General features: G+C 33.7%; 4 protein-coding genes across 4 annotated transcripts; 3 read left to right on the top strand and 1 right to left on the bottom strand.

Moving 5' to 3' along the window:
* The first annotated feature begins 17300 nt into the window (after positions 1-17300).
* Positions 17301-21087, top strand: LOC129881525 (protein NRT1/ PTR FAMILY 8.1-like). The gene is made up of 4 exons (XM_055955711.1): positions 17301-17406; positions 17564-17781; positions 18868-19421; positions 20256-21087. The coding sequence occupies exons 1-4, from the start codon at positions 17301-17303 to the stop codon at positions 21085-21087; spliced, it is 1710 nt and encodes a 569-aa protein (XP_055811686.1).
* A 3807-nt stretch (positions 21088-24894) lies between these two features.
* On the top strand, positions 24895-35013 carry LOC129881524 (protein NRT1/ PTR FAMILY 8.1-like). Its single transcript, XM_055955710.1, has 5 exons — positions 24895-24982; positions 25642-25793; positions 25893-26110; positions 26867-27417; positions 34006-35013. Exons 2-5 carry the CDS (start codon positions 25673-25675, stop codon positions 34832-34834), a joined length of 1719 nt encoding a protein of 572 aa, XP_055811685.1. The 5' UTR covers positions 24895-24982; positions 25642-25672; the 3' UTR covers positions 34835-35013.
* Positions 35014-38044: 3031 nt separating this feature from the next.
* On the top strand, positions 38045-39271 carry LOC129882363 (uncharacterized). Its single transcript, XM_055956622.1, has 2 exons — positions 38045-38501; positions 38601-39271. The coding sequence occupies exons 1-2, from the start codon at positions 38151-38153 to the stop codon at positions 39042-39044; spliced, it is 795 nt and encodes a 264-aa protein (XP_055812597.1). The 5' UTR covers positions 38045-38150; the 3' UTR covers positions 39045-39271.
* Positions 39272-40780: 1509 nt separating this feature from the next.
* LOC129882362 (pentatricopeptide repeat-containing protein At3g09060) lies at positions 40781-43260 on the bottom strand. Its single transcript, XM_055956621.1, has 2 exons — positions 41044-43260; positions 40781-40943 (listed from the first exon to the last, which is right to left on the bottom strand). The coding sequence occupies exon 1, from the start codon at positions 43187-43189 to the stop codon at positions 41126-41128; it is 2064 nt and encodes a 687-aa protein (XP_055812596.1). The 5' UTR covers positions 43190-43260; the 3' UTR covers positions 40781-40943; positions 41044-41125.
* Positions 43261-72089: the final 28829 nt, after the last annotated feature.

Below are 72089 nucleotides of genomic sequence, written 5' to 3'. Positions count from 1 at the left end.
TCACTTTGGGATTATATTATTGTCTTCGTTATTTGTCTTGAAAAAGGGAAGTACTTAGGTATGCATTAAGTATTGTCAAATTAGACTTTGGGCCTAACTTACACCTCAAAAATTAGATCAAAAAAAAGAAGATTATCCAAACAATATAAGGAGTCCAGGGATCTCATCCCGGTCCGATGTGGGATCATTCTCAGCATCACCTTCCTCGCTCTCGTCCACATTCAAATATATCTGGGATTTCATTTTCTAATTTGGTGCGTGCACATTCGTTGACCGGGTATCCCCCCTCCTCCCCTGCCTTAGTGGCGGAGCTAAGAAATATGCAAAGGGCGTGTAAAGTTCTCAGCTATATTAAGGTTCTACAAATTTAAATATACACTCATAATAACTAACATTTAACTTCTGTACACCATATAATTTACCGGACCACCCTTCGCTTAAGGTGGCTCCCCCCTTCCCCCGTGTTGTTTGCAGCCCTAGGGGCTAACATCGGATCGAATCTACCTCTAATATCATATCAAATATTAATTTCGTGATGCAATTAATTGTTAGTTGTCTAATTAATTAAAATTCATAATTATTAATTATTTAAAGGTTGATGTCAACTAATTTAATTAGAATTTAAGGTGTAATGGATTGAATTATCGAAAAAGCAATCTATGATGCTTATTATTGGTGGTATTCATGTCCGCACATGAAACAGAACATTTAGTTCAAGGGTTTGAAAATCTTAAGTAATTTTATTTTATGGCTATTTAATTAAAACCTAAAAAATAATTAAAGATTCAAAACAATTTTCATCCATTTAATTAATTTTATTAGTAATAATCATAAAACTTATAGCTCTATTTAAATGAATACAAGTATTTAAAAACTACGTTTGTAAAAGAAAAAAAGGTTTCGAATATTACTAAGGAATGTAATTGTTATTTCCTGCCTAACGAAAACATTATGCCCCGGTATCTTATATAAGGATAAATTATGCGAATTGACAAGCATTATTAGTATATTATTTAATATAGCTATAGATTTAAAAAATATGTAAATTGGCTATAGTTTAATGAAATTTGTTATTATACAAATCTGGTGGCACATATACAAATCTGAAAGCGAATATACGAATCTCTAAAGAAAATATTTTCTTTGGTATTTATATATTTTTGAGCTCATATACAAATCTGTGGGGGCACATATACTAATCTCTAAAGGTTTCTAGTTGTATACAAAGCGAATTTAGGGGCTCATATACAAATCTCTAAAGCAAATTTGTATTTGTGTATACAATCTCTCTGAAAATTCAATTTGTACAGTACAATGAGATATACAAATGGAAAAACACAATTTGTATGATGCGACGAGATATACAAACGGAAGCTGACATAGCAACTGAAACTATAGCTATGAAATACAATTAGACAAACTATAGCTAAGGAACCTAATTATCTTTTAAATCTTTGCTATTTTTGAAAGTCGCAGAATGCTGCATAAATATTTCTAATATTATGTCCATTTAACAAAAAGAGAAAAAAATAATTAAAAGGGGATATATAATGGACTCTTAGAACTATAAAAAGCAATGAATTGTTTTGGCTAATAAAAGGGAATGAATGATTGCAAAAAGAGTCAATCCAACATTAAAAGCTAAAACAAATTAATCAAATAGCAAGCAAAAAGAATATAAATGTCAATCCCTTCATCACTGTCACAACTAAAAATAATGAAAAAATTGGCGGATAGGATCGATCCAAAAAATTGAGAAAAAATCAACTTTATTCGTCGGTCTATTTTTAAAACAACAACAATAACAATAATAATAATAGAAAACTTGGATGTCTTGATTTTTTTCTAAGTAAAAATTATAATTTTCTAAAATAATTTTTTAAAAAATTTGATGCAATCCCTTAATTTTTATTATTTTGACAAGGTCGTTTGAAGTGCAATATTGCAGTCAAAAAATATAAATAAAAACAATAGGAATATTTCATCTAAAATGCATGTATGATTCAGTGGTAGAACTGTCCAGAGTTGTTGAAAATACATGTGTTTAATTTTTTAATAGTGTATCCACCATTGTTTTTTTTCAAGCATAAAGACCTTAAAAAATAAATCTAGAGAGAATTTATAAATTCTTAACATTTAATTAGCTAAACTGAACGCAATTCAAAATCATTACTAATAGGATGCAACATTAAATGGATTAAAACAATCCATTTTCTTCTCTTTTTTTCTAAATAAAGACGCCTTAATAATAGTAATTTTGATGAAGAACCAGTATATTAATTAGCGATTAAACTAAATATATGCAAAATCTCAAAAAATAAGATTATATAATAAGTACTGCAATAATAGATAATTTAATTTTAGTTTACTAATGATTCAAATAGACGAGATCAGCCTTTACAGATCCATTATGAAGATAACGTCAGTCATTAATCCCTTATCATTAAATGTCATTAATTACTTAATTACATTGGAATCTTAGAGTACTCTTATTTCTTTTATTTAACTTGGTACTTTCCTATATTTTTATGTTTTCCTCAAATTAAACTCTAGTAATTAAATCGTTCTAATCAACCACGGTCCCTTATAGAGAAAAATTATTTATTTATTTAGAAAGATAGGAAATTGATTTAGGAAACTTCTTTTTTTGGTTTGTCAGTGATTGATTAGTCATGAAAAGTAATCATATTATTGTAGAACCTTAGAATCAAAATTAAAAAAGGACAACATATTATGACAAATATGACTCTTACTTGCTAAACCTACACAATTGTGGTTGTTAAATAGTTATCATATGGATTTGCATCATTTTACACTTTGTTATCTGTATAAGACGTCAAACATTGTTTCAAAGCAAAGATTAAGCCAACCAAATAGGTTTTAACAACTTATTAGTTGTCAACAATTCCCCTTTTGTTCCTACTTCTCACCGATAATAACGATGTTAAATCTACTTGTATTTTTTTATATATATTTATTTTTGAGATAAGTGTCAAAAACACACTTAAACTATAATATTTTTTTGAGTTTCATACCTAAACTATCACTGATTAATTTGAAAAAATATTTCAGTGGTGTGTGTAATACACTTTTTTTTTTATTTGAAAAAACCTTGCCACATGGCATCACACATGAATAAAATATTCCACCTTGACAAAATAAAATAAACTTTTAATATTAGTTAAAAGTTAAAAATCAAAGTACTATTATCCAAAAAATAATTATTTTTTAAAAAATAAAATTTAAAATATTTGTCACCCAACTCTACCACCTCCCCACTACCCCATCCACCTGTTCCCCACCCCCACCCCCCGATAATCCCCCGCCCTTATATTTATTTTAATTTCTTTTATAAAATACTTTTGAAAAATTCTGATTTCACCTCCTTCCCCACTCCTTCCAAAAAAAATTGATATTATTTTTATTTTTTTAAAAATAAAATTCTACCCACCTCATTTAATCCTCCGCTACTAATTTATTTATATTTTTCTCATTTTGTGTTTGATATGTACATATATTTTTAGAAAAAATATTTTTTTATATTTGCATACCGAATATAACAAAAAATAAAACTTTATTTTAAAAAAAGCCTTGCGGCAAGTGTGTGTATATATATATATAATATTAGGTGAGTGGATAGAATTATTTCTTTTAAAAAATAAAATCAATATCTAAAATATTATATGAATGGGGGGAGGGGGGAGGGTGGGCAGAGAGATGAAGTAAGAATTTCTTTTAAAAATTTTATAAAAAGATTAAAATATAAACAAAAAAATTAGGGGGGGGGCAGAGGGGGATACGATGAGAGGAAGTGGTGGAGTGTGGTAAGAAAAATATTTTATAATATCTTTTTTGGGATAGTAATACTTTAATATTTACCTTTAATTAATACAAATAATTTATTTAGTTTTTGTCAAAGTGGAATGTTTTGTCAATGTGGAGTGTGATATGATAATTTTTAAAAAAAATAAAAAAAGAGTGTAGAACACATATCATGATGAGAGTGTAATAAAAGAGAGGGGTGTGTTTTTCAAACTAATAAGTAATAGTTTAGGTATGAAACTCACACTCCTAATAATTTAAATATGAAATTCAAAACAACGTGATAATTCAGGTGTGTTTTGACACTTATTATAATTTAAATTTTCTTAGTAAAATTCTGACTCCATCAATGTTGATTGTATTGTAAAAATTATTTTATCATTAATTTATTAATATTAGTTTTCAACTTATCACAACTCTTCTCTTTTATCCTAGTTTGGACCAACAACTTAAGCAAGCTTGGAACTCTCTCACCCTCCCCAACAAGATAATAAAATTAAGAATTTCTTTCACCAAAAATAAAGAATGAAATTTATTAACACTACAACAAATAACAAAGACATTTAGTGGTAATAGATTTTTCTTTTATATTGCAGCAAAAATATTTAGCGGTAATTGAGTTAATGTCATTACATTCAGAGTCGCTAAAGCCTTTATCGACATTTAAATAGAATGTTGATTATAAATATTATATTATATTATTGCCCCTAAATATAATATAGCGGAATTGTCACTAAATAATTGACGCAAAATTATTTATTTATTTATTGTAGGGTAAAGAATCAATCATCAATTTTAGGAGTGTTAGGACGACTTGGTGATCAACTAACTAAACCTCCTTGTTTGGGAAGGGAGTTCATCTACTAACATATGGTAGATTAAATTTCACTTTCATGATATAAAATATTATAATAGTAATATTGTTCATCATGATCATTGAATGTAAATTGTGACCTGAAAAGAAAAATAAAAATAAAAGAAGAACAAATAAGTTATATTATTTATTATTGTCTCTTTATTTCAATTCTTTTTATTTGAATAAAATAAAAAAAATAATGAAATATTTCAAGTACATTGTGGATAATTTAAACTAAATAAGAAGCTGGATCGATGAAACTTTAATTAGAGAAATTTAATCTGAAGTGTCAAATAAAGATGGGATTTATGTATTGTATGACGACATATTTATGATTAATGATAAGCATAATTAGCTCTTAAATAAAAAAACTAAACAAATATAGCTTGTGAGGACTTACCTAACATTGTGATTCATGAGAACACGTGGACAACTAGGGTGTAGGAGTATGCATCGATCGGTTTGATTTATTAATTTTTAATTTTAAAATATGCTAAACTAATAACAAATTAATAAGATTATTTTTATTGGTTTTCGATTTAACTAATATCGAATTAATAATCCGATAATTATTTTTTATAAAACTATTAAAACCCCATTAACCCAGTAACTCAATAGCAATAACCCAATAACATTTCTTTCGGTTTGATTTATTGATCAGTTCGATTTTTGCACACCCCTACTAGGATGTGTGTTCGGTCAAAAATAAAAATGTTTCCCTATGAAAAATATTATTTTTTCGAAAAATATTTTTTTTGGAAAATAAGTAAACTTTTGAACCTTTTTTTTATGTTCATAGGTGAAAACAATATTATTTTTAAAGTATTTATATATAATCTAGGAGTGGGAGTGGGGCTAAGGGGGTGGGGGTGAAGAAGAGGAAGGCAGGGGACACCGTCAATATGAAGTGCCACTCCTGAAATTTGTTTTTTCTAATTATACTCAGAAAATTATTATTTTTATTTTTTAAAGACTTATTTTTCTAAAAAAATATTTGACTTGCCAAACATAAAAAAAATTAAAAAATTCATACCGAAGGCGAACACACACCCTAATCATCGCTTGCGTAAATATAAATACCCCTTTATTCAATTATATGACTAATAAAGTACAATACATTTTCTTCTTTGACTACAAATTTGGAAATATTCTTTAATTATTTTTAGCTCAAAAAATCGTTACCTATAAAATAGTGCTTTAGTGTGATTTTTAAATGTATAATTTGATTTATAAAACATAAAAAAAAAAAATCAATGTAGGTTATATTAGAAATTAAATCTCGTATTTTAAATCTAGCTAGTGAGATTATCTGAGCTTCTTACTGAGCTTCTTCCATCTAAGCTCAGTATGTAGAAGAAGATGAAGATTGAGAGAAGTTAGAGTAGAGAGAGAGGAAGATATTTTTCATATTTGGGCTTCTGTGTAAATGCCCTAATCGTCTCACATTGATTACATATACATGTATATATATACAGTTACTTAGACTAACAAACTAACTAATTGGTAGTTAGTTTATTTAACTAAGAGGGATGGACTTGACCATAATACCCCTACTTCTAACTAATTTCCTAACTAGTCTTTACATCTCAACACTCCCCTTCAAGCTAGGAGGTGCAAAGATGTTCAAAGCTCCTAGCTTAGACAACAGATGCTCATGCTGAACCCTTGACAGCCCTTTAGTTAACAAATCTGCAGGTTGTTCTTGAGTTGGTAAGTAACTTACCTTTATCAGGCCTTGCTGCAGTTTTTCTCTGATAAAATGGCAATCTATCTCTATATGCTTTGTTCTTTCGTGATATACTGGATTTGCTGCAATCTGAATTGCAGCTTTGCTATCACTATACATTTGAACAGGCAGCTCAACATCTGCATCCACTTCTTTCAACATGCCCAGCAGCCATACAAGTTCTGATACAGTCGAGGTCATACTTCTATATTCAGCTTCAGCTGAGCTCCTTGATACTGTGGTTTGTTTCTTTGCCCTCCATGAGACCAGAGACTTTCCCATCTTGATCATGAACCCTGTGACTGACTTCCTGGTTAGTGGGAAGCAGCCCAATCTGCATCACAAAATGCAGTGACCTGCCTATCTGACTGGCTGGACAATAATATACCTTGTCCAGGTTGTTTCTTCAAGTATTTGACAATCCTTAGTGCAGCCTCCATATGGGACTTTTTTGGTTGATTTAGAAACTGACTCAGTGTCTGAGTACTAAAGGAGATGTCTGGCCTTGTCATGTTGAGGTACAGTAGCTTACCTATAAGTTTCTGATATGCAGCTTGATCTACCAAGGGATCTTCTAATTCTTCCAGCCTCTTGTTCACATGATCATCATACTGCCTTGATGTGAGCATGATGTTGGTGTCTATGGGAGTTCCTGCTGGTTTGGCTGCAGATAGTCCTACCTCAGATATAAGTTCAAGAGTATACTTCATTTGATGCATGAGTACACCTTCTGTGGTTCTTGCAAACTCAATTCCTAGGAAGTATTTGAGCTCCCCCAAGTCTTTCATTTTGAAGGCTCTTTGTAGAGCCTGCTTTGTGTCTTCTATCAGTTTAAGGCTGCTACCAGTTATTAACATGTCATCTACATATACAAGGACAATTACAATACCTTCTGCTGACTTGTTAATGAACAAGGAGTAATCATATTGACTTTGTTTGAACTCAAGAGAGGTTAGAGCTTCAGTGAGTTTGTGATTCCACTGCCTTGGAGCCTGCTTGAGCCCATAGAGGGACTTTGTTAGTCTACACACCTTTTCCCCTTGACTGACAAATCCCTGAGAAAGCTGCATATATATTTCATCCTCAAGGTCCCCATGGAGGAAGGCATTGAAGACATCCATTTGATGGATGTGCCAATTCTTAGAGATAGCAATGGAGAGAATGGCTCTGACAGTGACCATTTTCACAACAGGAGAGAAGGTCTCCTTGTAATCAATTCCTTCCTGTTGGCTGTAACCTTTTGCAACTAACCTTGCTTTGAACCTCTCTATTTCTCCTGTGGATTTGTACTTGACCTTGTATATCCATCTACAACCAATAGGTCTTTTTCCTGCAGGTAATGAAGTGATCTCCCAGGTGTTGTTGCTTTCTAAGGCCTGGATCTCAGTCTGCATAGCTTCAACCCATCTTGGATCTTTGATTGCTTCAGCATAGCTTGTGGGTTCTATCACAGATGATGTAGCTGCAATAAAACACTTATGAGATGGTGAAAGATGTGAATAGGCTACATAGTTGGACAGGGGATATTGGACATCCTGTTTGGCAGTCAGAGAAACAAAATCCTTCAGCTAAATAAGAGGCTGTTTGGACCTAACAGATCTTCTAGTGATAGTTGGTCCAGATACCTCAGAGCCACCTGCATCAGTGGGTGGTTGTGTAGGCACCCAGTGTTGCTCATCACCTCTTGGATGCACACATGTATCCTCTGCTGATAGAACAGGTGGAGCAGTACCTGAAACTATGAATGGAGGCATTTGATGGAGCTGTGGAGCTATATTACCTAGGCTTTGTAAGTTGTCTACAAACAACTGCTGAGATGTAGAATTATCATTCTTGGAGAATGGAAATATGTCTTCTCTAAATTGAACATCCCTGCTGACAAAAAATGAGCTATTATGCAAATCAAACAAGATATAGCCTTTTTGTACTGTAGAATATCCCATGTGAACTGCTGATTTTGATCTGGGCATAAGCTTGTCATGTTCAGTGAGGTTCTTGGCTAGAGCTAGACAACCAAGTGTTCTCAAATGATATAAACTTGGTTTTCTGCCATACAACCTTTCATAGGGAGTGTGAAACTCAAGCACAGTACTGGGAGTTCTGTTTATTAGATAAGCAGCAGCTAGCACACAGTGACCCCAAAATTTGATAGGTATTTTAGCTTGAAATCTGAGGGCTCTGGTTACTTCTAGTAGGTGTCTATGTTTCCTCTCAGCCACACCATTTTATTGAGGAGTGTATGGACATGACCTTTGATGTATAATGCCCAGTGATTTAAACATACTATCACATACTGAGTTAACAAACTCAGTACCATTATCAGATCTTAGAACTTTAACCACCTTCCCAAACTGATTCTTAGTATACTTTAGAAAGAGGTTAAGAGACACACACACATCTGACTTGTGCTCAAGTAAGAATAGCCAAGTCATTCTTGAAAAATCATCAACAATTGTAAGGAAATACTTGTTACCATCAAAGGTAGGTGTATTATAAGGACCCCAAAGATCAACATGTATCAAATCAAAACAGCTACTGCTTTTGATGATGCTAGAAGGAAATACAGGTCTAGTTTGCTTGGCAAATGGACACACTAGGCACTCAGACACCTTACACATACTAACTTTATTCATATTGAATATCTTGGCAAGTACAGCTGAAGATACATGTCCTAGCCTTTTATGCCATAGCTCCATATTGGATTCCTTGTTTGTTGACTGACCAGCATCTACAGAGTTGGCAGAAACCTGAGACTTACTTGCAATATCTTGATTTAATTGGCTCCATAGAAGATATAAGGCACCCTCTTCTCTACCAACTTCCTTCATCTTCCCAGTGTAGAGCTCCTGGAAAATACAGAAATCAGGGAAGAAGGAGACTTAACATCCTAACTCCTTGGTTATTTTGCTAACAGACATTAAGTTGTACTTGAATTCCGGAATATGGAACACATTAGTGATCAGACTTCTAGATGGTAGACTACAAGATCCAATATGAGTTACTTGAGTTGTATCACCATTTGGTAAACACACATCCTTCGAAGGGGCAAGTTTAAGTACAGACTCTTTTAGCAGCATCTCCATCTTAGACACCATATGGTTTGTTGCACCTGTATCCACAATCCACACATCACTATTTTCAGTTACAAACAAGGCCTTACCTGCATTGTTTGCCTTATTGCAATCAGGTGCATTGGCTCTTGATCCTGACTGTTGATTCATCATCATAAGAATCTGCTCATACTGATCTTTTGTGAATGTACACCCCTGCAGTAGTTGCTTGACCTCTTTCTCAGCTGTCTTGTTAGAGGTAGATGCTGATAGTTTGTTTTTATTGTGCTGTCCTGTGCTGTTTCTATCCCATATTGCTTCATTATTCAAATTTGTGTTCAAACCATAAGAGAAACTAGCCTAACCTGACTGCTGAAGTTGATTAGTGTCTGCATGAACCATGTTTGCACTCTGAACCTTTCTTTTGGTTTTGAAATCCGGGGGGTATCCCACCACTTTAGCAGGACTCTTTTGTGTGGCCTCTACACTTACAGAACTCACAGATTAAGGATGTATTTTTCTTAAACCTGTTATTAATACCTGAACCATTTCCAACTCTAGAGTACATGGCTATTGAATCAGAATTTGATGAATAAAGCCCCAAATTGTTGATGCCTGTCACCACAGCCTTCTGACTTTCATCTCCTACTATCATAGCATATGCTTGATTGATAGTAGGTAAAGGATCTATCATGAGAATCTGACTCCTGGCTTGATGATATGTGTCGTTCAACCCCATTAGAAATTGATACAGCTTTTGTCTATTCATGTGGACTAGAAATCCTCTGGATTTCTCACAATTACAACATGGTGAAGGCACTAACACTTCAAACTCATCCCACAGTGCCTTCAGCCTCGTATAATATGTTGAAACAGACGTTGTTCCTTGTTGCAAAGTAGTTATTTCTTTGTGTAGGCTGTAGGTTCTAGATCCATCAACCCTGTCAAACCTCTCTTGCAGGTCAGACCACACACTTGAAGTATTTGACGCAAATGCAATTCCACTAAGTAGGCTCTTTGTTACTGAGTTCATAAGCCATGATAACACAATCGCATTTACCCTTTCCCATTGGCCCCATAACTCTTCACTATACATTTCTTTTCTGCATGTACCATCCACAAGACCTAACTTGTTTCTTCCTAGCAAAGCTAGTTTTATTGATCGATTCCACAAGGTATAGTTTTCAATGCCTTGCAACTGGAACGATATGATACTGATACCACTTACATCCGTGGGACTAAGGAATAAAGGATGATTATAGTCAATACTTTGTCCATTATTACCTGCCGAGTTTGATGAACCTGATGCAGCCACTCGTTGAGCTGAATCTGTGGCTTCTCCTGTCATCTCTTTATCCTTTTAGCTCTTTGTTGCGGAAATTTGTTTGAGCTTCGATGAAGCTTCGATGAAGCTCAGATCTGTAAAAACAACTGAGCTAGAACCTTGATTTTTTCGATTAAATCCTTGACTCTGGTTTTTCGAGTCTTTGACTCACCTGTCTGAGCTTCTTACTGCGATCAAGCTCTGATACCATGAGATTATCTGAGCTTCTTCCATCTAAGCTCAGTATGTAGAAGAAGATGAAGATTGAGAGAAGTTAGAGTAGAGAGAGAGGAAGATATTTTTCATATTTGGGCTTCTGTGTAAATGCCCTAATCGTCTCACATTGATTACATATACATGTATATATATACAGTTACTTAGACTAACAAACTAACTAATTGGTAGTTAGTTTGTTTAACTAAGAGGGATGGACTTGACCATAATACCCCTACTTCTAACTAATTTCCTAACTAGTCTTTACATCTCAACAGCTAGTCCTTTTAGATCAGTACTATGTGGAAAATTTATTTCTTTTTTATAGTCAATTCTGAACTTGCTAGGATTTAAAATAATTTGAAAACTTAGTATTGAGTCGACTTGCTACCTTTTAAAAATGTAAAATACAAAAAATATATTGAACATTTTGTGTTTGAGAATGAAACAAATTAATAAATAATCCAATCTTCTAGAATTAGGTATTATTATTTTTCTCTACTTTTTCTGACTAAATTTCACAAGCATCAGAATTAATTAATATATGTTATTTTACCTAATTCTGTTGAATTCATGTAAGCTTGACAAAAATCTGATTTATCACTACTAAATTTATTGTCCGATATATCACTCAATGGCTTATAATCACACTTGAAATTTTGAAAAATAAGAAACTCCTGAATTCACAAATACCGGCTTAATTACCCCCTAAGATAAGAGGAGGATATACAAGCAGATTTAGTTGCAGAGCAAGTCTATTCTGCAAAACGGCTTCTCACTTATCCCCATTTTCAAATAAGGAGATCCGACGTCAAGTGCAGGAATTGTTGTCAAAGGGGCGGGAGATTTCTTACTATGTAGTGTTTTTCTTTTTGTAAACTTGTATATTTTTAAATATCTGAGAAAAATTCAGATATTTATAGCCTATAGGTGTAACACAATAATTCATACATGATATATGAAAAAAGTTGCATGGAAATACGAAAGGTTGCATTCGTATGAAATGAGTATTCATTCATACTTGCAGGACTTTTACATTTTTAATACGCCAATATTTATTCTATGTGATTCATTCACACATTATACAGTGAATCCAACAATTACTGGATACGGGAAAGTGCACAAAATTTTGATGTCACTCCACTGTTTTAAGTTATGTTGTAAGTTTATAAATTTTACACGTCTATCTATTTCGGAATAATTTCAAATATATATATATAGTTTGACAAAGTTTTTAGACAAAATATCTAAAGTTTCATGTTGCTTTCAAATGCACATACAAACGTACACAGTCGTATATATATAGTAATTTCAGAAATTGAATATTGAACCCACAAAGACTTATGCTTAATTATTTAAATTAAATTGGAGCTAAATATTTATTCAAGCGCTGAATCTCAAAGTTATAGTTTTGTTATCAAGGAGATGAATGTTCCACAATCCACATCAGGGGTTGCAGTTGGCTCATCAATCCTATTGAGCTCTCAAACCAATTCCTCTTAATCTAAATTATTATTGATTGCTAATTGGCAGAATTATTAATACTCATAGTATTTGCTTGAACTACTACGTGTTTATTCAAAATAAATCCAAATCTTTGCCCATGCCTTTAGGGAATTAGATCACACTCTCTTGAACCTTCTCTATTTTCCAAGTATGTATATTAGATAGTAGATAGAACTTAATTGTTGTCTTACAATCAAGGTAATTAAATGCAGTATTAAATAAAAATTAACAATTCAAATTAAGATAGAAATATTCTTCAAACGTCAATATTCATGATTATATCAAAACTCTAGAATGTGAATTTTAGCTCCATCCTGAAATTCTTTTCTAGGAGAGACTAATCAAGAAATAAATTATTCTTTTTTTAACGTATCAAAAGAATATTTTTTTTGTTTACTTTCAACATTAATTGTGTATTCCTTAAACTATTTCTCAAGACATAAAATTATATATCAATTAATATTAATATTATGATAAAATATTCATACTAATTTTTTTTAAGAGACATGTAAAGTACAAAATAAACGAATAGAACTCTAATATTTATTGTGATTGTAACCTCTCAAATCCCCACAGGGGAAAGAAGTCTGCCTAAAACAAGGGAAGAATCAATTCAATTCAATTCAATTCAATTCAATTAGAGAGAAAGATAGAAAACCAGAGCAACTAGAGAGAGTGGGATTGATTGATGATCAATAATAAGGCCTCAAAAATGAGAAGACACTGACTTATCTTCAATTACTACTATGGATTGAAGTGTGTGCCAAGGAGAAATATCTTCTACACTAAATTCATGACCAAAAACAAGTACTACCTCCGTTCCATGTTAAATGAACACTTTTAATTTTATATGATGATTAAGAAATTATTAATATATTGGAAAACTTTATCATTTTGTCCTTTGTTTATATAATATAATATACATAGAATATAAAAATAGCTAGTATTGAGAATTGTTTACATTCAAAAGATCATATTAATTGTAGGAATAAAATAGGAAAAAAATTTAATTAATTTTATCTTGATTTAATAAGTGATCAAATAATATGGGACAAATATTTTTAATAAAATTTTCATCTAAAATGGGACGGAGGGAATACCAAAGAAAGAAAAAGGGTTATTGAGAAGTTGAGATTTATATGTCAAACTATTAAAACTCATGTAAACTAAAGTATTATGGACTTCTAACATTTTTTATGGTTGGATAAAAAATAATTAGTCAATCATAACAAAAAAACACAAGTGATAATCGAACATAAATCATGAGAATAGTACTAATATTACTGGTAAGAAAATAGGTATAAATACGACCACTAAATTTATCCCACAGAAAAATCAGAAAACACTTAACTACTAATGAATATATTCTATTTTAATCTGCGACCGCAAGAGTAATATGTACTATATATATATGTATATGTATGTATATGTGGACTTTTAAAATGACTGTTATTTTAACAGGCGATTATTTATATTATTTTTTTATTTTTTTATTTTTTTATTATCTCTTATTATATTAACACACAACTTATCATTAAACATGCATGCGCTTAATTACTTGGTCGATTTATGCAAATATTCTTTTATTTTTGCCGTTCTTATTTTTAAAAATTGTGTAAAAATAATTTTTGTAAAGATATTCCTTTCGGATAACATCTTTTAAATTTGCAGTTTGATCAGTCTTGTCGATAAAATATTAGATTTTGTCTAACATATATATTCATTTATAAAATTTTAAATCGTACTTTAACATTTTTGATTTATTTTAAAAGGATTAGACTTAAATGTAAAAGATTCATATTTTAATTTTAATTTTTTTAAAAAAGACCATTTACTAAATCACTCATACAAAAATGAATAAATGGCGAAAATACTCAATTTTGTCAACGACAATAAACTTTGCGTCTTCCTAATATTACGATCACTTACCAATGTTTGCGGAGATGGAAATAATATAATTAAGGATCATTTTCAAAGCTTGAATTTGAAACCCCTATATAATAGTGGAGGACATCTATCTCATTATATTCTCTTAGAATACTATAGTAGGTATGGTCATGGTTGGGTTGGACATGTTTTCACGATATGTCAAATAATGCATAACCCAAGTAATCACATTTGATTTGGGCTAAATATGTAACAAAATTGACCCGTAAAAAGTATGTTAACATATTTATTAAACTTTTAATATGTTAGTTATGCCATATAATAAAGAAAATGAATTTATTTGATGACTAAATAAATTATAAGAAAATAAAAAAAATTAAGACTCGATTAGACGGATTGAACTATATGACTCATTGTTTACCTTGATTCAGTTCAACTCTCTCTCACGTAGAGCAAGATAATACTTAATATTAATTAGTAAATATGCATACAAAATTTAGACTTGTTTTATTGGTTTAGTTAAGATTTTACTTAAAATACACCCCATTGCAAGACTTGAACTTGCATCCCCATGATGATAAACTTAAGTTTTAACCACTTGCACCACAAGATTCATTATTTCTAAAGGTGTCATGTTTAATATTTATACTTTCCTTATAAATATATATACAAATATATATACATTTATTTTAAAAGGATTAGACTTAAATGTAAAAGATTCATATTTTCATTTTCATTTTTTTTAAAAGACCATTTACTAAGCCGCTTATACAAAAATGAATAAACGGCGATATTACTCTATTTTGTCAAATTAAACCGTAAACATCTTAATATGTGTTTAAATTGTACGGGGTCTATAAGGATTGAGTAGTGATTCTTTTTAGTAATGGTTAATTTGAATATGAATTATTTGTAATATGATTTGTCTAGATAATATTACTTTAGTATGTTTGGAAATATTAATTCTCATGTCTTTATGCTTACTAAGAATTTCCTTGATAATGATTTTATTACTTGCATGAATATTTTATTTGAATGTCCAGTTTTCTAAGAACAAGAAGACGCTTAATTTGTAGGGTCAAAATTGAAAATTTGAAATAATCAATACAATTAATTTGAAATCAATCTTAAAAACTCCAACCCAACGCCAACTTATTTAAATTAAATTGTAATTTCTTAATTTAAAAAATAAAAAATTCAAACCTGAATTTTATATTTAGAAGGAACGATGATTCTCATTAGGATCATTTTCAAAGCTTGAATTTGAAACCACTCTATAATAGTCGAGGACATCTATCTCATTATATATTCTTAGAATACAATAGTAGGCTGGGTTGGACATATTTTCACGACATGTCAATTACATAACCCAAGTAATCACATTTGATTTGGGCTAAATATGTAATAAAATTGACCCGTAAAAAGTATGTTAACATATTTATTAAATTTTTAATATGTTATTTATGCCATATAATAAAGAAAATGAATTTATTTGATGACTAAATAAATTATAAGAAAATAAAAAAATTAAGACCCGATTAGACGGATTGAACTATGACTCATTGTTTACCTTGATTCAGCTCAACTCTCTCTCTCTCTCTCTCATTAATTAACCTTTAGATAGATTAATAACTCGTCCATTTATTGATTGAAAATTGATATAAATAGCCGTCCACCAAAATAATAGTCAGCAAAATAAAATATACATCTTTTTAAATACAAAATAGTAGTATTTTTTTTAATATTTGGCTTGCAAATATAATTATTTTTAATTGACTGAACAAATGTGTAATTTGCCCTATATTTGGACCATTTTAACCTATTTAAATTTTATCCAACGCACTCATCTGATACTCCAAATGAGAATAGTAATTTTTGGAGGGCTTTTTGTAATTTGGTTTAAAGGGGTGTAGAGATGGTGGGAGGCATAGCCACGTTGAGCGAAGGGGTGTCAAGCGATAACACATATACTCATCCTAAATTGTGATTGAGTAGTATTGAACTTAAAGACCTCTTCTAGCTTAAAACTAATCTAAATCAATGAATCAAGGATATGACTTACTTACAAGTACAATAATTAAATTTTTTTTTTCTATAAATATCGATACCACCTTCTAAAATTTTTGCGTATGCCACTAGTAGGAAAGTAGATAACGTAGGTCCAATGAATGTATGCATGGCTGCAAAATGGAAACCAAGCACTCAACCATCCTCTGTAATATATTAATTACACTTCCAACTTCCCCAATTAATTATACTTACTCGATCTTCTTATAAATAAGTTGGTCAGCTTTCTTGTTTTCTTGAATCTTCAACTACCAAGCAATTGGCAAAACATCCCTAGGTACGTATACATTCATTATTTCCTTCGTATCAATTTACGTGAAGGTGTTACTATTTGGAAAGTTAAACAATTTCTCCTTTTAACTATAAGCTTATCACATTTCTAAAATATTTTGAATTAATACTTCCTCCGTTTTATATTAGATGAGGATCTTACTAAAAATGTTTGTCCTATATTACTTGATCACTTACTAAATTACGATAGAATTAATTAATTTTTTTCCATTTTACCGCTACAATTAATATAACATTTTGAATATGAATAATTCTCAATACTAGCTATTTCTATAATCTATGTATATTACATTAATATGAACAAATGACAAAATAGTAAAAGTAATCAATCCATTAATAATTTTTTTACCGTAAAATAGTAAGTGTTCATCTAATATGAGACGGAGGAAGTATTAGCTATGTTGACTTGTAATATATTTTGCGTATTTTTTTAAATCGGTTAAAGATTATTTAAAAATATTTGAATAATTTATACCTGAATTCAAGATCAAAATTAAGTGTTTTGACCCTCGTACTTCGAATATAATTTATTTTGTATAATAGTAGCATATATCAAGTATGGCGGAAGATGATAAGTTTGTGAAAGATGGAACGGTGGATTACAAAAACAATCTAGCAATCAAAAAGCAAACTGGAACTTGGAGAGCTTGCCCCTACATCCTTGGTACACTGTCTTTTCTCTTTTCGAGATTTAAATTACCTAAATTAGAACACTTAGGGGTACGCCTGAACCCCCTTGGCCAAAAATTATATTGTATATATAGAATCGATTTTCTGTGTTTATGTACATAATAAATTTTGAATCTCTTTTAATTTAACAGGAAATGAATGTTGTGAGAGGCTGGCATATTATGGGATTAACACAAATCTAGTGAATTATCTGAAATATCAGATGAATGAGAGTAGTGTTGTGGCAATTAATAATGTGACAAATTGGTCAGGGACATGCTATGTTACACCATTACTAGGTGCATTTCTAGCTGATGCTTATTTGGGAAGATTTTGGACTATTGCTGCCTTCTCAATTATCTATGTCTTTGTAAGTTTGTATGCCTCTTTATAATTACATTTTTCTCTTTTACATGTTTCTAGCATGACAAAGAATATTCCTAGAAAATTTAAAAGTTAAAAGAAAAAAAAGGTGTTGTTTACTTGTCTTGTTTTTAGATGGCTTATTACACCAATTATAAGTAATTTACCTTTTTAAAGGTTACCTAATAATAAAATGGCAAATGGATAATTTAGATTCAAACCACTACTAGAATCATATGTTTTTTCCACAACAAATCAGCGGAAAATTTGTATTATAAAATATGTTTTTTCTATTCATTTTTCATCGAACCAGCTCACTGGAAAAAAAATAGATTCTCACTGAAATAATGAAAAATTTCTCCAAACATTACTATTTTTCCTTTTATCACTGATTCAATCAAAATATTTGTAGGAATAGATATTAAACATCTTCCAACAGGAAAATGGTGATTTTTTAGTAGTGACCCAATCTTCCCTTGTTTATTTTACTTCTTTTTTTTTTTAAAAAAAGGAAAATAGTATATTTGTCTTAAATTAAAAGCTTAATTTCTTCCAAGCCTATAAAAATTGAACTCCAGAGAATTGATTTTGTATTTGTGAATTTGAGTTTGCAGACCTGTTAGGTTATATAATTTGACCTATTTTTTATTGATGAGTCATATTGGATTCAACTTGTTAGGTCAAAGTCAACAAATGAGTCATAATCCAACCTTTTTAAACCTGGTGGATTACTAAAGATTATTTGATGTTGTTACTCTTTTCATTTAATTTTTTTCATTACACAGCTAACACATTGTGTCTATTTGGCTTAGATTATCATTTTTTTAAGCAGCTTATAAGCTGTTTTAGATAAGTAAAGCTAAATAAGTCTAATTATTTTTTGGGCTTATTTTAAGCACTAAATGATTTTTGAGGTATCCAGTCAAACATTCAAAAAAGCTGAAAACAACTTATTTTATGCAACTTATAAGCCAATCTAAATGGGCTCTAAGTATCATGTCTGGGAGTATGTTCGCAAGAATGAAAAACATTAACATGATAAAAATATTATCGGTGCATATAACTTAAACATTTGTACTTCAAATTTATGCAGGGGATGACAGTACTAACATTATCATCATCAGTACATGGACTAAAACCACCTTGTGATGACAACAATTCTTGTCACCCTAAAGGGATACAAATTGGAATTTTCTACTTAGGTCTTTACCTAATAGCACTTGGTACTGGTGGAATAAAACCTTGTGTTTCATCATTTGGAGCAGATCAATTTGATGATTCTGATGAAACGGAGAAGAAAAAAAAGAGTTCATTTTTCAATTGGTTCTATTTTTCTATCAACATTGGTGCACTTGTTGCTTCAACTATTCTTGTTTGGATACAAACAAATGTTGGATGGGGTTGGGGATTTGGTATCCCTGCTGTTGCTATGGCTATTGCTGTTGTGAGTTTTTTTTCAGGAACAAAACTTTATAGGAATCAAAAACCTGGTGGAAGTCCACTTACAAGGATTTTTCAAGTTATTGTTGCATCATTTAGGAAAATTAAAGTGAAGATTCCTAGAGATAGTTCTGTTTTGTTTGAAACTAATGATGAAGAATCTGTTGTACAAGGTAGCAGGAAACTTGATCATACTGAACAATTGAGGTATGTCTAGTTACTTTTTTTCGGTGCGTTTTCTGTTTGAATTGTATGATCATCTCATTTTTTAGTCAAGCAGTTACATAGTACTTCGTTTAATTAATTTGGGTTGTTAACACGCCTTTTAACGTGTCTGACTCGTTTTCTTGGACTTATTTTTAACCCATTAAGTAACAATAAGGACATTTTTTTGTAATAAGTTATTGACGACAATGACATTTTTAGACCAAATTATTAACTGAAAGCATTTTTGTTCCATTTCGCATAGTTCAAGGACATTATTGACCTTTTTCAGCTTAATTAATTATGTCGTGAACATGCCCCTTGACGTGTCTCTCTCTTGAAGCAATCATGTGAAAACTATTTTTGATAATAAATAACGATGGACTCGAACTCAGAGTTGTTGCTTGTTCTGAAATTATGTTTTATTGTGTGACCATCTCCGATATCTGAAAGCTTAAGTTGTTAGAAAAAAAATTACACTTTTTTGATTAATTAATGTCTTCATTGTGCTCCTATGGAGTCTCTAGTGTTGTGAAAAGTGAAGTCTTTTGTTGATTAAATGAATTTGTCTTTAATTAAGATACGCCAAAAGTCAAAACAAGCCCAACTATTTTCTTGTGTCTCTAACTTTATACAACATTTTGAAAATGGATTTCAACTATTACACACCGTACGTCGATAGTGTAAAGAACTTTTATACTATCAGTGTAGTTTAACCTGTTGTAACTGATAGACTTTTCAGGTTGCTAATTTTACTTGTTATGACAGTTACTTGTAGTTATCTTTTAGCGACCTAATAATGTTTGTTTAATGTTTATGTCTTCATATTTTATCCAGTTTCTTTGATAAGGCAGCAGTGGAGACACAATCAGATAGAATCAAAGGGTTAATCAATCCATGGAGCCTTTGCACTGTGACACAAGTTGAAGAATTGAAATCAATCGTAAGGTTGTTGCCTATATGGGCAACTGGTATAATCTTTAGCAGTGTTTATAGTCAAATGGGAACCTTATTTGTTCTCCAGGGAAACACAATGGATCTTCATATGACCAAATCCTTTGAAATCCCTTCAGCCTCCTTATCCCTTTTCGACACGGTAAGTGTCATTTTTTGGGTACCTGTCTATGACCGTGTGATTGTTCCGTTGGCTAGAAGAATCACCGGTCATAGGAATGGTTTCACTCAGCTACAAAGGATAGCAATTGGACTCGTAATCTCAATTTTCGCAATGTTGATTGCTGGAACATTGGAATTGGTAAGATTGAGCAGTGTAAGACAACATAATTACTATGAAATGAAACATATCCCTATGTCAATTTTTTGGCAAGTTCCTCAATATTTTGTCATAGGTTGTGCTGAGGTTTTTACATTCATTGGACAATTGGAATTCTTCTATGAACAAGCTCCTGATGCCATGAGAAGTTTATGTTCTGCTCTTTCACTTATAACGACCGCGCTCGGAAACTATCTGAGTACATTTTTGGTCAATATTGTTACAGACATGAGTACTAGGCATGGTGGTCCTGGTTGGATTCCTGATAACTTGAACTATGGTCATCTACATTATTTCTTCTGGCTTTTGGCTGTCTTAAGTGTGATCAATTTTGGATTTTTTCTCTTTGTTGCAAAATTTTATACTTATAAGAAGGCAATTGGTCCATCCTCATAATTAATTAAGTTACAATTTGTAACAATATTATTAGGATGTTCTCCTATAACATCCTCATAATTAGTGTTTTCCTCTGTTTCTCCAAGATTATAACAACACTGTTGTTCAAGATTCTTGATTTTCTTGAAATGAGCATTAAGGTTTTGTTTTTTGTTCTAAATTTTCAGTATTGCATTGCAACATACTCACTCCGTTCCATTTTAACTGTCATTTTAGCTCTTTAAATATTCGTATAAATACAAGGTATAGTTTATTAAGTTATCCTAGTAGATGTTTCTTGAGAATTGAACATTATTAATAAGTAGTTCTTTAATATAAGAATATAATTGAAAACAATTACTATTTTTTGGCATGAATTCTTAAAAAGATGATTATTTTTTTTTATTATTGCTAAAATGACAGTTAAAATGAGATGGAGAGAGTATTAGGTAGAAAAAGTAGGTTGAGAAAATCATAGGCTAATGGAGCCTGGATATAATTTGTTATTTAAAATGCATAAGTATTTTTCAAGTTGATTAGCCATACAAACTTATACAAAAGTACGGTTTTTGAAAAACACTTCAAAATAAACGGATTTTAAAAGTTTGACCAAACATACAAATTTTAAATCTGACTTTGCACTGGTTACTGTCTTTGTCAGCTAAAGAAGTAGTCAAGAAATGGATACTTTTGTTGATAAGAACTGCAATGATCCTTATTTAGTTGTTCAGATGGTGATTGATTTATTCTTTTGATCTGCCCACACAACTGTATTTTGTTAGTGTTGATTCTGATGAAAATATGAAGCATTATTTCCCAATAAACTAGTACCCATTGTTGTATAGGAATATTAATAATTAAATGAGAGTCTTGGCGTAATTGATAAAATTGTTGTTATATGATTATGAAGTTACGTGTTCAAGCTATGAAATCAGTCTCTTGTAGAAATGCAGGGTGAGGTGAAACTAAGATTTCAACTTTCTAAGTTGTGAATTTTAAAACGATGATTTTAAGTGATAATAGCTGGGTTCTATATTTAATATTTGTACATATATATTTTGATGAATTTATTAATACAAATACATTGTTTGAGTAAAATCTATTGGATTTTTGGCCCAACCAGTGTGTGGGCTACTAGCTTCGCCCCTGCAATGGCGGAGCCACATATATTTAAGGGGTGTCGATCGACACCCCTTCATCGAAAAATTACATTGTTTAACTAGGTAAAAATATTTTTTTATTATGATATATATATTACATATTGACACTTCATGACTTTTATGTGATTTTACTTCTTCATATTTTGACACTGCTTAATCGAAATTCTGATTCCGCTCCTATGCCCTTATGCATACAATTAACTCCCTGTAGTCTAATCTTTCTCTAAAATCCGCATATAGCGAAAACTTAATGCACCGACAACTTTTTTGTCTGGTTTCCACTTACTTAAAATCCGCATATAGCGAAAACTTAATGCACCGACAACTTTTTTATCTAGTTTCCACTTACTTAAAATCTGCATTTGGATAGATATATATTTGTTTCTGCCAGTTGTATTTTAGTTGAGTAGAATAAAAGATCAATGTTCACACACTACTTTTGCCAATTATAGTTTAAGTACAATAAATAAAACAGATTATATAAATGTTCATACTTTCTATTTCTGCCAATTATAGTTTTAAGTACAATAAATGAAATAGAGTACTTGATTGGGTGGACAGTTCATAGGAAAACTTCGATTTTGTATACATATAAATGTTCACATTATAATTAAGGTACACCTTCCAACTCAAAATCAACGCTTTGTTTTATGTAATAATTGCCATAATAGTCAAAGCTTGAAAGAGGGTTGAAGTTATTTCTTGCAATTTAAGAGCCACGATTTGAATAATAACATTGGTATATATATCATAAATTATAATTAAAACAAAATAAATAAATATATATTTAGATTGAGGTATGAATAACTTGCTCTTTTTAAGAAGATTTAAGTTTAATAATCTATATCAATTTAGCTGTATAATTTTTAATTTGTCCCTTTGAAAATACAACAATCCAACAACAACATTGGATAACGTAAATAATTTTGGAATAGTTGAAAAGCAAAGCTCCACCAATAAAATACAGTTCTTCAACATAAAATTATACTCTATTTTGTATAGTGAATAAGTCGGGTATAGTGGAAAAATTGAAGACTCATCACTTATTTATAGTTGGAATTTAGTGGGTAATGTTTTTATTTTTATATTCTCTATCCTTACTAATTTTGATTGAAGAAAATTAAGGAATATCATTATTAAATTTTGTTAAGTTGAAAAATCTTGTTGAAGAAGGAAAAAATAGAAATATAGATTTAAGAAGATTTACATAAATACATTGAACCAAACCATTGAAAATAATAGAGTTGGTATTAAAAGGTTGTACATTAAATTTAGAGTCATTTAGAGTTGATTTGGACGAATTTTGATGCAAGATGCGTTGATGAATATTTTACACAATAAGTTATGACGATTCGTAAGAATTTTGTAGTCAATTCGGGCGAGTTATAAGGATCTATGGTCATAAATTCTTATAATCCATCAGGATTATGATAAGATAAATTTTACCATTAATTTTGAAATTTGTCAAGATTTGATCATAAATTATAGTAATTACTAGGGCTGTACAGGGTAAACCGCATTAAACCGACAAATCGAATCAAATCGAAAAAAAAACCGACTAGTGGTTTGGTTTGACTTGGGTTGGTGTTTGGAAAAAAAACCCTACCATTATAGGGTTGATTTGGTTTTAACTAAAAAAAGTCAAACCGAACCCAAATCGACCCGATTATAGATATACTACTTTTAAATTATGTTATACATAAAAATATTTATTAAAATGTAATTTATAAATATTTTTTAAAATTTTTTCATAATTTTTGTTTTCTTTCTTACATTTAGATTTAGACTTGAGAAACTCATCTAAATAATATACAAAAAAAGCTCATCTTATAAAGTTATATTATAAAGTTAAAACTTCAAACAGTGTTCTGTCTCCATCTTATATGTTGATATTTTGTACTAGAACTTTTTTTAAGAAGCACTGCTCTGTGTTTTTTATTAAATACTATGAAAAATCCGAGAAACTCGAAAAACTCGAAAAAAATCAAAAAATCCGAGAAAAATTGATATCGAAAAATTCGACTTTTATTGATTTGATTTGATTTATAGATTTAATAACCCGACACAAATAATTTAATTTGATTTATAAATAATCCGAACCAACCCAGTTCCACCCCTAGTAATTACTATGACAAGACAAGTTTTATCGTCAATTTCTAAATCCTAGTGATTTGTCAGAATTTTGCTATATATGAGAAGTTATTCCAGTAAATCTTTCCTTAACGGAATTATTAAGCGTTTCGCCATGTTTCATTGTGAAATTAAAAAAAATAGTCTTTGTTGTCAAAGTAAAAAGAATACCTGAAAATTGACGACTTGTTTGAGTACTAATACAAAGTTGAGTTGTTTTTGACTTTTTGTGACTAATTTGAAGTAAAAATATTTTTTTATTGTTTTTAAAATTTTTGAAAATTTCATCGCCAAATTTAGAAAAAAGTGAAAAAATTTCATAGTCAAACGTTGACATTGAAAAAACTTCTATTTTTGGCATATCTCCCCATAGTTGTTAAGAGAATAGTAAGAATTTATTTTTGCACTATAGACTATAGTTAAGTACTCCAATTGTTGATAATAAATATTTTTATTTTATTTTATTGTATTTTTCTCCAACAAAATTTCCGAAACATATACAAAGTTACCAACTAGACAATCTGAGCTTTATCAGTATCACCCCTTTATATTCTCACATTCCTCAATTCCAACATTTTCCTCTGCCGCCTCCTTTCCTCAAATCCCACAACCAAAAAGCTTTCGAGGTACTTTTCATGATAATTGTACTACTTTTTTTATCTGTTTTTTCTATTGAAAACAGTCTCTCTGTCTCATTCTATTGGAAATAGTCTCTCTATCTCATTCTATTGGAAACAGTCTCTCTATCTCTCTATTTCACTGAGTATATTGTTGTTGTTGATATATATGTCATGTGTGCAATGATTTAAATATAACCATGATAATATTATATATGTGTGTGTATGTTTTTTCATGTTCTGATGATCTCAATTTTGTCAATAAAACCTGATTTACTTATAGATAATCTAATGAAACTTCGAATCAACCACTAATACTTGCGTCGATGTGACCCTTTCATATACTATGAGTGTGTTGTTTTCTCAAGGAATTTTTCCTACTGGTGTTGTGGGGTCCACTTTGGCCAATCGGTACCCTTTTGTTTATTTATTTCATCTCATATGTGGTGAACTTGGAATAATTTTGTGGAAAAATTACATTATATGTACAAGTAGGGGTAGGGGTGGAGCTAGGTAGGGTTCCCTTCGACAGAAATTATATTATTTATTTATGGATATAGTAGTTGTTGAATCTCGTATAACTTGTTTATGTTTTTACTTCTTCGTATTTTGAACCTCCATTGTGTACAAGAGGTATCTTATGTGTTCGTATGATTGTTTGCCGTTAGGCTGTTACATTGATTTGGTGTGGTAGACATTATGAGAGAAGCTAGAATGGATAGTGATGATGACTACACGAAGGATGGGACCGTGGACATCTATAAAAAACCTGCTAACAAGAAGAAAACCGGAACCTGGAAGGCTTGCCCCTTCATCCTTGGTATGATTTTTTACTTAATCCATAGAAGTAGTTGTGCATAATTCAGTTAAAAGTTATATCAGAATGATGTCGTTGACATGTCAAGGTTTGAATTTACAGGGGATGAAGCATGTGAGCGATTGGCGTACTATGGTATGGCTACAAATTTGGTGAACTATGTTCATGAACAGCTCAATCTAGGTGTTGCTGCTTCTTCAAAAGCTGTAAACAATTGGACAGGAACCTGCTACATCACACCATTGATTGGAGCATTCTTGGCTGATGCCTATCTCGGGCGATACTGGACAATTGCTGGTTTCTCATTCCTTTATATCATTGTAAGTACTAAATGGCTCTTCTTCATTTTTATCTTTTCATGTTCTTTGATAGGAGGGTATGGAGGTCGCAGATAAGTTTAGAAGGTTAGAAGGTAGTAGAGAGTTGTTGTATTTCTAGCCTTATTCACGTAATTGGCTTGGTGGTAGTAAAGAGCGTCATGTCAGTCATAGTATTAGCCTTTTCATGTAGTCTGGTGTATTTTCGTATTTGATATCATCTGTGGTTTATTGTGGTTAGGTGATTGCACCTTGTTGTTGTTGTTACGGTTCCTTGCATATATGCTCCGCACTGTTTTGCTATTAGTTGTCATGTTTCTCTCCACTACCTTTTTTCTTTTAATTACCGCTTTGATTTGCTTGAGCCAAGGGTTTTTTGGAAATAGCCTCGCTACCTCTCCCAGGTAGTGATACAGCCTGCTTACACTCTGGCCTCTCCAGACCCCACTTGGTGGTATTTACCTGGGTATATTGTTGTTGATGTTCTTTGACTTAAGCAAGTACACATCAGTAACTTAGAATGTAGTGGTTTTCAGTGTAGCTTCAGATTGTATTTTCTATGTTGCTGAGAGTTCTTGTTGTTCAGATTTTGAAAGTCCTATCAGCTTTGGCTTCTTGAATACACATTGTGCTAAAGTTGTGAAGAATTAGTGATTCAATTAACTTATTCGAAACTTAACATGTCCCAATGGTGTTTTTTTTTTACTCGAGCACACTGACTTTGGCGGAGGAATTGATGAACTTATCTTGTTTATGTAGGGAATGACACTCTTGACGTTATCTGCTTCTGTAAGTGGACTAAAGCCAACCTGTAATAAAGATTCTTGCTACCCAACATCATCACAGAAAACAGCATTCTATGTTTCGATCTACTTGATTGCCTTAGGAACTGGTGGCATCAAACCTTGTGTCTCTTCCTTTGGGGCAGATCAATTTGATGACAATGATGAAAACGAAAAGAAAAAGAAGAGCTCTTTCTTTAACTGGTTTTATGTCTCAATCAATGTCGGTGCTCTTATCGCTTCATCAGCTCTAGTGTATATACAAAGCCGTGTGGGCTGGGACTGGGGTTTAGGTGTTCCAGCTGTGGCTATGGCCATTGCACTAGTGTTCTTCTTTTCAGGTACCCGTCTATATAGGCTCCAACCACCAGCAGGGAGTCCCCTGACTCGCATATTTCAGGTGTTTGTTGCGTCCATCAGAAAATCCCATGTCAAAACTCCTCATGACGAGACTCTTCTTTATGAGACTGCTGATACGGAATCCATCATCGTAGCAAGCCGCAAGCTTGAGCACTCGGAAGAGTTCAGGTAACTCTCCAATCCCATTGTAACCTTTCTCAAGTAAACTAGCTAGCAAAATATAGTTTATGAGCTATTAACATCATAATTGGGAAGGCTGCAAAACTTCATTCTAAAAGAGTATCATGGAAAGAGAAGTAAAGGACTTTATACAATCTTCTCTATTGCATCACTATTCTTCCTTTGCATTTTTTGAAGACATAATATATAGATATACATCTTAACCTTACGTCAACCGACAACTAAACACACTTAACTTTGAGGATGCACATCTAGACACCTCAATTCATCTCCACTATGTATGTTGAACAACAAACTTACAAAATGATCATTTAGGCACCTTCAAAATTTATGTGTCACATGAGCATTAAGTGTCCACGAGATACAGTGAGACATGCTGAGGTATCTAGATGTGCATTCTCAAAGTTGGACTATTTAGTTGTCGGTTGAGGCAAAGTTAAGGTGTCTCTCTTAAATATGTCTTTTAAATGTTAATTTATACTATATTAAAAGCACGAAGATCCTTAAAATATTGATTGAACTTTTTGTCCTTCATTAAAGGGCTTCACTTTAGACAAAATCGTCTTTTCACCATTTTTCTTCAATTATTTTACCATTATTTTAATAATATTAAATATTCACTATTATACAAATCCTAAAATAATTGGCCTATACAAATCCTAAAATAATTGACCAACTCCTAAATATTTAATAAATTCGTAAGGTAAAAGTTTTTTTTTATTAAGGTATCTAGCTATTATATCTTTATTTATTAGTAATAGGTAACAACTTATATTTAGTACTTAAAAGTGACTAAAATTTTGCTTATTAAATCTTCTTTTATTTAAACTATATTAAAAGTTCAAATTAAGTACACGAAATATTGGCATAAAAAGTAGGAAATTTTATTTGTTGTTAGGATTCTTTTAAAACTTATAAGTTCTATTAGTATTAGTATTCTTGATGTAAAATTTCGTACTTTTATGCCAATATTTTGTTTACTATTTTTTCCTTTCTTTGAATTCTTATGAGCAATATAATTTATTGCAGAAGTTCATAGTTTAGCAAATGAAAAACCTCACTATTCTTTGATACATTAACTTGTATATTTCATAGCTAAAGAAATATGAATTACCGACGACAAGTTAACAAAAAAATAAAATTTATCGCTTATTCTATTTAGTAATGAATTAGTATCGAATTATTAGGAAAAATATTAAGTACGAGTAATTTGGCAATTGATTAATGAGGAGGTTTTTATCTAAGTCTATTTTTTTCCTATAATATTTATTGCCAGATAAGGTACACACACTTTGATCACGCGCAAAGCACGTACACTAAACTAGTATGGTACAATGGTAGTCGATTCTCTGGAAGTTAAATATTACTAAGTTGTAGGTGATTAGTGGTGGAGGAGGAAGCACCACAATTAAAGTTTGATATGATAATAAATAATAAATATAAATTGGACACAAATTTTACGTGGAAACCCCTCAAACAGATAGAGGGGAAAAACTACGAGGTAGAAGAATTTTACTATGATAATATGAGAGTACACTGCTCTGAAAAATAAGGAGAAAACAACAATTAACACTTTTCTCTTGTAAAAAGAACAACTCACTAAAGAGGACACTCAAGACTACAATATTTATGTTGATGTATAACTTTCTTTGTGTTCTTACTCTTTTGGATTGTATTTTTTTTGTGGGATGATCTAAATGAGGGCAAGAGGCCCTCTATTTATAGGAAACTAGAAACACATAAAATCCGCGTATTGTACCTCCCTTTTTGACTACGCGTTTTGTTCTCTTTTTGACTATGCGTTCAAAATGCATTTTGTTCCCTTTTTTACTATCTTGCATTCTCCCACTTGAAGATTTAATTGAGAATCAATTAAGTCTTCACACCTTCCTTTCTACCCAATTACTGCAATGTTACATTTCTGCTAGGCTAACAGAAGACCGACACCATATAAACTTGTTACTGTTGATCGGCTTCGTAAACATATCTACTAGGTTGTCATTAGTGTGAATTTTCTGAATATTCACATTGCCTTCTTCCACCTTCTCACAAATAAAGTGATACTGAACTCGTATGTGGTTTGTCCTTGAATGAAATGCCGGATTCTTTGCAAGATGCAAAGCGTTCTGACTGTCACAAAACAAAGCAACCTTCTCTTGTTTGTGCTCGAGCTCCTCCAGTAACATCTGCATCCATATTGCCTCTTTGCTAGCTTGTGTAGCTGCTACATATTTTGCTTCCGTCGTAGATATAGCCACGATAGATTGCAGTTTTGAAACCCAGCTTACAACTCCTGCAGCAAGAGTAAACACATAACTTGTGGTGGACTTGCTTTTATCAAGATCACAGTCTTGCATCTTGAAGCGTCGCAAGATTTTCTTCAAGTAGTTCTTTTGAGAAAGCCAAATCTTCCTATTATTTCTGTCTCGGTGAATTTGCATCCCTAGAATCTTATTTGCTGGTCCCAAGTCCTTCATTTCAAATTCCCTAGCCAACTATGCCTTTAAATTTGTGAGACGATCTTTGTTGGGGCCTGCTACCAACATGTCATCAACATACAACAGCAAAATAATAAAATCGTCATCACCAAATCTCTTGTAATAAATACAAGGATCTGAACTATGTCTGTTATATCCAAGGCTTATAATGAAGGAATCAAATCTCTTATACCAACATCTCGGCGCCTGTTTGAGACCGTATAAAGATTTGTTCAACCTGCAAACCAAGTTTTCTTTTTCCTGTTCTTCAAAACCTTCTAGTTGGAGCATGTAAATTTCTTCTTAAAGCTCTCCATGAAGAAATGCAGTTTTGACATCTAACTGTTCCAAGTAAACTCAAATGTAGCACACATTGCTAGGACCACTTGAATTGTTGTGAGTTGAACCACCAAAGAAAATATCTCATTGAAGTCTATACCTTCTTTCTGAGCGAATCCTTTCACCACCAATTTTGCACGATACTTCTCCACTTGATCATTACCATTGCGTTTGATCTTGTAGACCCATTTGTTTCCAATGGCCTTTCTTCCTTGTGGTAATTGAAAAATATCCCATGTTTTATTTTTATGAAGAGCTTCAATTTCTTATTGCATTGCTGCCATCCACAAAGATGATTCTTGGTCTTTCATAGCCTCGTGAAAGGTTGAAGAGTCTCCATCCTCTATTAATAGACAATATGCAACATTGCCCTCCATAGAATAATCTGAGTGCCAAGCTAGTTCTCTTCTCTCCCTAGTTGACCATCGAATTTGTGGAGTTTCGATCTTAGCTTGCTCTTGTTCTTCGTGCTCTGGTGCTGCTTCAGAAGAAACTGGAACTTCTTCTATTTCTTTAGCTTCAATTGTAGTAGTCTCTGATTTTTCTTTCGAAGTTCTACCTTCTTTTGCTTGTATCTTATTTTCAACAAACACAACATCCGTGTTGATTACCACCTTGCGGGCAGTGGGATCCCACAAGTGATACCCCTTGACTCCATCAACATCCCCTAAGAAAATGCACTCCCTGGATTTCGGATCCAACTTTGATTTTTTTTAGGTGTTGTACATAACATAAGTATGACTTATGAATATTTTGTAAGCGAGAATAATCAGTTGGTTTTCCTGTCCACAACTCTATTGGCGTTTTTAGATCAATTGCAGTTGATGGTGACCGATTGATCACATAACAGGCGGTTTTGACTGCTTCTGCCTAGAATGGTTTTTTTGATCCTATAGTTGCCAACATAACTCTTGTCCGTTCCAACAAGGTTCTGTTCATCCTCTCTGCTACTCCATTTTGTTGTGGAGTATATGCCACAGTGAACTGCCTTTTAATACCTTCTTGTTTACAGAAGTTATCAAATTTATCACCAGTGTATTCTCCTCCATTATCGATCCTCAAACACTTGATCTTTTTCTTAGATTTAAGTTTCACCCGCGCTTTGAACTCTTTGAAAACTGGAAAAACATGTATCTTTCTCTTAATTGGATACACCCAACTTCTCCTGGAGTAATTATCGATAAATGACGCAAAATATTTCGCTCCTCCTAGGGACTCCACTGGTGCTTGCCAGATATCAGAGTGGACCAGATCTAATATTTCCTTTCTTTTAATAGAGGAACTGCTAAACTTCAGTCTATGTTGCTTACTGGTAACACAATGCTCACAAAAGGATAGTGAAACCTTTTTGAGCCCTACAAGAAGCTTTTTCTTAGCAAGAATCTTCAAACCTCGTTCCTATATATGACCAAGTTTGCGATGCCACATCATCATTAATTCTTCAAATGAACTTGCTGGCGCGGTTGATGTTTTTCCTTCTTGGTGTGTTTCACCTTTAAGCATATATAGATTTGCAGCAAGTTTTTCCATTTTCATCACTACACGCGCTTCTTTTGATATTTTCATGATTCCACCATGAGTCTTATATGAATATCCATTATCATCTAATTATCCCAAAGACAATAAATTCTTACTCAAGTCTTTTACATGTCGTACCTCCTAGATGGTGCGTACCGTGCCATTATACATCTTTATTTTGATGGACCTAATACCAATAACATCTAAAGCATGATCATCTCCCATGAACACAGACCCTCTTGAGATAGGATTATATTGATGGAACCATTCTCTCCGGGAAGTCATGTGCCATGTTGCTCATGTGTCCATGATCTAAATATCAGTGAAACGTTTTCTGCCTTTATTATTTGATATTTCTTCACTACATAAAAAATATTGCCATCATCCGAGGTACTTGGCACATTTCCTTGATCATTTGATGACTTAAGGTGTTCACTCTTCTTCTTGAACCGACAATCTTTCTTGAAGCGCCCTTTCTTGCCACAGTTGTAACACTTGATATTCTTCTTACTTGTTGATTGAGATCTACCATGATTGTGACTCTCACTGGGGCCACATTTCGTTGATCTTCCTCTCACCATCATCAAAGCTTCAGCTTGATGCGAACTTGCTTGTCTGTCTTCCTTATTTTTGCGCCGATTTTCTTCTTCTAAGACAACGGCTGCAATTTCATCGAAAACTAGACTATCCGTATTATTTTTCAGGTTGATGATGAGTTGATCATACGAGTCAGACAGACTTTAAAGTAGAAGCTCCACACGTTCATTCTCCTCTATTTTGCAACTCATTGTTGTAAGTTGCGAAAACAAAGTATTCAAAGTATTGATGTATTCAGTAACCGACATGGATTTTGCCATTCGAAGAGTATACAATCTTCTTTTTAAGAAGATTTTATTATGCAAAGACTTGGCCTCGTACAATCCCGTAAGAGTATCTCATATTTCCTTCGCCGTTCTTTTTTTAGCCACACTAGACAATACTTGATTAGCTAGTGTCAAGTGTAGATCAGCAACTGCGTTGCTTTCTATGTCGTTCCACTTGCTGTCATTAGTAAAGTCTGTGGGTCTGCCTTCAATTGCAGCTAAGCAATTGTCTTTTCTCAATATCGCTCTTATTTTCATTTTTCACAATGAGAAATTAGTCCCATTGAATTTTTTAACATCAAACTTTGTTGTACTCAACATTGTTATTTGCTTCACGCCCTTCTAGATTATTTCTGAATATTTTTGCAAACAATCGTGACAAACTGTACCGTCACCGAAATTTACTATTCTCATGAATAGTACTTTTCACCGAATTTTACTATTCACGAAAATTTACTATTCACGGATAGTACATTCGCATAAAACAGACAGAATAACCGAGGGCTCTGATACCACTGTTGGGGGAAGAAGCACCACAACTAAAGTTTGATATGATAATAAATAATGAAAATAAATTGGACACGAGAATTTTACATAGAAACCCCTCAAACAGATAGAGGGGAAAAACCACGAGGTAGAAGAATTTTACTATGATAATATGAGAGTACATTGCTATCAAACACAAGAAAAAAAATAATTAACACTTCTCTCTTGTAAAAGGAACGACTCACTAAAGAGTACACTCAAGACTACAATATTTATCTTGGTGTATAACTATTTTTGTGTTCTTACTCTTTTGGATTGTATTTTTTTTTGTGGGATGATCTAAATGAGGGCAAGAGGCCCTCTATTTATAGGAAACTAGAAACACGTAAAATCCGCATATTGCACCTCCCTTTTTGACTACTCGTTCAAAACGCGTTTTGTTCCCTTTTTGACTATCTTGCAATTAGAACTTCTTTGATAAAAACTACAATTTATGTTGTCTGGGGATCTTTGTAAAACTTCACTTTGATTATAGATTGCTACACTGTTATATTCATTGTTGGTCTGTATGTACTTAGATAGAGTGACATACATCTTTTCGGTCCTTGTAAGTTTCAAAATATGCTTATTGTGCCATTATTTGCGTTTGTAAGAGACAACCCGCAGAGTGATCTGTAGTTTTTCTCCGAGCTGCTGTCTGTGTCTAGAAGACTCATTTCTTGACCTCGGCTTAATGCTTTAGCAATTCTAGCCATAGGACATGATATTCATATATCCTTGTGTATATATCTCGAACATTTGAACGTGACCTTAAAATTCAATTCTCCAAAGTTGCCATTCTATTTGCTTACTAATTTACAGTATGTAATGGCCACTTGAATAATGAAACTCAGGTTCTTTGACAAGGCTGCTGTGGAAACTGAATCTGATAAAGTCAATGGATTGGTGAATCCGTGGAGGCTCTGCACAGTGACTCAAGTTGAGGAGGTCAAGTCGATCATCCGTCTACTCCCCATATGGGCTACTGGTATTGTATTTTCCTGTGTCTATGGTCAGATGAGCACCATGTTTGTTAACCAAGGCAACATAATGGACAATCGCATGGGACCCCACTTTGAGATTCCATCAGCATGTCTATCCCTATTTGACACGCTCAGCGTTATTTTCTGGGCACCTATATATGACCTTGTCATCGTTCCCTTGGCACGAAAGTATACAGGCAATGAACGAGGATTCACTCAGCTGCAGAGAATGGGCATCGGTCTTGTTATTTCAGTATTCGCCATGGCTTCTGCTGCAGTTCTGGAGACCATTCGGCTTGACATGGTAAGGAAGAACAACTACTATCACCTCAAGCACGTTCCTATGAGCATCTTCTGGCAAATTCCTCAATACTTCTTGATTGGATGCGCGGAGGTGTTCACATTCATAGGTCAGCTGGAGTTCTTCTATGACCAGGCTCCTGATGCCATGAGAAGTTTGTGTTCAGCCCTCTGTCTTACGACTACTGCATTAGGTAACTACCTAAGTTCTCTCCTTGTTACAATCGTGATGAACGTGACCACAAGGCACGGGAAGTTTGGATGGATTCCAGATGACTTGAACAGAGGCCACCTTGACTACTTTTACTGGCTATTGGCATTCCTTAGCATCATCAACTTTTTCGTGTATCTCTGGATCTCGAAATGGTACACTTACAAGAAGGTTACTGGGAAATCCTAAACATGATGTTCATCGTGTTTATTCTTCTGAAGACGCAAACTTTCTGTAGATATGGATTACAACTGCTGCTAGTTCCGACGAGAATGGTTCTATCCATAAATTTTATTTTATAAACATCATTTTAAGTTCCTAGGTGAACTCTTTCTTGACTTGTTCATTAATCTTAGTCTTCTTTGAGACTTGTCCTTTCCCCTTCTTTTATGGCCTTTTCCCCGGTGTGGATCAGTGCACTTGTAGTAGCTTTGGTCATCTCGAGGCTTTCTTCCTCAAGTTCCAAATGCCGCGTATCTTTCATATTCTTAATGCTAATATTACAGGTCAAATGCATCTCCATATGATCCCAATTTGGGGTTACAAGCTTGGACTTGTTGCTCATATGATCAACATCTTTTAGTTCATTTACTTTATTCAACATGTGATGAAGATGCTTATGTATGGCGTTTATTTTAACTGACAAACATAAAAGAAAACGCCCTTAATTTAGCAATAGAATATGGCCACAATATCTTCACCTAGAATTATACTAAAAAAAAGGATGTTTTTAATTTCATAGAATATGTTCTTTTTTGTTATCGATAAGGTGCCCTACCCTTCATAAGACATAGTAGAGGTTTAAGAAAGATTGATTTATGTTAGAAACTAGTGTAATTGACACCCGAAACCCTTTTGTTATAGCTATATATACCACTTTTTGTTCTGCGTATATCTATTTTTATATTTTGAAATATTATACGTCCAAATTTGAGGATTTGGCATATACATAGATTTATCAGAAAATGTAGGTTTATGAAATAGATGATTTCAACGTAGGCGAGTTCATAGTATATGTATGGATTTGATTAGTTTTAAATAGAGCTGTTAAATGGGAAATTTACATAAATGTACTATATTAAGAAAATATTTATCATTTATAGAAATAATATTTTTTTTCACTGAACATTTATAATACATATTAACGAGAATAATTTATAAAACCCATATAATACAAGTTTTATTCATGGATAATATATTTATCACATACTTTAATACACTTATAATACATTGTGTCAATTTCTTACCAAACAAGTATAATATATTTTAAAACACCTATAATACATTTATATTGCATGCATAATTCACTTTTAATACATGACAGATATATCATAATATTGCTATATAATGCTATAAATGGTAATAAATAAAAAATATCGCTAAAACCAATAATTATTTATTAAAAAATATTTTTCCTAGTAATTTTTCCCTGTTAAAATGGGCTGACTCAACCCAAACCCTGAAGGGCTAGCGAGTTAAATGGGTTAAGACGGGCTGACTCTTTTAACTAAAGGGCCAATAAAATAACAATCTAACCCAGCCTTAAGCGGGCTACGAGTTGGGACGAGTTGACTCTTCGATCAAAAGATGGACAACATTGGCCCCTTAGAAATACTATAGAACATTGATGAACACAACACAAATACGAAAAAAATTCACATGTCCATAAGTTGTATACACTTTAGTGGAATACTTACAAAATAATAAAAAAAGGCAAGATACAACAGTCAACATTCATAAGATTCATCAAAACAACATACATTATATGATCATTGTTTTCATAAGCTAGACAAGAAAGGAGAAATGAAAAATTAGGCATAACACAAAAGTAAAAGAGATCAAAGATTCATAGTTATAATAACTTCAATTGTCTAATTCCTGAAGATTTAGCAAAATAAAATACTACGTAAAATATATATATATATATATATATATTAAAATTCACGACTCATGGACTGACCTCTGAGGCTCGCGGGTTGAGCCTATGAGGCTGATGGGCCAGATGAGATTGGGCTAAAAAGTCTCTTTCCTGAATGGGCTAAAAAACTTAGCCCAACCCTACTTAATACAAGGGTTGGGTTGGGCCGGCCTCATGGGCCAAGTCTATTTTGACACCTCTAGTTTTAAAGTATAATTAAACTTGCATTTATTGCTTTTTTCGTGTTTCATACTTGATAGGTCAAAATATTTTTGAAAAACAAATTCCTCAAAAATGAAGAAAATACTCCTTCTCACCAACCCAACATCTCCAAGCGCCACCCCTTGACCATCTCACCCACCCACCACTTGACCACCATCACCATCCCTAAACCCTCACTCCCCACCCCATCTCGCCCACATAATAGTTTGCCAGATTATATATAAATACTTTTGAAATAATATTTTTTTTGCTTACTAACCAAAAACTTTATTTTCCAATAAAACACGTTCCTTCATACCCAACACAAATTATATACTAGTTATACACATGGTATACATGGATAATATATACATTATACATCTCCCAATTATCTTTAGTTTAAGTGCTTGAATGAACTACTATTTGAGTTAATTTTTCGTAAATTAAATAAATAATTGAAGTTTCTTTCGAGAAGAGGAAAGAGATAATTATGTAGAATGTCAGCTCATAAATTTTACTGTAATTTACATAAATTTTATAATGTTAAGAGTTAATTACATTATTTCTTACTTTTTTTCAAATTACAAAAATTCCTTAAAATTTATGGATTTCAAATGTATCACTGGACTTCTGGATACATAAGGGAGGGATGCATCCGAGAGAGGAGGGGTATATCAGAAAGAGGGAAAATATATTCGAGAGGGTGATTGAGATGTATCAACGAGAGGGAATTTTTTTTAAAATGAAATGATAGAATTTTAGAAATTATGGTAAAATAACATGTGTATTTAGGTAATTTTTCCTAAATTTTATTTACCATCTATTTAGCTCAACTTATACAAATTAGGAAAAATGATCGTTTGACCATATTATTTACCAAAAAAAGGGCTAGACGGAGCCTTTCTTCTTCTTCTTCTTCTTTGTTCCTTTCCCTTTTATTTTAAGATTTGATGTACTGCAAATGTGAATCGTTTCAAACAAATTATATATTAAAAAGACTCGAAATATTAAAATAATTTTATATTTATAATTTATTTTGAGTTGGTCGAAATTGAATTGTCAATGTATACTTCATATATAGTTAAACTATATTCAACTTTTTGAGTATATCATAATATATACGGTATAGTCAATATATGGTTCATACGTAGGTAAGTTATATTCAATTTCTGATTATATCCTAATGTATAAGTGTAAACTCTCCTTCACGACCCCACAACGACTTAATACTGACACATACCCTTTTTTGTTACTCTTTCTAAATTATCTGTGCAAATAAAATGGATAAGGTGCATTCAATCAGAGGTTCACAAAACACTTACCTTTTCATAGCTAACACTCACTACATAGCTATTATTCCAACAAACTGGAACACAGCTTCAAACGATGATTCATCTAAAACTAATTCACTACTCTATGACACCAAATCATCAACATGATTTTTTAAACAGAACAGGCCATTACCAAAGGAAAGACCTCGTTCGATGTCTCTGCAAACCGAATGATTCAAATTCAGACTCAGATGCCCCTCAACCTCCACCTACACCACCTCAAGGAGACACCCGTCAGCAGGAACTGCTAGCAAGGATTGCCCAGCTTCAAACACAGAAAGTTCGTCTTACTGATTATTTAGACGAAAGATCCGCTTATCTATCCCAGTTTGCTGAAGATGCCAATACTGAGATTGAACAAATTGGTGAAAATGCACTCAAAGAGCTTGATGAAGCCGGTGAAAGAGTCTGTCAACTCAACTGTATATTCATACAGAAAAAGGAATTTAAATTCATTCAAATACACAGCTTTTGATTGTTGTTGTTTCTTTTCTTTTTGGAGCAGATAATGGGAAATATAGAGAGCCGGATGCAAGCTTTTGAAGAATCAGTAGAGTTAAACAAACAGGAGATTGAAGAGAATGAGAAGAAGTTGTCGGACTTCGTAGACCAAATGGAGGAAGAGAGAAATGAAGGTCTTTTCTTTAAGAACTTAGGGCAAAAACAACCAGTGGATAAAGCAAAAGCTATGAAGGAAACAGAGAAGATGATGCAACTCACTAAGGAAATTGCCGAGTCAAATACTAGAAAGAATATCTACCTTGCACTTATGGGCTTCGTGGTAGCTGGGATTACGAATGCCTTGATCTCTTCACCATCTGACTGGGGAAAGAGTGCAGTTCTTGGAGTGATCTTGGTGGGTTTGCTTTCTCAAGTCATCTACGAGCAGAAAGTGTTGTCAGAGACAGAAACAAAGCAAAAGCAGACATCTGAAGACGAGAAAAAGTGAATCCTCTCGTCCATCGATTGTACAAAAACAGCAAAATGTTAGATATTAATGTAGCATGAGTTATAACCTCAAATAAAACGTTATTATTCGAGGCTGATATATCATGCCAACTTTTCTCTTGCATCAGTGTATCCAAGTCTCATGGCAACTGCAGCCACCAAAATTGGATAAATGTAAGATGCTTTATATTGATCAACAAAATAGGACATGTCAACTTTTACTTTCTAGAGATAGGGGTGGCATCCATCAGTTCGATTTTTTCGGTTTTCAATTTATGAATTAGAAAACCAAAACCCAACCAAACATAATTCGTTCAGTTGAGTCTTTTATTTTGAAAAACGTTCAGCCAATACATTTTGTTCCAAAAATGAGTTGGGTCAAACGGCAAAAAATTGGGCAAAATCAAAAGATAATTTGTACACTAAAAGAGTAGCCTGGTCGGAGCATTTTTTGCTCATTTCCAGTAAGATGTAATTCATTGATTAATCACTAATACACATTTTAGTTGACCTCTGATTTTGATAATTTATAAAGAGGCAACGAAATATTCGGAGGCCTTCGATTCAATTGTAATGTAACATTGTTATTTGAAAAAAAATGTTTAATCATCAATGGGTTGTGTTTTTGATAACCGAAACATAGTCAGTTTTTGGCACTGGGGGATAGAAGTCTGAAATCTAAATATGAATATTGAATATCGACAGCATATCTCCAGCACAAAGTAAGAAGGTATGATCAAAGGATCCCTGATTCACTAATCCCTATTGTGAATTCTTTTCCCTAAACAATAATATAGCTATTTCGAATGGTGAATCTAGTGATCCCAAGTACTTTTTTTTTAATAAACTAGTGATCCCAAGTACTATCCTTTTGTTTTACAATCTGATAGCATTCTGTCTTTAAAAATGTCAGTGAAGTAAAATGTGAGACAAATAATCTCTTCTTCCTAACTTATCATTTAAGCCTTTCACATTTTCTCTAATTTGAAAAGTTTTAGCATCTTTACAGAGATACAAACACGTGGCAACTTGCGTTTTATGTTAGGAAGCAAACTGCTACTGATCCTCGTTTTACAATCAGGCAATTCATATTGGGTGTGATGGAAGTGCAAGCACAATTTACCTCGTGAATTCCAAGGTCTAAAAGAAACACTGCAAAGTACAATTGATAAAAAATTCCTACTCGCACGGAAAACCCATGATGGCACAATAAAGGGAAACATCTTCAAAATGGAGATCATGCCTGTTTTTTATCAATGACAATCATAAATAACCCCCACATCCCCCTCCCCAATAACGGCATGCAATGGGCTTGATTCTGCCGCACCCATAATCAATCTTTTGATGATATTTTTTCGTTTACCTACATGTGTAGATAGCAAAAGAAATCCAAGGACAATAGCAATACCTTAACATTAAGAATATCTCAACCCAATAAACAGCCCAATTGTGTTGCACGAACATCTCTATTTCCTCTACTGTCCCCTCATTTTTCTGCACCAGAAATGCAAATGGACTAAAGTTTAGTACTTTACTAAACAAAAGCAAATCGTGCTTATCAGAAGATAGGAGATGCAGGGAAGATTTCACTGCCACTCAGCTAGAATTGAGTTGGCAGCATATTTCTTTCAAAATCCAGTATTTTAGAGTCTCAATCATAAAGAATACCATTCAACCTGTATCAACCACAGAATCTTAAATTGCTTCTATAAAAGAAGCACATAACAAAAACCACACCTGATTAGCAGAGCATTAAGCTTCTGGTTGGATATCCCATTTTGCAAAAAATGCATCAGTACTCACCTGAAGTGAGTAGAGGGCTTACTTACAACTTAAAAGAAGAACTATCATATACAGGTCCGACAAACTTGGTTTGATAGTGAGAATAATAATGGCAGCCCTGCAACCATGAAGATATGCTTCTCTTAGTACATTGTGAGATTACATATGCGGGAAAGTGAATCTAGGTTACTGAAGAGCTACAGAAAGGAGATTTGGACCTGCAGTTGAACTTCCTGCTCGGGGTAGAAATTGGTATCTGAAACCCACCGGGTGTGTGCTTCATAAAAATCATGTTAGAGTTCAGCCATAAATAACTGCTCTGACAAGTATATTCCATGTAATTGCAGTTGGACAGATTTTCCTATTAAGGGCATCATTAAAGAATAATATAGCATCTGACATTCTATGGCAAGAACAAAACCCCTTCAGAGTAATATTATAAGAAATAATATCGGGCTGAAACCCGCCTCTTAATATGAGAGCCCAAACTGCTGAAGCATTTTTGCAGTCTCTAGCCTTATAAAATCCCTCCATAAGGGTGTTATATGTGACGAGATTTGGGAAACATTCCCATTGGCTCATGCTCAAAAAGAGCTGCAAAGCATTCTCAAGGTTTCCAGCAGAGCAAAGGCCGTGAATTATAATGTTAACCATGGTCACATCAGGCTTGAATCCCTTGCTAACAATTTGACTCAATAACTTCAGGGCCAGGTCTACCTTTTTGCTTTGGCAAAGGCCATCCATTAACAAGCTATATGTTATCATGTCCGCCGTCCACCCTTTCTGCAGCATGTCCTCCACAAGCTTATAGGCGTCACCAAATCTTTCAGCTTTGAATAATCCATCTATCAACACATTATAGGTTACTACTGTTGGCGAACAATTCCGACTGCTCATTTCACCCAAAAATCTGAGTGCGTCCTCTGTTTTAGATGCTTTGATGAAGCCATTGATTAGTGCATTGCAAACATGAGAACTTAGTGTACGTCCCTGTTTAGCCATCAAATCAAGCATAGCAGTTGCTTCATCCAATCTTCCTTCTCTGCACAACCCCTTAACAATAGACGAGTACGCATATGAATCCATGCATCTTTCTCCTTCATTTTCAGCTTGCAAGACTTTCAAAGCCTTGTTCACATACCCATTCTTACACAACCCTTGAACTAGAATTCCATAAGATGTTGAATCAGCAACAACACCATTCTCATTCATAAGCTTCCAAATAGAAACTCCTTCATCCACCATTCGATTCTCAAACAAACCTCTCATCAATATATTATAACTAGTAACGTTGCGACAATCTTCCTTCCCCATCAGCTCCCACAACTCAAAACACTTTTTAATCTCCCCAACTTTACAATAACCATTAAGTAAAGCACCATATACCACAACGTCAGGTGATAGTCCAGTCTCAATCATTTCCTTAAAAATCCTCTCAGCCTCATTGACATTGCCCAATTCACACAAACCATGAATCAACGTACTACACGTGAACAAGTCCATTTTTTGTGCATTTTTCTTCATCCTATCCCAGAGTTCCAATCCCTCATTAAACTTACCAAATCTACATAAACCATTAATCATCACATTATAGCTAACCACATTAGGGTAAACATTTGACCCACTTATCAACCGTTCCCAAATCTTCTTACCACTGTCATAATCACCATTTTTCAGAAACCCATCAATTAAAATATTATAACAGGTCACATCTGGATACAACCCTCTTTCAAACATTTCATCAAACACCTCTAAGGCCTTACCCAAATGTCCATTCTTCGCAAGTCCGTTGATCAAAGTTCCATAACTATACACATCTGGCCTCAAGTTACTCTGCCACATCCAATCCAACAACTCTTCCGCCTTATCAAATTGTCTCTTTTTACAAGCAAGTTTAATCAAAACATTGTAAGTTTCCAAATTTGGAGAGACACCCATTGTCCCAAAATACTTGAAAAACAACTCAGCTCTACTCAACTGATTCGAAACGACAAAAGCATTAAGCAATGTATTAAAAGACCTAACCCCAGGTACACAACCAAAAATGTTCTTCATATTCTGAAAAACTTCCATGGCTTTATCAACCATGGAATTCTTCGCATACCCTTTGATAACAGTCAATGCAATATCCTCAGAGCATAAGCATTTCTGGGTTTGAATCATATCAACGATTCGGGTCATGTGAGGAAGGAATCTTGGGTCGGAGAGTTTCCTGAGAATATGATGGAAGATAATGGCGTCGTGAGTGTAATTTGGGTGTTGAGAAGCTATGTCGAATAAGGAGAGTGCTGCGTTGGGATTCTTCTCGGATTTGAGAAGCTTTAAGAGGGATTTTGGGGAAAGCTTCTTGGGTAACATCGCCATGAACTGAAGGAGTTTTCTTGGTTGGATTTTTGGGTCTCATTGTTGCATTCTTAGTGTTGGGGTAAGGCCGAATTTAGTCGAATAATATTATAATAACAAAAGGAAAAATAACAATAAGTTGATAATAATGAACGTAAAAAGAAAATAAACAAGACACAAATTTTACGTAGTTCGTGTGACCTAATCCACATATGGAGAAATGGATTTTATTGTATCAATAAAACTATAAAATTAGAGTAAGCACTCTAATTAATTCCAAATAACAAAAGAATAACCTCACAAAATCACTTCAAAAAAAGGGTTCACACATGTTTTCTAACACTAACTCTCTTACAAAATAACTCTCAATGAAAATACAAAGAAAGAAAACAATAAAATATTTTCGTATGCTTGAAATGTGTTTCAAGTAATGGTCAATTTTTTTATTTATGGGGAAAATAGTTGTCAAATGTGAACCTTATCAAGTATATCAAATTTTTGACAAATATGATTGCCAAAGTTTAACATTTATAGCTTTCAAATCTTTGACAAACAAAGGCCATATTACACTTAGAATTGAAATCTTACGACCAGTGTAGATTTCTTGTTTTCATAACTTCCATTTTGCTCTTTTCAGCTGCTGCCTGAGAGGGTGAATTTTACTTTGCCGAAAGAGTAGCGGCGGCAACCTATAATGCCCAATGTCGGATTTAATAGAAATTTGAATTTAATTGGGAGGACGTAAGTATGTTCTACAATTTTCAAAGGCTTTAAGAATTGAATGTAATTATAAGGTTATTTTTAAATTTTAAATTTTATTTTTGTTTTGTTTTTGTTTTTGTTTGACCTTGACAAGATATTATTTGTGTGAAGTCTTGTCAATAAGATAAAAGTTAAGCAATTTTTGTACCGAGAAAATAGCTAATACTTTATGGGGGTCCTATTACGCCCCTAAGCTATTTAAAAATAGAATTAATTCAACCTTAACTGCTGATATGACATAGAGACTGTGTTTCACTCTTTTCAGGAGAGTGAGAATCAATAATAACACTAAATGTTATTTTATAATATTTTTATAAAATATATATTTTCTTTTCTTTTTTCCCCTTAATTATCTCTCTTTCTAATTTCTCTACCTGTACTTCCTCCACCATTACCATGCCGAGCCATCATCCTCTTCAACCACAATCCTCCACGCGCAAACTCCATTGGAGATGCCCACTTCACGGTGCCATACGAAATCTAGTCATTACTATCGAAAACCTTTCTACAACTCAACCCCTCCCCCCAACAAAACTCACCAAATTAATCCTCCCATCTTTACAACACTCAAAAAATTTGACCTATTTTCGCTCACATTAATTCGATCCAAATGTATTGAATCGACAAAATTCAACAATCAATTAACCTAATCAGTTGCATAAAACAATAAAAAATCTGAAAAAGTGAACAACAATAAGGGGTTTATTGGGGGTTTCGGGAAGGATAAGATTGTGAGTAAAAATTGATGTATGATTTTTGGTGGATTTGAGCTTGAACTGTCACGATCCAACTCCGTAGGCCACGACGGGTATCCGAACAAGACACTCGCGTATACCCTTGCTAACTATAGTAAACTTGTCTCCTATTTGAGGCATAGTGTGCCAACATGCAAGATAATATATAAGCCGATGAGGTTATCGTAGCATATAGGCACAACTGTACATACATACATATACACAACCCACATACGTGTCCACAGACCTCTAAGAGTAAGCCCCTAAACACATAATTATATACATCGAGGGTTAGTACCCAAAATCTAGGCTCCAGCACAATGGAGCGCTTCTGAACTGCTGAACGGGACTCCTATGCTGGTGGATCCCCAAAGCGTGTATCTGAACCTGCGGGCATGAAATGCAGCCCTCCCGAAGAGAGGGGGGTCAGTACGACATATGTACTGAGTATGTAAAGCATAACTGGAAGCATATCTAAAATAAAGAGAGCCAGGGGAATAAATACATTACTTAAGAAAACACTGTACTTGTACCTTGTGAATCATAAAAACATGCATGCTCATATTATACAATATAGCCGGCCCTTTCAGGGGCTCGGTGAATCATATAACTGTAAGACCATCATAGGGTCCGGCGCCAACATCCTCTTATCGCTTCACATCATCATATATACACATACGTACTCGGCTCTCTAGTGAGGGACTCGGTGAGTTATTCATGTCATTGTATTACCATGTTCTTATATAGCGTACTCGGCCCTTTAGTGAGGGACTCGGTGGATAATGCAGTGAACTGCGCACGATAACGTACCCGGCCCTCTATGGAACTCGGTCATACCCGGCTCTTTATGGGATTCGGTCATACCCGACCCTTTATGGGACTCGGTCATATCCGGCTCTTTATGGGACTCGGTCATACCCGACCCTCTATGGGACTCGGTCATACCCGTCATCATATAGTCCTTAGGACTAGGAGCTTATGCATCAAGTACTTCTCAGCATATAGAGTTCAAGGAAAGTAGTTCAATTTACTACAAGAGTTTGACATTCAGAAGTGAATAAGAGATACGAATTACATTTAGGACTTAAGAGTGGAGTTACCCCAGAGCTCGTATCACCTTTTACTTACGTCTAGGACATGACAAAGGAAGAGAAAGAATAAGCTTTACATACTCTCTACTTTCCCTCATGGAATCATCATATGCATATATCGTACCCGGCCCGTCATGAGCTCGGTATCATAATTTTCTTATGCATTACCATATCACCATATAACGTACCCAACCCATAATGGGGCTCGATGAATAATTATAGTATAATAGCATCATACTTATGTCAACAACATACCAAGAGGAAAGAAGGATAGCTCTATTTACTCATGCCAAAGACATGCCAAGAGAAAGGAGATGCCAAAAATATGCCAAGAGAAGAAAGGGCTTCACATACCTCTTTAGGGATTAATCGTAACCCAGCTTGCCTCGATATCTCCTTAACCTATTTAACATGAAAGTAATACTAAGGTTAATAACCTTTCACTTTCCAATTTCCAACTCTACACCCAAGTAATCATAGGAGTTATTTCCTTATCTATTACCCTCGACTAGTTTGTTATTAGTTCCAAATCTACCGAAAATCGGGCAGCATCTCTCCTATAACTTCAACATTCCCGAGATTTCAAATCGGACACAATATCAAAAACCATACCACCAACAACAATCAGAAGCATATTTACAAGTAAATCACTTCAACCTTACACAATACAAGCTCCAAACAACTAGCTCCAAACTACGATACGAAAATAGAGTTTTTAATCTTTATTTCGCAAAATCTTTAACCATACCAAACGGAGGGTCATGTGGCTGTAACCAGCAGCACCCACACCCTTTTTAAAAAACTTTAAAGCCTGAAACACGCAACCCAACCAGCTGCACCCGCAGCACCACATCGACAACCCACTACTCGACTTCGATTTAACTACTACGATTTCAATTTAGTTTGTTTCCAATGTCAAGCATCCTTATACACTTTTTCCACTTCCAACATTATTTAAGACATTTAATATACTTCATAACAACATTATAAACTTTGATTTGAAAGGGAAAATCTTACCTTGTCCGAAACTTGCCAAAACTTGCCTCGAAAGTTGTTCTAGCGCGGCTGAAACTTCGTGGCTGTTTGCTAACGTTTTGGTGCTACTCCAAACCATAAATTTACATTACTAACACCATCATACCATTGTGGTATATCCTAGATAATTAATTCATGGAATGGAATCAGAGAACTTACCTTTTTCTCCCTAAAACCGTAGCTCTCTCTCTAGCTCAAGATTTCTTTTTCTTCTTCTCTTTTCTAAAACTCTCTTGAAGAAGATGACTTATGGGATAAGGATGAGGGAAATAAGTCATAAAAAATATATATATAGGCCACCTTAGGGGTGACATATGTCAAACCCTAAGTGGTGACACGTGTCAAGCCCTCATTGGGCCAAGACAACCCTTCCTCCAATCATGGGCTGCCATGTGGCATGTGGGTACCACCCCCATTCCAGCGACTTTCACATGGCACTCTCTCATGCTGCCATGTGTCACTCTTTCATGCTGCCATGTGGCACCTTCTTTTCCCCCTCGTGGGTCAGTAATCTCGTCTTCTTTTACAAATTTATGTAATCCTTGCTACGTAAGCTTGGTACGTACTTAAGTAGCTTAAGTATGTAAAATTTCCAAGTTGGTAGCTTACGTATATAACACATCTAAGGTAATAGCTTACACAAGTAAGTCGGGTCCTACGACTCATACTTGGCCTCCAATTCCTTCAGGATTCCTATAACTTTATTTCCAATCTTCCCTGCCATGTGGTGTCACATTCTCCTTTCCTTAGAGTTGTTTGATAGCGTTATAGCCTATCCGGCTCACATGGTATCTTCTAAAAATCTTTCAAGAACTTAGGAATCTTTCAAGACTTAAGAAGCTTTTAGAAGCTTTAAAGAAACTTAAGAGGCTTACGATCCTTCCATGAAACTTAAGAGCCTTTCAAGAGACTTAAGAACGCGTTCCAAGGCACAAAAGTACGGAGTGTAACATGAACCTTCATTGAATAAATTTATAATTCGGGGGGAAGAAGTGGAGGATTTGGAATTCCAACATGCGAGAATGATGCAATGGTGGAAATCGGAAAATTGAGAGAGTCAATGTAGTGATTTTAAGGGATGGACTTGTAGAATTTGAGAAGAAAAAATGAGTTTTGCCATTGTTGTAAGAGGTTTTGCTTTGAGGGAGTGTTGCCTTGGTTAATGAGGAAGAAAGAGAATAAAATAAGTCAAAAAATAATTAATTTAAAAAAGATTAAATGATAAATATACTTGTTGAGCGCGTGTAAATCACCACCAGACACATAACTGGTTATGACTTTTTAGGGTGGAATTAATTCCATTTTCAAATAGCTCAGGGGGGTAATAGGACCCCCGTAAAGTATTAGTGTGTAGTTGGGAATTGACGAATAGGTTAGGGGGCATTTGGCTATTTTCTCGAGTTAACACTCATTTGGTTGGGAACAAGTTATCCAGGACTAATTATTTTGGAATAAGTTATTCCATCATGTATATGAAATAACTTATGACATCACTAAGGTATAAATGGTGGGATAAATAATCTCAAGACTACCTAATACCTCCAACCAAACACAGAATAAAATAATCCTACATTTTATCCCATAGATTATTATACCTTATTCCTCACACCAAATGACTCCTAACAACATTATTTTGAGCCACGAGCTAATGAAGGAATAGGGAAGGAAAGGTATATCTCCAAGGTGCATGCTGAAGGTAGATATGAAGAAAGCATATGACTCCACTGAATGGACATACTTAGAGCAAATTCTTGAAAGTTTGAAGTTTTTTGCATTATTCATTAACTGGATTATGACCTGTATTAAATCTGTCTCCTACTCCACAATTATTAATGGCCAAACAGCTGAAATATGCCAAGCAAAGAAAGGTTTGAGACAAGGTGATCCACTCTCACACTTTCTCTTTGTCTTGACAATGAAGTACCTGAGTAGGCTACTTGAGACACTAAGAGAATTCCCAAACTTCAATTTCCATCCAAAAAGCAACAAACAGAATATTGTTCGAATTGATTTCGCAGATGATCTACTACTCCTATGTAGAGGAGATCCTATATCTGTCCAAATGTTATATGAATACTTCCTATAGTTCTCAAAGGCCTCTGAACTAGTATCCAATCAAGAGAAGAGCTCCATTTATTTTGGAGGAGTATGTATAGAGGATAAGACAAAGATTTTGGAAAAACTTGCTTTCACACATAGTGAATTACCTTCAAGTATGTTGACATTCTCTTAAACACTAAGAGAACTACATTATCACTGTTCAAACCTTTGATTGACAAGATAATGGAAATTATATCTTGGACAACAAAGTTCTTTTCTTATGATGAGAGGTTTCAATTGATTAAATCTATCCTACTATCGGTCCAAGTCTATTGGTCTCAAATCTTAGTTTTACCTAAGAAAGTGGTCCAACAGATTCTCTTAACCTCCTCCTGCCTCTATAATCACATTTTTATAACGTGTACTTTTATTGATGTATATAATCACTTATTCTAGCACTTAAAAGTCTGACATCTTCTTCTTACCCCACTAACAAACTTTTCTTAGTCAGTTCTACCTAATTGAAGGAAACTCAAACTATACTGAGAGGCTCATCATCGTCTATATATAAACCCTTCAACCTAACATTTAAGGAAACCATATAATGCTTACATATGCCTACTCCATATAAGCAGCTCAAGAATATTAGTTAAGCACACAGAGAAAATCATGAAAGCCTAATAGGACTAAATATTACCTTGGGTTCATATCTTAAGTCTCTTCTAACGTAATGACTTAGCCACAATTCCCCGTTTTCATCTAAGGGTCACATACACCACGCTTGTAACATCACACCTCTTGCAAGTTAACATATTAATTTTTCTTATACGCTATGTCAAACCTACTAGATCACATCAATAAACAAACCTTATCACCCTCATAATGCCATCTTTTTTTATCACGATTCTCATCTAAAGTTTAAGCTTAGTGTCTAGTACTAAACATAGATAGCAACAAATTCTCTCACATACTACACTAACTTACAACTACTAGATAAAATTGAGAAACACTAGCCCATAAAAATTTCATGACAAAGTAATCGATCTTATCTCATCATCTATCTAATTACGGTCTATCAACACATTTACTTTCTCAAACTCAGTACTATTTATCCATTCATTACCCGATGAATATCATAGGCCTCCTCCTTAAAAATCACAAGGTATAGTGTAACTCTGTCAAATCGTAACAACTTTATCCTTCTGTTAAGAACATATACTTGGTATTTACTACCACAATGACACATCATCATAAACTCCATACTCTGACTCATACTAACCAACAACTCTTTCTCTACATTTTATCTTGAAAACCACATGATACTTACTACTCTTTAGTCAAAACAAAGGTAATGGTCAACCCACAACACACCCTACATATCCATGACTCTAGAAACATACCTTAATCAACCACCGTTCTCACTTTTGATAACTACACTTCTAACTTCATTTTATAGATCTAGAACCATTTTACTACTTATGGCTTAAAATGCACCAAATCACTGTCTTTCGAGTGACAACACTACCTAAGTATTTAGAGACATAACTTCCCCCTTGAGGGTATCATCTGAAATAAGTTTTAGAGAAGATAGTGTAAGAGCACATCTTACTTTGGCTCAACCACACGATTCATATGAATAAGGGTGCATTCTTTCAAATCCAAAAACTTAAGCACACTAATGGGCTCCTCTCAAGCCCTTGTGTAGTCTGTTAACTTTGTAAATACTTTATCTAAGAGTAACTCATTAATAAAGATCTGAGCTTTACTATTTCTATCACTCAAGTATGAGGGGTAGTCAAGGAGGATTTAAGCAACACGCGCGAATTTGAATAAGTTTATTATGGAATAACTCTATTGCACGATCTAGAGTATGAAAAAATAGAAAACATCTCTTAAATGCCATGTAGCCTCTTGATTATAAGTGAGATGCAAAAAACACTCATAAGTAAGACTCTACTAGACACGGCTTCATAGACACCCTAGGAAACTTGAACTATGTATTTTGATACTAAGTTTGTCACGCCTCGTGCCTACACCTGAACGTGGTCGGCACACTCAAAAATCATTATTGGTCCCAAGCAAACTCTTAGCCTAGATGACTACTAAGCGAAAGACTAAACATACATGTGAAAGCTTTAAAAAGATACACATTTAAAATCATTTAAATAAACTTAAAATATCTCAATCTTTCGTTATTCATAAGTCTAAAGATAGTTCTTAATATAAGTAGTAAAAATATTTACAATGTCAGAAAAAATAAATTGAACTAACTCTCTCTAACTTTGTCCATAAAGCCTCTACTAAACTGATATAGGTGTCAAGACAAGATCCACGACTACCTGACTACTCCAGTAAAAATGACTACTGAAAAAATATACTTAACAAACTAAACTAGATCCCTCCAAAAGCAAGGAGGTCTCACTAATTGCTGATGAAAAGAGATCTTATGAACATCTGCTATCGTGAGTACCTGCATCTACATCTAAAATGATGTAGCACTAAATGACGTCAGTACATGGAATGTCCGTATGTAATAGAGCTAAATGAAACAATAACTAAATTGAATACTCATGCTGAAAATAACTTGACTAAAAGTAAAACATGGATGTAATGAAAACATGTAAAACTTCACAACTGAGATATGCAATGATATCGAATACTAAAATAATATACTTTTTGGAGAGTTTCTCTAACTGATAACCATTACTATGAGCCTCGTGATGATATAATGTACTGCTGACAGAGCCGTCCAATACCTTGCCAGGATAAGGAGTGCAAACTCAGCTCATGGATCCATCTAAAAATTCCTTATTAGGAACTGAAGTGAGGAGTCGCCCAAATCAACAGCACGATCCTATCATACGCTGGCTATGTAGTTTATGGTGTTTAAGTCATCTGAACTCTTACCCAAATCGATGTTCAATACTAATCCCAAAACATGCAAAAATTTTATATAATAAAATCTCTGTGAGTAAATACTCAAAATACTCCTCTGAAGTCACAATAGATTTTACTTTAACTGATTAGAACCTCTTTCTTAAACTCTTTATGTTTTGTTTAAAATAGACATGATTTTATCAATACAAGTAATGCATTTGGAATCACTCAAGTTCCCTTAAAATTAATTCTCAATAATAATGCATTATACTTTAACTTAAACTCTAAAAATCATGCATAATGAATAATAATGCAAATAGCCTAAAAATCGAGTAATGCACTTGGGACACTTATGTTCCCTTAAAACTCTTCTTTTACTCATAGCTTTGAAATATTTTTACTTTAACTGAAAAAACAATGCATAATATATGTAGCAATGTAAAACCTTCAAGAACTCAAATAGGGTTTATGTGAAAATAAGCATGAACAACAATCAAGAACTAAAATAACATAAGAAATCATAATTTCAATGATAGAGATTCAAATTTGATAATGAAGAATAATAGAAACTCAAAATTCAAGAAAAGGATTGGGTTAAAATCTTAGGTTAAACTCTTACTTACTGAATTTAGATGTAGGGCGTATGGCGACAAACTCAGTCCAACACTATGAATAGCCTTGCATACCTTAATCGCTCCCCAAATCTTGATGAAGAACCCTAACTTGAAGAAGAACAATCAAAAAATCCTTTCTTGAAATTCTTTGATTTGTTTTATGAAACCTGTGGTCAAGGGTTAAGATTTCAATCAATAATTTATGAATAGATGAAGTAATTTGAATTAGAAATCTTGAAACTTATAAAGATATATTTATCTTGATGGAGTAGGATGAGAGGAGAGAAAACCACTTCTAGGACTTGAAAAAATGGTCAAAAGTGAGAAAAGTTAGACTAAAACCAACTTAAATAATTTTTCGTCGCCCAACCAGTGTTTAACAGGTGAAACGCCTATCCAACATTGTTCAACACCAATGAAATGCATGTTCATAACATAAAACCACTTAATATTTCCTCAATTGGCGCTAGACCGGCGTTTCGTCGATTCAAAATTGTTCAACGCTGACGAAACACATGTCCAAGATAGAATATCAAACAAAACTAAAATGATTATAAATTTTGAATTAAACTTCAGTTTGATGCAATCTTGGTGGCATTGAAAAGAAAACTTATAGACCTTCAATTTGATAGGTTATGGGCTACCTAATCAAAGATATGCTAATAGATATGATTGTTTGAAGTTGACCCATGTAATATCTTGCACCGAAACTCAATTAGTAAGAAAGCTTTCAACTCAATATTGTAATAGAGGATGCTTATGACCTTAATTCATCTCCAAAACACTTTCCATATTTAGATATTGATCTTAACACCTATGCATAATAAGAATAACCCAGTATGATCCTATAAGTATACACAAAAAGGTTCGGATCATAGCTTAGAAATTTTTTGGGTGTTATAATTTTGTTTGATATCCATCCTCATTTATCACTATTTTCAATAATCTATCCTAGTATGTTGTTTATTGTTAGTAGGTATGTTGTCTATTGTCACTGGGTATGTTGTTGTTATGTTGTCTATTGTGTTTCGATCATTACATTATTATTTTGTTGTTGTTGCTCCCTTCTGGTAGACTTTACAATATTTTCTTATGACATGCTACAGTTTCTTTTTTGTATCTAAAATTATTGTATTTGAGCCGAGGGTATTTTGAAAATAGTCTTTCTACCTCCACGAGGTAGTGGTAAATTTGCATATATTTTACTCTCCTTAGACCTTACGTGTGAAATTTCACTGGGTATGTTGTTGTTGTTTATCGAGATAAGTGTGTATAGTTTCTTGTCTTTTTTATTAGTAGTAATTGGTCATGAATTATCAGATTTTTTATGAACAATTTGGTTGAATAGAAAGTTATGTTTACCAAAAAATAGATATTCAAATTAAATAGGGACGACCAAATAGAATGTCTCGTAAAATTTTTATGTCAGATTATGTAAGAGAAAATTTTAAAAATATCCAAGATTAGAAACATAATCACGCAAAATAGTTATAATTTGCTTAATTATGATTTCTACCTATATGTTATAAGGGGAGAAAGGCGAGCGAGATTGGGAGAGGGAAAACAGAGGTGAGCGAGAGAGAGGGCAAAGAGAGGAGAGAGACAAATTTTATTTGTATATCTACTGGATAATTATATATATGTAACTAGTATGTATATGTATCAATTATTGTATTTTTATATTTGTTGGATAATTGTATATATGTAATTAGCGTGTATATGTATCAATGAATACAATTGTATTAATGAATATAAATTATATCTGAATATAATTAGTTTCAATGAATAAATTGTATCAGCGAATACAACTATATCAATGTTGTCTCAAGTTCAACATTTGTATTTGTATGATTGATTGTTATTAGTTGTATCAATTGTATTAACGAATACAATTTGTATCTGAATACACTTGTATCAAGTTCAATATTTGTATTTGTGTAATTGAATATTATCATTTGTATCAATGTTGTATCAATTGTATTAAAAAATATAATTTGTATTCGAATATAATTGTATCAATAATGTATCAAGTTCAACATTTATATTTGTATAATTAATTACTATCATTTGCATCAATGGTGTATTAGCAAATACATATATATTTTTATTTTGTATCACTGAAGAAGATATGTATAGTTGACACTTATCATTTGTATTTGTATAATTATTTGCTATCATTTGTATTTATATAATTAACTGTTAACATTTGTATTTGTATAATTAATTGTTATCATTTATATTTATTTGAGAGAGGAGATAGAGAGAGGCGAGAGAGGGAGAGGGGGCAAAAGAGGAGAGAGGTGAGGGAGAGATGGCAAGGAGAGAGGAGAGCGAGAGCGTACAGAGAGAGGAAAGAGGCGAGGGAGAAATGAATAGAGGAGAGAGTAAATAGCAACAAAACCCTAACTATATCTACAAATTGTAATTCTTTCAAGCTATAGTGGTGTATTGTAAATACATATCACATGTTTGTCTATTTACGTAATTTTCTCATTATGTAACCAAGGGGAAAATTGATTAAACCTATCTTAATTCAGTAAATTTTAAACGTATTAGATCATGACCTAACATTAATAAAACTTATTTCAACCCACCCGAATTCAATTAAAATAACATGTCTAATAAATTTATTTTGCAACAATAATGACTATCTAGAGTTTCCACCTTTTCACAACATACATTTAATATAAACTCACTTTTCATAATCGAAATTCAAGACCACTGCTTCAAAGTATTATATTTTACTTGCTATAAATTTTAAAAAATATATATTAGTCACAACCCAAAACCGAATGTGATAGCACTCATCTTTTTCCACCAGGACATGTCAATCAAACCAAACTAAACTAAATAGAAAGCAATGTGAGAAACTAAAATAAATAGATATATCAAATATAATAACATAAGCACGAAAAACTTATTGAATCTCAATAAACCCCCAAAATTTGATTGTCACGTGTACAAGCCACTAGTAAATGCGAAAATAAAATAAAGCAAAGCATAAATAAAGAGACAAGAGAGTTTGCCAGACATCAATCAGATACCTCTCAAAATCTCCTCAAAAGCCTCAAATGAACAGAAGAGAAAATCTAACTCACTGTCTGAGTTCAGAACCTACACAAATGTAGAAGCAACGAGTGAGTATCAACAACACGGTACTCATCAAGTAAACTAATAAGGCAGGGTAAATCTAATAGAACACGAGAATTTTTTTCATCCCAACTGAACCTCTATAACTACTATCTGTACAGAAATCAGCCTAACCAAGAGTTCATAATTCACAGTTTAAGTAAGTTCTACAATCTTAGTGTAATCGTTATGAATCACTAATCACAAGTATCACAAAGATCAATCACAAAAATTAAGTACATCACACACAAAGATGTGAGTGTGCTCATGTATAATCAAAAATTAAGCATCAATCACGTTCACTGGCAATAACCTCGGCCTCAATCACACTCCTATCGGCAATGACCTCGGCAATCACACACTCACCGACAATAACCTTGATATTACACACTTACCGACAATGACCTCGGTATTACACTCTCACCAAAAATAATATAAATATCATAAAATTGTCAAAAATGACCTCAATATCACATAATTGTCAAAAATGACCTCGGCATCACACTCTCGTCGGCAATGATCTCGGCATCATCCAATCCTCGTAAGTGACTTCGACATCAAATTCTTGCCGGTAATGACACCAGCATCACACTCTTGCCAAAAATAACTTCGACATCATGCTCTCGCCGAAAATGACCTCGGCATCATATAATTTTGGCAAAGACCTCGGCATCACATAATTATTGAAAATAATTTTGGCATCACACTCTCACCGATAATGACCTCGGCAACACACAATGGCTGAAAATAACCTCGGCATCATACTTTTATTGATAATGATCTCGACATCAAATTCTCACAGTGATGACCTCGGTGTCACATAATTTTCGAAAATGACCTAGGCATTATATCATGTCCATTTCATCACAATATTCAAGAATAAAATATAAATCTCCATGTTCACACAATAATGAGAAAATGATAAATTCAAGATGCTCATAATCACAATGAAGCTATCAAAGCATTTCATCAATTACACGTCAATAATAAGCAGACGACATATCATACATTTCAATCACAAGATTAGCAACACATTATCTTTTTGGTTAACCCCATTCATTAATTAAGGTTAATTCATGTGATTAATGAACCCATCACCTCATTCCCATTACTTTCCAACATATACAAGAAAGAAAATTCAGGAATTCTACAAGATTTATAAAATTGTAGAAGTTCACTTGCCTTAAACAAAACACGGTCAATTCAAAACTTGAGCCTTTTCCTTCCGAATAGTAGCCCAATCACCACAATCTAGTCATATAATAATTCACAATGAAATTTCAGAACTAACAACACCAATTTCACAAAATTCAGACAAAAGAATCAAAATGGTTCAAAAATCCGTTTCTGAAAATGAGACTCAAATTTGAAATTTTTTACATGAAAATGTTCCTCAAGTCATTTGGAATTCATTAGTGAAAAACATTTCAAAATCAAAGTTAAAATCAGTCCTCAATCCATATTTTTTATTTACAAAATCATCCAAACTCACTTACCCAATCACTTGGTCTCACAAAATCTCTTCCAAATCGCCAGCCACGAGTTCCTAAAGCTCAAAATTGATGAAAATGGGGTTAAACCCTGAAATCACTCCTAAAAACCCTCTCAGGTCTAGCTTAAGCGGCTCAGGGTCACTTTCACGGGCATTGCATTCGCGACCCCTGGTTTGCTTACTAAGTCCAAATCCTCGCAAAAGTGAAGGGATCTTCGTAAATGCAAAGACTGCGAAAGTGGTCGACCCCCTCGCGATCGTGGGTCAGAGAAGCACCATAACACAACATTTTCACAAAAATCAAATATATTCTGAATGGACACTCGGGATTTGTTTAAAACTTTGTACACACAAATTAAATATGCTATCCTACTAAATTTGACATTCTGCACTCAATGGAACCGTCGAAATTTGAATTCAAGATCTCCTTGACTCGAAATTCGTTTAGTTGTACCTAAACTAACTTAAGTCTCAAAAATACCAATTCAACCTAGAGACCTTTGAAAAATTAACCGACCTCACTAGATCTAAAATCATCTCCCAGATCCGATGGAATTGTTAAAAATCTATTTCGAGTGTTCGAACTCTAGATGTTCACCAGAGTCAACTCAAAGGCCAAAACCTCAAAAATTTCCAAATTTGAAACCGCAACTCTCTTAGACCAGTTTCCATATTCTAAAGCTAATAGAATCGACAAAATCCCATTTCGAGATTTGAAACTTCAAATAACATCAAAAATCACTTTTCAACAACTTAGACCTTTTAAAACTCAAAACTTCTATAAATCAGACTATTCAAAGAATTTCCAAAACTAAAATTGTAAACTGATCAAATACCACATAGGGCAATTATCGAGAGGGGTAAAATGGGTTGTACATTATCCACCACTAAAAATCATATTCGTCCTCAAACATAAGATAAAGGAAAGTACCTTAAGCCTCAAAAAACTGGGGATATCTTGCATATATATCAGACTCCGTCTCCCAAGTCGCCTCTCTAACTGAAGCAATCTCCTTGGTCCTAAGCTTTCAGACCCGTTTATCTAAAATGGTTATAGGTTCCTTCTCAAATGTCAAATTTGGACCACTCTCCACTAAATCGAGCGAAATAACATGGGACTCATCCAGTACATACTTTCGGAGCATGGAAATATGAAACACATGATGCACAACAGATAAAATAAGTGGCAAAGCCAACCTATAGGCCACTTATCCAACTCACCCCAAGATCTCTAATGGGACAATAAATCGAGGGCTGAGCTTGCGCCTCTTCTCGAACCGCATCACACCCTTTATGGATGACACTCGTAGCCAAAGATGATCGCCCTCCATAAACTCTAGGTGTCAAACTCTCTGATCTACATAACTCTTCTATCGACTTTGGGTTGTCAATAGTCTACCTTGAATCATATGAACTTGCTCCATGGCCTCTCTAAGCAAGTCTATAGCTAAAGAGTTCCATCTCAATCGAAACAAACCACCCAATCGAAGATTTACACCATCTATCATATGCCCCCAAAAGGGCCATCTGAATACTGGAATGATAACTGTTATTGTAGGCAAACTGTGCTAAGGGAAAATGCTGATCCCATCAAGCACCAAAGTCAATCATACATGCTCGAAACATATCCTCTAACACCTGAATCATCTACTCAGACTGACCATCAATCTGAGAGTGGAATATTGTATTCATATCCAACTGAGTACCCAAACCATACTGTGAATCCCTCCAAAAGTGAGAAGTGAACAATGAACCCCGATGAGAGACAATGGAAATGGGCACCCCATGAAGTCGGACTATTTGGCTTATGTAAAGCTGGGCTAACTTCTCTACTGTATACTTCACCCAAATTGGGATAAAATGGGTGGACTTGGTTAGACTATCAATGACCACCCAAAAAGAATCATAACCATCTACGGTGGTCAATAGACCCATAACAAAATTCATAGTGATCCGCTCCTACTTCCAAGTATGAAAGGGGCATCCTCTAAGACTCACCTATGGGTCGCTCGTTCTCACACTTGGCTTGTTGACAAGTCAAACACCTTGACACAAAATTTGTGATATTCCTCTTCACGCCACACCACCAGTAATGCTGACTCAGATCATGATACATCTTTGCCTCTCCCGAATTGATAGAATATTAAGAACAATGAGCCTCTTCTAGCATCAGCCTAATAAAATCGCTCACCTTGGGCACACATATCTTGCCTCTGATCCTCAAAACACAATCAGATTCAAGCACAACCTCTTTGGCCTCACTTGTTAACACATTATCTCGAATAAAACATAACTTTTAATCATCAAACTAGCGCTCTCGGATCTTTTCAACTAAGGAAGACTGGGCCTCAATGAAAACAATCAAACCACCACTCTCCTCTAAAACCTATAATTAGACAAGGCTGTTGGCTAGCCTCTGAATACCTCTAGTCAAAGGTCTCCTATCAACACTGATCGCGGTGAAACTCCCTATACTAAGAGTCATCCTACTCAAAGCATTAGCCATTGTGATGGTATAAGATAGTCATGTCGTAGTCCTTGAGCAACTCAAGCCATCTATGCTGGCTCAAGTTCAGATCTCTCTAACTAAAAGTGTACTGAAGACTTCTACGATTGGTGAACACCTCACAATGCACCCCATACAAGTAGTGTCACTATAACTTAAGCACAAATACTACAGCCACCAACTCCAAGTCATAAGTAGGATAATTCTTCTCATAGGCCTTCAACTATCTAGAAGCATAGATATAACTTTCCCCTTTTGGATCAACACACCACCTAACCAACACTAGATGCATCACAATACAGGGTAAAGACCACACCCTTCTCGGGTAGATTCAAAACAGGAGCCGATGCCAATAAGGTCTCAAGCTTTTTAAATCTCACCTCAGACTTATCAGATCAATGAAAACTCAGGGTCTTATAAGTCAGTCTAGTCAAAGGGGCTGTAATAATGGAGAAACCATGTACAAAGCGTCTATAGTAACATGCCAACCCCATAAACCTTGGAATCTTAGTAGAAGAAGCTAAGGGTGTGCAAAAATTGAACTGATCAATAAATCAAACAAAAAAATATTATTGGGTTATTTCTAGTGGTTATTAGGTTAACAGATTTTTAATGGTTTTAGACAAAAAAATTATCGGGTTAACAGTTCGGTTTGTTTTTTTGTATCGGGTTATTGGGTAAACCGACAATCCATTAAGACAGTAGTAATTTATTGCTTTACCCTTCATAAATATTAACTATTAAATATTAATAATTAACCTAACTAGACAATATATGTCTATATCACACCTCTACACCATCTACTCATTTTACAATACAATTTCACACCACTTTAGTCTTTACTATTTTCTCAAAACCTAAAGATTATTTTATAATTTGATTAACATCAGAAATTTCATATTTTGTTTTGGATGTAACATGTAATTGATGTAGTCTTCATACTACATTTACTCTTATTGATGCAATTTTTCATTACTTTTCTTGTTTCACTATATCAAAGCTTTAAAGTTGATTTGTTTGTTTTACTACATCACGCCAAATTGTTAGAAAAGTGATAAGTCATATATTTATTTTATGATAAATTTCTTACTGGGTAAATCGAAAACTAAATCATTAACGATCAAAATTCGATAAATCAAAAATCGATAAAAAATATTTTATTGATTTGTTATTGGTTGAGCATATTTAAAAACTGATAAATCGAACCAATAATATATAAAACCAAATCGAACCGACCGATATACACCCCTAGAAAAAGTAGGCCTTGTCCAGCCCTTAACTACCTCAATCTTGGTCGGATCCACTCTAATATCCTCCTTGGACACCATGTGTCCCAAAAATACCACTGAGTCAAGCCAGAACACACACTTGGAGAACTTTGCACATAACTTCTCTTTCCTCAATTTCTATAGTACCATCCTAAAGTGATAGTTATGATCCTCCTCATTCTTGGAATATATCAAAATGTCATCAATGAATATAATCATAAAGGAATCTAAGTGAGGTCAGAACACTCCATTCATCACTCAATAAACACCATAGAGGTGATAGTCAGCCCAAAAGACATCATCAAGAACTCATAGTGGCCATAACTAGTCCAAAAAGTCATCTTAGGGATATCGGATGCTCTAATTTTCAATTGATGATAGTCGAACCTCAAATCAATCTTAAAGAACAACGCCGCTTCCTAAAACTGATCAAACAAGTCATTAAAGCGTGGAAACTGATATGTTTTCTTAACAATCACTATGTTCAACTATCGATAATCGATACACATCCTCATAGACCGTTCTTCTTCTTCATAAATAAGATCGGTGCACCCCAAGGTGATACACTAGGGCGAATAAACCTTTTGCACAAAACATTTTGCAATTTTTCCTTCAACTCTGTCGTAGCCATATGATATGGAGCAATGAAAATAGGTTTCATGCTCAGCTCCAAATCAATAACAAAGTCAATGTCCCTTTCCGAAGGAACACCTGGAAGCTCAATAGGAAGCACATATGCAAACTCCTGAACCACGGGAATGGACTCCCTAGAAGGCGGCTCAACACTAGTGTACTGAATGAAAGCTAAGTAAAAGAAACACCCTCTATCAATCAACCTCTGGGAATGAATGAAAGAAATAACCTTACTAGGGTAAGAACCACTAGTACCTTTCAACTTTATCCTCGGAACACTAGGTATCACTAAGGTGATGGTCTTAACATAAAAATCAAGAATCGCATGATAAGGAGAGAGTCAATCCATACCCAAAATAACATCAAAATCTACTATCTCTAAGATAATCATGTCTACCCAAGTGTCGTACCCTGCCAAAGAGAGAAGACAAGATAGATACAGTCGATCCACCATCATAATTTTTCCTTATAAATAATGCCTAACTACAACGTCCGTAGTAACAACCACTTGGTTTCTCAATCGTGAATGCAACATCAAAACATATTATTCGAGTAGGTGAAACAATTGATAACTCTTTACTAGTTAGTATTCACACTTGATAACAGATGTCTCCGCTTTCATATATCACCAGTATTACATCGTGAAACCCGCTAGATCCACCACTAGAAAACATCATACCCACTAAGAATATCATAGATAGTCCACACATTACTGCCCTTCAAGTAACTGCAATACATTATCAAAATGATTCAGTCTCTAGCTGAAGTCGATATGCACCCTTTCGTAGGCCAGGTCGATAGCAGAAGCAATACAACCCATAATCCTCACCAAGAGAAGACGAATACCGCCATAGTAGTAGTGTTATGATCCTTCTTGATATACACCTAATTTATGAAACCGCAATAGAAATTATGATCTCGATTAGCCTACAAATACTATTCTCGCTGCAGAATAACTAAACTGGAGGAGTAAGATATTCATGAAGCCTCTTAATCATTGTTCATCTTTCTATACCATATCCTTAAAACACAGTATTGAACCATAATCCTACTCACACTTTTCGAATCATAACGCATTACAAATCTGACCACATATTCTTTCCATAAGTTTATCACTTCTGCCTCAAAACTAAATCTAACACCAAAACTACACGATGACATCTCAACTGTAGGCACACAGAATTAAGCACGAGTTATCGTTATAAGTGAGAGAGAATGGATTGAAGCGATAGAAATTAGTTTGAATCAAGAAAGCACAATAGAGAATCAAGAAGTGAAAATTTTTCTTAAATGTCACCATAACCTCCTAAAGATAAGTAACGGGCGTCTCCACACCGATCCTTGATACTCTATTAGACTTGACTTGTATACACGTGAGACCTATTAACCTGGGGTTCTCATACCATTTTGTCACAATCCAAAACTTAGTATGATGGCACTCATCTTTTCCCACTAAGATAAATCAGCCAAGAAAGCAATGTGAGTAAAAAAAATATAATAACATAAGCACATAAAACTTTTCAATCTCGATAAGCCCCCAAAATTTGGTTTCCACATGTAAAATCCACTAGTAAATACGGAAATGAAAGATAAATACAAGTCGCAAATGTCCTTGTTTCTCAAATAAAATAAAGCATAAATAAAGAGATAAGAGAGTTCATCAGACGTCAATCAGCTACCTCTCAAAATCTCCTCAAAAGCCTCGGATGAACAAAAGGGAAAATCTAACTCATGGTCTCAGCTCGGAAACTACACAAGTGCAGAAGCAATGAGTGAGTACCTACAACACAGTACTCATCAAGTAAACTAATAAGGCAGTGTAAATCTAATAGAACACGGGAACTCCTGTCATCCCAACCAAACTTCTATAACTACAATCTGAACATAAATTAGCCCAACCTAGAGCTCACAATGCATAGTTCAAGAAAGTTCCACAATCTCAGTGTAATTGTTACAAATCACTAATCAAAAGTATTACAAAGATCAATCATAAAAATTAAGTACATCACACACAAAGATGCGAGAATACTCATGCGCAATCAAAAATCAAGCATCAATAACATTCGCCGATAATGACCTCGGCCTTAATCACATTCTCACCGATAATGACCTCGGCATCACATACTCGCTAATAATGACATCGATATCATACTCTCACTAAAAATGACCTTGACATCACACTCTCTCTGGAAATGACCTCGGTATCACACAATCTTCGAAAATGACCTCGACATTAAACTCTTATTGGTAATGATATTGGCATTACACAATCGCCGAAAATAACCTCGACATCATGCTCTTGTCGGCAATGACCTCGATATCACACAATTACCAAAAATAATTTTGGCATCACACTCTTATCGATAATCTCCTTGGTATCGTACTCTCATCAGTAATGACCTCAGCATCACATAATTTCCAGAAATGACCTCGACATCACACTCTCGCCGATATTGACCTCGACATCACACTTTCGCGGTAATAGCCTCGATATCACACAATCATTGGAAATAACCTTGGCATCACATCATTTCCATCTCATCACAGTGTTCCACAACAAAATACAAATTGGCATATTCATACATTAATGAGAAAATGACAAATTCAAGAACTTTAGAATCATAATGAAACTATCAAAGCATTTCATCAACTACACATCAATAACAAGAACACGACATATCACATGTTTCAATCACAAGATTAGAAACAAATTGGCTTTTTGGTTAACCTCATTCATTAATTAAGGTTAATGCATATGATTAAGGAAGCCATCACCTCATTTCCATTACTCACTAACACATACAAGAAAATAAATTGAGAATTCTATAAGATTTATGGAGTTTTAGAAGTTCATTTGCCTTACACAAAACATTATCAATCCCAATCTTGAGCCTTTTCCTTCCGAATAATAGTCCAATCACCACAATCTAGTTAAATAATGATTCAAAATGAGATTCTGGAAATAACAATACCAATTTCATAAAATTAAGACAAAAGAATAAAATTGTCTCAAAAATCCATTTTCGAAAATGAGGCTCAAATCTGAAAATTTTTACATGAAAATGTTTCTCAAAGACATTTGAAATTCATTAGTGAAAACCATTTCAAAATTGGAGTTAAAATCAGTACTCCATCCTTACTTTTGGTAAAAATCATGTTCTTGAGAAAACCTATAAAATTTGGGATTGAAATCCTAATGTTGGTTGTTAAAATCACAAGTAATCAATGGGTAGTGAATATTATAGGCCAAAATCACTTAGTCTCGAAAATCTATTCCAAATATCCACCCAAGAGTTCACAAAGCTAAAAAATGGTGAAAATGAGGTTAAACCCCGAAATCATTCCCAAAAATCCTCTCAGGTCTTGGTTAAGCGGCTGTGGGTAGCTTTTGTGGGCATCGTGTTCGTGGCCCTTGGTTTGCTTAAGTGATCCCGCCTAAGTCAAGACCCTTGCAAAAGCGAAAAAGTATTTGCAAAAGCGAAGACTACAAAGCGGCTGACTCCTTCGTGATCGCGGGGTCAAAGAGGTACCATAACACAACACTTTCACAAAAATCAAATATACTCCGAATGGACCTTCGAAATTCATTTAGAACCCCGTACACAAATATGCTATCCCACTAAATTTAATGTTCCAGACTCAATGGAATCGTTGAAATTCAAATTTTAGGTCTCCTTGACCCAAAATCTGTTTAGTCGCAATTAAACTAACTTAAAGCTCAAAAATACTAATTCAAGCTCGGGATGTCTGAAAAATCAACCAAGACCTCTCTCCTAAGTCTAAAATCATCTCCCGAATCTAATGAATCATCGAAAATCTATTGTCCGAATTCAGTATGTTGACCAAAGTCAACTCAAAGGCCAACACATCAAAAATTTCCAACTTAGGACCTCACTTTCGCGATACAACCCCAAATCTGAAACCACAGCTCTCTTAGTAAGTTTCCACATTCTGTAGCTAATGGAATAGAAAGAATCTCATTCCGAGACTCGAAACTTTACAAGACATCGAAAACCACTTTTCAACAACTTAGGCCTTTTAAAACTCAAAACTTCCATAAATCACGACTATTCAAAGAATTTCCAAAATCAACATCGTAAACTGATTAAATAAGATTCAAAGCAACTATTGGGAGGAGTAAAATGGTAGTTTCACACAAATTTCCAAAAATGACCGATCAGATAGTTACATTATTATTATACAACAACTAAGGAGAAGAAATATTTTGTCTGAAGTTATCTAATATTGGATACTAGTTAAACTTTTTTTAAAAAAATGGTACAAATTACACGCAGACAACAAAATAAAGTGTCTCGTGAAATTTTTAGGTTAGATCATGTAATCGAGGCCCAAGTTCGTCCAACATATCTAAATCATCAAACTTTAAACATGTTGAATCATGACCCAATACATCAAATTATTTTAAATGAAAACTATACAAATTGGACCCATTAGATAAAGTATTTATTCAAAATTGGACTCAATCCAAACTATTTATCCTAATTGGATCCACGATCCAAACTATTCACCCGACTGCCCTTTGTTCTATTTACTGAACCACTACTTCTTCATCCTTGATACCATCCAAGTATATATATATATACTTTGATGGTATCAAGCAGTAATTGAACATTCTTTTCACTGAACAATAATCTAATGGTATTAAGGAGTAATTCGTAGTGTTTTTACTAAAACATTGCTTCTTCCTCTTTGATATCATCAGAATATATATATATATATATATATATATAGATAGATAGATAGATAGATACTTTAATAGTACCAAATAGTAAACGTGAATTAGCAATTAAAAATAAAAAGGGTATGAAAGTAAGGGGGTAGCCAATTATATATAATTTCTCTTATCGGGTTACAAGTGTTCTTTTTCCTTATTTTAACCCACACATATTCAATCAAACCATCTAGTTAATACCCTTTTCCCTCACTACCAAACTCACTTCACATGAGTAAGAGTTGTAGAAAATTTAGTCAGAAACAAAAAATAAAATAATAAAAAAATAAAAAAGAATGATGGGATTGATCAGGACCATAATATTGTCATCTGTTATTTAATTAGTTTGTGTTGTAACTGAAAAATTCTCTTTATTTATTTTTATATCAAAGATGACTATATACGGCAGTGCTAAACACAAATATGCTTGTTGAGGATTATTTGTTATTTGTCTCGATAAAATTCTTGCAGTGTTTCCTTACGTCTTAAATAAGTTAGTTAATTTAGGGATCACGTCAAAAATATTTTAATATTATTTTTATCATTTAAAAAGGCTTTACTCATTTACGTCAAATACTTGTGCAATCGATGAGTATTAATATATTTTAAACACATAATTAAGACTAGAATTGTACTTAGCCTGAATTAATTGCAATAATATACAAAAAAATTGCTATGATTAAGCAATTTATATTTCCATAAAATTGGGTACTAATTAAACTTTTTTACAAATAAATGGTACAATTTAAATAAGGACAATCAAATAAAGTGTCTCGTGAATTTTTTATATTAGATCATGTGATTGAGGCCCAAGTTCATCCAACCTATCTTAATTCATCAAACATTAAACGTGTTGAAACATGACTCAATATATTATTTTATTTCAATCCATCCAAATTTCATAACCATCTATTTAATACCCTTTCCCCTCACTCCCAAACTTATTCCACAATAGGAAGAATTGTAAAAATTTCTTCAAAAACAAAACTAAAAAGGATGGTATTGGTCAGGAGCCAGGACCATAACATTGCCATCTTTTTTTAATTTGTTTGTGTTAAAGTACAAATTTCTCTTTTTTTTTTCTTTTTTTTTAAATCTAAGATAACTATCTACTGTAGTACTTAATAAAAATGCTTGTTGAGGATTATTTGTTATTTGTCCTGACAAAATTCTTGCAGTATTTTTTATTTGTTAAATTAGTTATTTAATTTAGGGATCAAATCAAAAAATATTTTAATATTATCTCTATCATTTTAAGAAGGTTATACTCATTTACGTGAGATACTCATGCAACGCACACGTCCTTAACTAGAACTGATTTATTTTTAAATAGATAATTAGGACTATGACTATACTTAGCAAGACTAAGAGCCCGTTTGGATGGGCTTTAAAGCCTCTTTTTAACTTTTAGACGTGTTTATCTAATGCTAACTTTTAGCCATAAAGTTCTTAAAGTCAGTCAAAAATGAAAAGTTAGGATTCCTAACTTTTTTTTTACTAAGTGCTTAAAGTCATTTTCTTTGACCATGGAAATTACTTTTATATCCCTTATATTTTAACTAAATTCCCAAACTACTTTTTTTATTCTTTTAACCCTAAAATTCACATCATTTTCTTCATTTAAGCACTTTTATCCAAACACTCAACTGCTTATTTATAAAAATAACTTTCAGCACTTCAAAGTTCTAAAAGCACTTCATACATAAAAGTTACTTTTTAAGTCCATCCAAACGGACTCTAAGTGTAATAATATACGAAAAATTGCTATAATTGAGCAATTTATATTAACATACAATTGGATACTAATTAAACCTTTTTTTAAAAAGATACAAATTAAATGAGGACAACCAATGAATTGTCTCGTAAATGTTTTACCTAAGGTCATATGATCGAGGTCCAAGTTCATCCAACCTATCTTAATTAATCAAACTTTAAATGTGTTGAATTGTGGCCCAATATATCGACTTATTCCAACCCACCTAATTCGATCAAATAATATATTTAATTCGATCAAATAATATATTTAATACCCTTTCCCCTCACTCCACAAAAGGAAGAGTTGTAGAAATTTCTTCTAAAACAAAAAATAAGAAATAAAAAAAGAGAATGGGATTGATCAGGACCACAACATTGTCAGCTTTTATTTATTTAATTTGTGTTGTAAATAAAAATTTCTCTTGAACCTGCTCTAGTTTGCGGCTTAACCTGATCGACTGTCTGCCTGTGAGGGTATTCTCTTTTGAAGTGTTTCTACTCACCACAATTAAAGCGACTACAGTCAAGTGAGGGCCTGTTAGTTGTTGCGTAACAGGTCCCTTGACCACCTTAGTCTGAATTAGGCTGAATCAGACAGATTGAATACACTTGTTAGTCCATATTCTTGGGCCTCTTAGCCAATGCCTTGCCCAACTTGTTGAACGCCATCAATCCTCTTAACACAATTAGACACTTCATTGAAACTCTTCCCTGTAGAGGTCAAGTGTACAAATAAAACCTACAAGTCAGTATTCAATTCCTTCATATACAAACAGATCCTCTCTTCCTTAGTGCTTACAAACTGAGTAGCCAAATAGGACAAGACATGGAACGTAGACTCATAGGTTGCAATTGTCATGCTACCCTGCTTAAGAGCTAGAAACTCATCCTTTTTTCAGACTCGCAGAGTTTGGGGACCATGTTTCTCAAGGACCAATGTGTTAAACTGAGTCCAAGTCAACCGAGGTAAAACTGATGATCGACACTCCATATAAGCTTTCAAACACTACTCGGCTTCGCTCTATAGCTGAAATGTCACAAACTCAACCCCATGTTGCTGCACAATGCCAATTTGTGCATTATCTCAAAACAATCCAATATAAACTCAAAAACATCCTCACTCTCTAATCTGTGAAACACTAGAGGCTTCAACTTGAGAAACTTAGTCACCATCTCATGCTCCTTGTCAGTTATCACAGGTCCTATTAGTGGATGAAACAACACATTTGTAACTGATGCTTCATCCATCTTAGGGACCGTAGTAGCAAACAGATGAGTAAGTAGAGTATAAGTAGCCTACACCATGGGAGTAGCTCTAGTACTTGCCAGCTTACTCAAAAATACCAAAACCCATTGGACCGCTTTAGAAGAAACGAGAGGAAGACCTACACACCCAGCCTGTGTTTTCACCTTTGAATCAGCATCCTCTTCAATGTCTTCCTCAACTTCGTTCTAGGGTAGGGGAGGGGTCACTTACCTTGGTAAATCCTCTGTCTGAGCTCCACCCCAGGTGGCTATAGCTTTTCTCTGCCTCTTTTCTACCTCGATCTCTGTCTCTATTGCGTGTTGCCAGCATTGCTACTGGCTTTTACGGCTGGAGCTACTATACTCGCATGATTTTTCCTTTTGTCAACCCTTTGCGGACAGAAGAGTGAAGGAGGTTAGATATTAATTTGGATCGCGAGATACTAATTGGAATCAAGTTATAGAATAAAAAGAAAAAGAAGAGAGAGGGTTTTCTAAAGTCTTGTAGCCTCTCAAAGAAAAGTACAAATATCTCTGTACCATTTCACAAGATTATATATACTCGTTTTGGTACAATGAGATCATGTAAGACCCTGAAAGTTGGAAAGCCAAACAAAAGATTTAAGTTACAAAAAATTATCTGGTGTAGGCCTCTACGAGCCAACTTACAAGACGTAGGAAGTCCTACAAGATGTAGGAAGGTCCAAGCACTTGGGGAAATTTTGAATTTCTAACACGGCTGAAGTTGATGAATCGTAGATGTGTTGATGAGCCATAAAAAAGACTCGTAGGAGTAGTCCTGAAGAATAAAATTTCACTTAGTATGGACTCACCTTACGAGGGGTTTCTATGGACTGTAAGAGTTCCTACGATCTGTAGGAAAGACCCATAGGTGAAGTCCGAAAACTCAATATTTCAAGTCTTGTAAAAGTTGTCAAGATGAAGGGTCCTTACGACCCGTTGGACAATTGATGGATTGGTTGGACTCATAGGTTATATCCCGAGTCTTAGATTTTTTGGTTAAGTGGTATGGCATTTGATGAGTCATTCTTATGACCCGTAATACTTTTGACGATCCGTAGACTTAGTCCTAGGGTCAAGAGTGCAATTTCAGTAGCTTGAAATTTTGTGCACTTGTTTGACGACCGGTCCATATGACCCATCAACTGACCTATGACCCATAGATCCTTGCCCGTAGGTCACTCCGGTCAGAAGTTAATCAGGGACATTTTGGGTATTTTTTTACCTATTATACACCTATACTATGTCATTTTGAGGGTATTATGCTAAGCCTATAAATATCTAAAACCTTCAAATTATCACCATTCCTTCTTATCCTCTCAAAATTACTCTAAGGCATTAATGATGCTCTCTCAAAGGACTCTTCTTCTTCATCAAGCTAGGGTTCTAAGGTTCAAGCTTTTTCTTCAAATTTTAAGTTCTATCTTCATCAAGGTATGTGGAAATTCATCCATGAATCCTTTCCATCCATGGAGTCCCAAGGTTTTCCCTCTTCTCTATCAAATTAAATTCTTCAATTTTTAGGGTTTTTGATCAAATTGCATTGGATCAATTCAATTATGCTTTTGCTTAATTTCAATAGTCTATTCATGCATGATTTGACTTAAATTGCATGATTTCAATAAGTTTTGCAATGACCCATGCATTATGTTGTGAATTTCAAGTTTCAAGATATGAATTTATGATCAAGAATTTATGTATGAATTATGAAAGTTATTTATGATGATTCAAGTATGTTTTCAAGTATAAAATCATAAATTGTGAAAGGTTTTCCACAATATGCAAGTTATGATGATTTGGATGCTTAAAAAGGTAAGTATCCACAAGTTCAAGTGCAAAATACTCATTCTTTAGATGACCATTTCTTCCACAATGGAGACATAAGAGATTATCAGAGAGACATACTTGCTTTGAGAGTTGTAAGGAGGACTGATGTTCAGGCATCCTAATCCTCTTCCACCATTTTGCTCCTGGTTAGTCATATTTTCAAGCATCTTTGATGAAGCATTCCATTTCAGAGATTTTCTCAGCTCTTTTTTGCCTGAATAAGATCTCCTTCAAGTTGAGCATTTCTTTCAAGAGACATGGCTAACTTCTCATTAGCTTCATTCAACTTATCTTCAAGTTCCAGCTGCAAATCACCAGCTTCACCTTTTCCTTTAAAACATTTATTGTTGAATTTTTGAATTCAATGTCAAGCTCTACATTATCAGCCACTAAGACAATTATCTGTTCTTCCAGATCAAACGTTTTCATCTCATCTACCATTAACTTTTCTTCAAGCTCAACTTGTACATTCCTATCTTCATCTTTGTGATTTTCAGTGCTTTTGTTCAAATTCTTGAGCTTTAGATCAGGGTCAACATTGTTGCTTATCAGGACCATAATTTGCTCTACTAGATTAGTGATTTGAGATACTAGAGTAAGCTTTTCATCTTGAAAAATATCAATAGTGTTATTCATCATGTCCTTCTCATTTGTCAACTCAGTGATTGAGTCAATCAATACTGCTGCTAAGCTTCTCAATTTGTTAGTAGAGTAAATGTGTAAGTTTTGTCTAAGATCACCAAAAGTTACTTCTGTTTTATCATCAGCATCATCTTCCTCGTCATCTGACTCTTCCATGAATGCAAATAGTGAGTCAAAAACTTTTTCATCATCTTTTACAGTAACCATGGAGGCATCTTCTAGATGACTAGACTCCTCAGAGTCGCTTGAGGAGTTTCCCCATATATGAAGAGCCCTTTTGATGATATAATCAACTTCAACCTTTCTTCCTTCTTGTTAGGAACTAGGTCCCTTCTTTTATCTACTCCATTCTTGACGTATTCTTTATATTCTACCTTATGCATTAGACAATCTCTGATGAAGTGCCTTGGTTTACCACATTTGTGACACATATCTATAGCATTTGTAAGTCGACTGGAGTTACCCTTCTTGACTAAACCTCCATGCTTTCTTATAATCTTATGAAATCTCTTTGTCAA

The sequence above is a fragment of the Solanum dulcamara genome, chromosome 3, assembly GCF_947179165.1.
Source record: "Solanum dulcamara chromosome 3, daSolDulc1.2, whole genome shotgun sequence".
Lineage (NCBI taxonomy): Eukaryota > Viridiplantae > Streptophyta > Magnoliopsida > Solanales > Solanaceae > Solanum > Solanum dulcamara.
The sequence above is the reverse complement of the archived record's forward strand: the minus strand, read 5'-3'. Positions and strand labels throughout refer to the sequence as shown.

What these genes read in the sequence shown, in the direction of transcription:
- LOC129882363 (XM_055956622.1), top strand. Translation starts at nt 38,151, where the DNA reads ATGATTCATCTAAAACTAATTCACTACTCTATGACACCAAATCATCAA. An exon ending in TTGATGAAGCCGGTGAAAGA is followed by an intron (nt 38,502 to 38,600) that starts GTCTGTCAACTC and finishes TTTTTGGAGCAG; the next exon opens with ATAATGGGAAATATAGAGAG.
- LOC129881525 (XM_055955711.1), top strand. Translation starts at nt 17,301, where the DNA reads ATGGCGGAAGATGATAAGTTTGTGAAAGATGGAACGGTGGATTACAAA. An exon ending in TCTCAATTATCTATGTCTTT is followed by an intron (nt 17,782 to 18,867) that starts GTAAGTTTGTAT and finishes AAATTTATGCAG; the next exon opens with GGGATGACAGTACTAACATT. An exon ending in GATCATACTGAACAATTGAG is followed by an intron (nt 19,422 to 20,255) that starts GTATGTCTAGTT and finishes TATTTTATCCAG; the next exon opens with TTTCTTTGATAAGGCAGCAG.
- LOC129882362 (XM_055956621.1), bottom strand. Translation starts at nt 43,189, where the DNA reads ATGGCGATGTTACCCAAGAAGCTTTCCCCAAAATCCCTCTTAAAGCTT.
- LOC129881524 (XM_055955710.1), top strand. Translation starts at nt 25,673, where the DNA reads ATGAGAGAAGCTAGAATGGATAGTGATGATGACTACACGAAGGATGGG. An exon ending in GGCTTGCCCCTTCATCCTTG is followed by an intron (nt 25,794 to 25,892) that starts GTATGATTTTTT and finishes TTGAATTTACAG; the next exon opens with GGGATGAAGCATGTGAGCGA. An exon ending in TCTCATTCCTTTATATCATT is followed by an intron (nt 26,111 to 26,866) that starts GTAAGTACTAAA and finishes TTGTTTATGTAG; the next exon opens with GGAATGACACTCTTGACGTT.